At 47.5% G+C, this 61077-nt stretch overlaps 4 protein-coding genes across 11 annotated transcripts in view; 2 read left to right on the top strand and 2 right to left on the bottom strand.

Annotated features, from left to right (window-relative positions):
- Window positions 1–329: 329 nt before the first annotated feature.
- Window positions 330–24802, bottom strand: LOC120298617 (kielin/chordin-like protein; the record flags this gene model as incomplete). Its single annotated transcript, XM_039322573.1, has 15 exons — window positions 24663–24802; window positions 20035–20591; window positions 17910–17982; window positions 14505–14773; window positions 12744–12927; window positions 11227–11309; window positions 10376–10469; window positions 8938–9017; window positions 8764–8857; window positions 6312–6397; window positions 5623–5716; window positions 4336–4488; window positions 2940–3046; window positions 1339–1432; window positions 330–530 (listed from the first exon to the last, which is right to left on the bottom strand). Coding segments are annotated over exons 1-15 (2293 nt in total), but the record flags the coding sequence as incomplete, so codon positions are not given.
- A 3148-nt stretch (window positions 24803–27950) lies between these two features.
- On the top strand, window positions 27951–36908 carry LOC120298611 (C-type lectin-like). 3 transcript variants are annotated; one of them, XM_039322547.1, is made up of 8 exons: window positions 27951–28080; window positions 28898–29012; window positions 31708–31768; window positions 32027–32124; window positions 33714–33857; window positions 35315–35435; window positions 36338–36445; window positions 36860–36908. In XM_039322547.1, exons 3-7 carry the CDS (start codon window positions 31708–31710, stop codon window positions 36418–36420), a joined length of 507 nt encoding a protein of 168 aa, XP_039178481.1. In that variant the 5' UTR covers window positions 27951–28080; window positions 28898–29012; the 3' UTR covers window positions 36421–36445; window positions 36860–36908. The 3 variants fall into 3 exon arrangements, with proteins under 3 accessions (XP_039178481.1, XP_039178470.1, XP_039178492.1); XM_039322536.1 differs by lacking the exon at window positions 36860–36908 and having other exon boundaries at window positions 36338–36575; XM_039322558.1 differs by lacking the exons at window positions 31708–31768; window positions 36860–36908 and having other exon boundaries at window positions 36338–36575.
- Window positions 36909–44465: 7557 nt separating this feature from the next.
- On the top strand, window positions 44466–51683 carry LOC120298595 (C-type lectin-like). Of its 4 annotated transcripts, XM_039322509.1 has the most exons (6): window positions 44466–44617; window positions 47321–47381; window positions 47636–47733; window positions 48456–48599; window positions 50025–50145; window positions 51446–51683. In XM_039322509.1, the coding sequence occupies exons 2-6, from the start codon at window positions 47321–47323 to the stop codon at window positions 51526–51528; spliced, it is 507 nt and encodes a 168-aa protein (XP_039178443.1). In that variant the 5' UTR covers window positions 44466–44617; the 3' UTR covers window positions 51529–51683. The 4 variants fall into 4 exon arrangements, 3 of the variants coding, with proteins under 3 accessions (XP_039178443.1, XP_039178452.1, XP_039178436.1); XR_005554153.1 differs by lacking the exon at window positions 47321–47381; XM_039322518.1 differs by lacking the exon at window positions 50025–50145.
- A 5082-nt stretch (window positions 51684–56765) lies between these two features.
- LOC120298577 (CD209 antigen-like protein E) overlaps window positions 56766–61077 on the bottom strand; it is a 17049-nt gene continuing 12737 nt past the window's right edge. For 2 of the 3 annotated variants that reach the window (XM_039322478.1, XM_039322468.1), the window contains exons 4-6: window positions 60572–60723; window positions 58290–58432; window positions 56766–57099 (exon numbers count right to left, since the gene is read on the bottom strand). In XM_039322478.1, coding sequence (XP_039178412.1) covers window positions 56976–57099; window positions 58290–58432; window positions 60572–60723 — 419 coding nt within the window. In that variant the 3' untranslated portion in view covers window positions 56766–56975. The remainder of the gene's footprint in view (window positions 57100–58289; window positions 58433–60571; window positions 60724–61077) is intronic. The other variant, XM_039322487.1, reaches the window with a different exon arrangement.

Below are 61077 nucleotides of genomic sequence, written 5' to 3'. Positions count from 1 at the left end.
GAATTAGACTCTATTCAAGAGAGTCTATTCTATTGGCTTTCAAAAGCCAATAGAATAAAAGGGAGGAGCACAGCTAAGGAAAAGGGGGGGGGGGAAATGGCAGACTGCGTTGTTTGGCGACCCCCGTGAAATGGTCGTTTGACCCCAAATGGGGTCCCGACCCACAGATGGAGAACCGCTGGTATAGGCTCTCTCCTGCTTGAGCAGGGGGTTGGACTAGAAGACCTCCACGGCCCCTTCCAGCTCTACTCCGATGAATTAAATCTCCACTTGTGGCGTGGGGTTCATCGGGCGTTGCACGTCAGGCAGAACCAGCTTTCTGGGCCAACCCTGGGAGACTCTGCCAGCCACCCTACCATTGCAGTTGTTCTGGCAGCAGGAGCCCGGCAAGGGGTGGGCACAGAGGGGAGCCAGGCACTTCCGTGGGGTGCAGACCAGCTCCCCCCCGGAGCAGACGCAGGCCTGGCACAGATCCAGCGGGTTGGGGGCTTCCTCCCCGTCTGGCACCACCTGGTTCTCGTGAAGGCAGCCTAAATGGGCGGGGAGGAAGGAGGGGAAGTTGGTGCTGAGACTCACATACACAGCGCTGTTGGACTCCCCCTCCCATTATTTTTATGCATGGATTTATTACAGTCCTGAGATGGCTCAGGGCGGTTTACGGTATAGTAAGGAGTAGACCTGTAAAAACCATGATCCATATAAAAAGAGATTAAAGTTACAGATGATTAAAAGCAAACTTTCCTTTCTTCCCGTTCCTCCTCCTCCTCTTCTTCCGTCTCTCCTTCCCTTTTCTTCCCTCTCCTTCCTTCCTTCCTTCCTTTCCTTCCTTCCTTCCTTCCTTTTCCTTCTCTTTCTCCCTCCCTCTTTCCCTTCTCTTCCCTCATCCTTCCTTCCTTCCTTCCTTTTCCTCCTTCTCTTCTTCCTCCCTCCCTCTTTCCCTTCCCTTCCCTCTTTCCTTCCTTCCTTCCTTCCTTTTCCTCCTTCTCCTCATCCTCCCTCCCTCCTTCTCTTCTCTCCTTCCTTCCTTCCTTCCTTCCTTCCTTCCTTCCTTCCCTCCCTCCTCTTCCCTTCCTTCCTTCCTTCCTTTTCATCCTTCTCCTCTTCCTCCCTCCCTCCCTTCCCTCCCTTCCCTCCTTCCTTCCACTTAGCAATAGCACTTGTATACTTCCTTCCTTCCTTCCTTCCTTCCTTCCTTCCTTCCTTCCCTCCCTCCCTCCCTCCCTCCCTCCCTTCCTTCCTTCCTTCCTTCCTTCCTTCCTTCCTTCCTCCACATCTGGAATTCCAGAGAAATGAAGCAAGAGGTGGAAGGTGCCCCATCGATTCCCTCCTGTTACTCACTTGGGCAGGTAGGACAGCAGGATCCAGGCCTCCGCTCTGGGTGGGGGCAGGTCACGGGTGGGCAGACGGTGGGTGAGCAGTGGACGGTGCCCTCCTGCAAGAGAGGAGACGGACGGGAGTTTAGAGCCGAAGGACCCTCTGATTCTGCTCCTCATCCATCTAATCCAGAGTCCTTGGAGAAGCTCCAATGGAGATAAATATGCTTTTATTTACTATAATCCTTCTCATCTTTTCTACTACCTTCTTTTATTGGTATCATTATTATGATTGTTATTATTTTGTTGTTTGTATGTAGACTGCCAGCTTCTTCACTGGAGACAAATTCCCTCTGTGTCTGATCACACTTGGCCAGTAAAGAATTCTATTCTATTCTATTCTATTCTATTCTATTCTATTCTATTCTATTCTATTCTGTTCTGTTCTGTTCTGTTCTGTTCTGTTTTATTATTCTATTCTATTCTATTTTGTTTTATTATTCTATTCTATTCTATTCTGTTTTATTATTCTATTCTATTCTGTTCTATTCTATTTTTCTATTCTATTCTGTTTTATTATTCTATTCTATTCTATTCTTTTTCTATTCTATTCTGTTTTATTATTCTGTTCTATTCTATTTTTCTATTCTATTCTTTTATTATTCTATTCTATTTTTCTATTCTATTCTGTTTTATTATTCTATTCTACTCTATTCTATTCTATTTTTCTATTCTATTCTGTTTTATTATTCTATTCTATTCTATTTTTCTATTCTATTCTGTTTTATTATTCTATTCTATTCTATTCTATTCTATTCTATTCTATTCTATTCTATTCTATTCTATTCTATTCTAATTTCTATTCTATTCTCTTCTAATTTCTCTTCTCTTCTATCCTATCCCCTATTTTCTATTCTATTCTATTCTATTCTATTCTAATTTCTATTCTATTCTATTTTATATTTTCTATTCTATTCTATTTTATATTTTCTATTCTATTCTATTCTAATTTCTATTCTATTCTATTCTATTCTATTCTATTCTATTCTATTCTATTCTATTTTATTCTATTCTATTCTCTATTCCATTCCATTGTTAAATTATGATAGTCCTTTTGACCTTTTTGGAATGAAAAAATTACCCCTGTTCTTATGACGATTCACAGCCCAAATAGAAACGAATTAAGCCTCTGTAACATTTTGCATGGTTCATATCCACCCAGATAATAGTGCAAATGTGTCCCTTGCTCTTCCACTAGCCTGGATGTTGCTTTGTCTGAATGTAGCAAGGCCGTGAGCAACAGGGCCAGAAAGACAGCGCAGGCAGGTCCCCTGGTGGAGACCCTAATGGCATCATGCATGTCATCATGCCAGCGACACGGACGGTGCATTCAGATCAGCCCCGCGCAAATTGCATCGTCTCAGCTAAGCGACAACATCAGGATGCTTCCCCTTCCATGGATGCCCATGAGAACCAATTGCAGAGGAATTAGAGACCCCCCAAAGGAACCAACAAAAGGATGCTTGACTTTGGGGTGTCGGTTTAAGGATTTGGGCTGCCAGACAACTGAAGGAGGGCAGGAATATTTGGGGGTATCTTTCCTGGGTCGGAGCTGAGGGGTCTCACCTTGCACTGGCAATTCTGGCAGGGATTGTCCAGATCAGCAAATTCTTGGCCGTGGTTGTAGAGGCGCTGGTTGTAGAGACACTGGTGGCACTGGGGGCAGCAGGAACCTTGAAGGAGGCAGAGGGGAGGGTGCTATGACCCCTGGCACAAGGGAGACCCTCGGCCCACGTCTAAATTTCCAACAGCTGAGCACTTGTTCCCACCCAGGCGGCGATACACAGCACTGCAGTGTACCTGTCGCTCCGACAGTGAGACGGGCAGCATTTAAATGTAATAAATAAAGCGGGGGGGGGGCACCGAATCAGGGGAGAGAAGAGGAGCAGAGAGGGGGTGCTAAGACCCCTGGTGCAAGGGAGACCCTTGGCCCACATTTAAATTTCCAACAGCCGAGCACTCGTTCCCACCCAGACGGCGAGACACAGCACTGCAGCGTACCTGTCGCTTCGACAGCGAGACGGGCAGCATTTAAATGTAATAAATAAAGCAAATAAATAAAGCGGGGGGGCACCGAATCAGGGGAGAGAAGAGGAGCAGAGAGGGGGTGCTAAGACCCCTGGTGCAAGGGAGACCCTTGGCCCACATTTAAATTTCCAACAGCCGAGCACTCGTTCCCACCCAGACGGCGAGACACAGCACTGCAGCGTACCTGTCGCTTCGACAGCGAGACGGGCAGCATTTAAATGTAATAAATAAAGCAAATAAATAAAGCGGGGGGGGCACCGAATCAGGGGAGAGAAGAGGAGCAGAGAGGGGGTGCTAAGACCCCTGGTGCAAGGGAGACCCTTGGCCCACAATTAAATTTCCAACAGCTGAGCACTCGTTCCCACCCAGACGGCGAGACACAGCACTGCAGCGTACTTGTCGCTTCGACAGCGAGACGGGCAGCATTTAAATGTAATAAATAAAGCAAATAAATAAAGCGGGGGGGGCACCGAATCAGGGGAGAGAAGAGGAGCAGAGGGTTCCTTAGAAACCGAAATGCAAGAATGTCTAAATATTATTTAGTGCAAGATTTCTTTTTTTTAAAAAATGAACGATCTCTTAGAACAGGGGTCTTCAAACTTGGCCCTTTTAGGACTTGTGGACTTCAACTCCCAGAATTCCTCAGCCAGCCATGCTGGCTCAGGAATTCTGGGAGTTGAAGTCCACGAGTCATAAAAGAGCCAAGGTGGCCTACCCCTGGCCTAGACCCATCTAGACCCATCTTTGTTTTCTTTAATGTTAGCTTGATTTTTTTTCTGACCATGACAGAGCCAGAAGCTGATTATTGACCAGCACCTTAACCCTGCCAACCCCCCCTTTTTATTTACCTCTTCCTGCAACCGGGTTCAGCGCCATGGATCTCAGAGGGGAGGGCCCTGTGGTTTTGGGGGGAGGGGGACACCAAAGCACTCACCGAGAAGCCGGGCTGGATGCTGACAGGCGACAGGGGGGCACTGGAGAGCACGGCACACCATCTCCCCCTGGTGGCAGGTGCAGGCTCGGCACGGATCGCCTGCTGGCGCCCACTCGGTGCCATCTTCAAATTCCAGGCCCTCGAAAACACACACTGGCGGTCGCCAGGCGAGGGAGCGGTTGAGTCAAACTGGGTTTCATCCTGGCCAAGCTGTAAAGCACAGACCTGGATTCCCTTCCCACCACCTCGCTCCCCGTGTTTTAACGTTTGGGAATGGACACCGGGGACTGTATTCACACGAGATGCCATACGGGTCATCCTCGACTTACAACCAACGTTGGTTTAGCAACTCTTCAAGTTTGCAACGGCGCTGAAAAAAAGGGACTTGGAACAGTCACTAAATGAATGATTGTTAAATCGCGGACTATCTGTATTATTTTTACAAATAAGTCAAGGCGGGGAACACAACCGACATGTGTTACTCCTCCTGTTTTCCTTACAACATTTCACCATGTTGAATAGCAACAACCTCATACGAAATGCCAGGCTACAGTTTCCTCAATCAACCTCAGCCAGTTGCATAAGCCACGAATCCCGGTTTATGATGCAGAATGGTGGCTACCTGACAGACACTAAGCCCAAATGAAAACCGCTTCGAGGTCACTATCGAATTAATCTTAACCTAGAATCAAAAGTACAGGTGATCCTCGACGTAGGACCATAACTGAACCCAAAGTTTCCATCGCTAAGCGAGACGTTCATTAAGTAAACTTTGCCCCCTTTTATGACCTTTCTTGCCAGAGTCATTAAGCGAATCGCTGCTTTTGTTAAGCGAGTAACACGGTCGTTAAGTGAATCCGGCTTCCCCCACTGACTTTGCTTATTGGAAGATCGCAAAAGGGGATCACGTGACCCCCGGGGGACACTGCAACCGTCATAAATGTGAGCCGGTTGCCAAGCGTCCTAATTTTTATCACGTGACTGTGGGAATGTGGCAAAGGTCGTAAATGTGAAAAACGGTCGTAAGTCACGTTTTTCAGTACCATTGTAACTTCAAACGGTCAAGGCCTACTTAGAATACGAAAGGAATTAAGGAGGCCTTTGGGGTTCACTAGCCCATTCCAGGTGTTCTGCAACAAGCCCTGGAGATGGCTCAGACAAGTGAGCCAGGTTGCATGCTGTAGGACATCACAGCCCAATCTGAGCCAGTGGAGCCCAGGTGAGGAAATGAATAGCAGAGTGATCAAGGAGCCCGTTCCCTATTCCCAGATCCTCTCCAACGGTCACCTGTGCACACCGGGCAGCAGCGTTTGGGGTCCTGGAGGGGCTGGGAACATGGCATTGGGGGGCAGGATTCCTCCTGGCACCGGACATGCCCATCCTGAGCGAAGAAAAGAAAGAGACGTGAATTCAGGAAGTTTAAGAGGGGTGGACTTCCACTCCCAGAATTCCCCAGCCAGCCAAGAGTCTTGCAATTATTCACGAGTTGGCTGGGGGATTCTGGGAGTGGAAGTCCACCCCTCTTAAACGTGCCAAACATTATATTAAAGATTCTTGCAATTCTTCACCACCTGGCTGGGGGATTCTGGGAGTCGAAGTCCATACTTCCTGAGTAGTAAATAAAGAAGGGGAGGGGTCAACTTATTCTCCAAAGCCCCCCCGAAAGGCCGGACAAGAAGCAATGGATGGAAACTAATCAAGGAGAGAAGCAACCGGGAAACTAAGGAGGAATTTCGTGGCATTGAGGACAATTATAACCAGTGGAACAGCTTGCCACCAGAAGTTGTGGATGATCCATCTCTGGAGAAATTGGCTAACCATTTGTCTGAAATGGTCTATAGGGTCTCCTGCCTGAGCAGGGGGTTGGACTAGAAGACCACGAGGTCCCTTATTATTCTCTCGTGTTATTCTGGCCCCCGGTCTCACGATTCGGCCCCCTGCCCAGTTGACCAGTTCTCCCATCACAGGCTACTCACCGAGCACTGGCACTGCAGGCAGGGGCCTCCCTCGGCAGGCGAGAACGTCTCTCTGTCCTGGTACAACCGTCCTTCAAATTCACAGACTTGCAGAGAAGATTCCAGAAGGGAAAAGAGAAACGTAGAAGTTGAGTGTCAAACTTTATTTTTTTCTCCTTGGCTTAACTCTGGAGTAATTTTAGGATACCTCCTACCTCTCCCCCGGGGCCATTTCTACACCTGCGACGGGGAGACAGGTGAGAGATTTCCGCCAGAAAGAAAACTACATAGAAATAGTCTTCAGGTTATGACTTCAGTCGAGTCTGCCCATCACACCCGTCAGTTGTGATGGTCGTAAAGCAAGTCATCATGTGGCTGATCCAATTTTAAGACCTTTATTTGTGATAGTGTGTTAAATGGACTGGTTTTTGTTTTGTTTTTTTGCTAGGGGGAGTTTTGGCCCAAAACTAGAACTGAATGTCAGTTTCGGTGTGTGTGTGTGTGTGTGTGTGTGTGTGTGTGTGTGAGAGAGAGAGAGAGAGAGAGAGAGAAACCTGCCATAAATTGTGGCCATAAGAATGTAAATCGGGGGTGGTTGCTGATCCCCCTGTGGGAGATGAAAATATAGCCCCCTCCTCATATAATATGTAAATCACAGTAGTGATCTACAGCTTTAACTTGATCTTTATATTGTTTCACAATACGGACGTATTATTTGCAATCTGCTGAGCTTTGTGCAAGATGAAATTGCAAAGTAAGCCGTTCTACGTATATTTGGAGTATTGTAAGCGTGGGAAAAGAGGAACAGAAAGTAGCTGATGGACATGAGTTCCAATGTACGTGGGTATACATGGAAAATTATAAAATGCGATCACGTTGACGGTGGGGTGGAGGTGGGGAATCTGCCTATTGGCACGTTGAATCCAGGTGATACATAGCCCAAGGAGTTTTGTCGTCACTTTGAACGGTCACTAACTGAAGGATGATTTAGCTCTCCGATAGATACGTGTGGCCCTCGACTTCAAATAGTTCATTTAGTGACCAAAGTTTCAACGGCACTGAAAAAAGGGACTTATGACCATTTTTCACACTTACGACCGCTGCAGCATCCCCCAGGGCAGGGATAGGCAACCTTGGCTCTTTTATGACTGGTGGACTTCAACTCCCAGAATTCCTGAGTCAGCATGAGGGAACTATGGCCCCCTCATGACTCGTGGACTTCAACTCCCAGAATTCCTGAGTCAGCATGGCTAAGCATGGAAACCTCCCCCTTTCCCCTCAGCATGGCTGGCTCAGGAATTCTGGGAGTTGAAGTCCACGAGTCATAAAAGAGCCAAGGTTGCCTACTCCTGCCCCAGGGTCATGTGATCAAAGTTCAGGCACTTGGCAATTGACTCGTATTTATGACGGTCGCAGCGTCCTGGAATCACGCAATCCCCTTTTGTGACCTCCTGACAAGCAAAGTCAAGGGGGGGAGCCAGATTCACTTAACAACCATGTTACTAATCGGCTCCTATTTATGACGATTGCAGTTCCCCGGGATCACATGACTCCCTTTTGCGACCTTTGGAGAAGCAACTTAACAACCGTGGGACTGACTTAAAAATCGCAGCGATTTACGTAACAACCGTGGCCGGGAAGGTTGTAAAATGGGGCGAAAACTCGACGAACGACTGTCTTGCTTAGCAATGAAAATGTTGGGCTCCATTGTGGTCGTAACTGGAGGACTAGTGGAGAAGCTCTTTCGGTCTGATAAGGTACAGTGTGCCCATTAATGTCCGCACGGCCCCTTCTATTTATAATAATAATAGTAGTAAAGTTGGAAGGGACCTTGGAGGTCATCTAGTCCAACCCCCTGCTCGGGCAGGAAACCCTACACCATTTCGGACAAATGGCTGTCCATTCTCTTCTTAAAAACTTCCAGTGTTGGAGCATTTACTGCTTCTGGAGGCAAGCTGTTCCACTGATTAATTGTTCTCACGGTCAGGAAGTTTCTCCTTAGTTCTAGGTTGCTTCTCTCCTTGATTAGTTTCCACCCGTTGCTTCTTGTCCTGCCTTCAGGTGCTTTGGAAAATAGCTTAATTCCCTCTTCTTTATGGCAGCCCCTGAGATATTGGAATACTGCTATCATGTCCCCCCTTGTCCTTCTCTTTTACTTTTTACATTCTCGCAACGTCTCCTGAGTAAGATAAAATCAGATCGAGTTTTGCTTTTCCCTTCAGAACGCTGGCTAAGATAGACTCTTCCTGACGTGGCGGCTTTATTTTCCACACTCAGCCGACGTTGAGATATTCAGGCCGAATACATTTGGGGAAAAGTTTAAACTTCCCGCGGAAAAAACTGTCGCCCGCCGTGTGGCTCAGCCGCTCTCGCTCTGCAAGGAAGCTGGTCACTAAGTGGAGATCCCTGGGGGGGGGGGGAAGGATGGGAAACCTGGCACGGGGGGGGGACAATGAGAGAGGGAGCAACCTACCGTCGCAGGTGGGGCAACACTGCTCTGGGTGCTTGCCTGGATGGCTGCAGAGGGCAGGTGGGCAGCTCACCTGCCGGCAGGAGACCTCACCAGCCTGTGGGGGCAAGCAGATCACTGGAGGTGTCTGTGCCCCCCAGGACAGACCCAGCCCCCCCCCCCAGCCAGCAGACTCACCCCACACCGGCAGTGTTTGCAGCGGTCTTGGGACTGCACGGCATCGCCACTGCGGTACTCGCGTCCTTCCCAAAGGCAGCCTGCAGGGGGCGACACACGGACTCCAAATGTCTGCCCTGGAAGGTTGGCCGGGCTCCTCTGAAAACCACCAGCAGGGGGCAGCAGAGCTGAGTTGGCCAATTTGGCCCCACTGGGAGGGAGGCCTCCCATTGTTGGGGGACGATGGGGTTTGTAGTCTCTGCTTTCTCTCTCGGTGATGGAGATGAGAGGATAAGGGGATTTGCTGGACCAGCTCCAGAATATTCTGGACCTGGTCCAGCAAATATCCAGAGAGAAGCAACCTAGAACTAAGGAGGCATTTCCTGACAGCGAGGACAATTAACCAGTGGAACTGTTTGCCTCCAGAAGCTGTTGGACTAGAAGACCTCCAAGGTCCCTTCTGACTCATTCTATTATCCTGTAACTTAATCAACCCTCCCCCCCCCAAGGATGAGGCACATGGTTGAGGGAATCAAGATGGCAGTGGTTCAAAGCCCTGAATCCTTTCAAAGGGCACCCTAAATTTATAATAATAATAATGTTGGAAGGGAGCTTGGAGGTCGTCTAGTCCAACCCCCTGCTCAGGCAGGAAACCCTATACAATTTCTGACAAATGGCTGTCCATTTTCTTCTTAAAAACTTCCAGTGTTGGAGCATTCACCGCTTCTGGAGGCAGGTTGTTCCACTGGTTAATTGTCCTCACTGTCAGGAAGTTTCTCCTTAATTCCAGATTGCTTCTCTCCTTGATGAGTTTCCATCTGTTGCTTCTTGTCCTGCCTTCAGGGGCTTTGGAGAACAGCTTGACTCCCTCTTCTTTGGGACAGCCCCTGAGATACTGGAAGACTGCTATCCTATCACCCCTCGTCCTTCTCTTCGTTAAACTAGACATACCCAATTCCAGCAACCGTTCCTTGTATGCTTTAGCCTCCCAATCCCCTAATCATCTTCGCTGCTGTTCTCTGTACTCTTTCTAGAGTCTCAGCATCTTTTTTACATCGTGGTGACCTACACCACACTTGTAAAAAAAAAAAAAAGATTTAAGGCTTCCATTGCATAAATATGACACCATCTTGACTTTTGGTTTATCTGTGATGCTTGCCCAATTAAGTCATCGTGGTTTGTCTGGGATGCCCATCGTGGTTTGTCTGGGATGCCCAGACCCCCTTTCTGCCCAATGGTGTCATTATCGTTTATCTGGGAAGCTTAGCTCTCCTTTCTGCTCAATGACACCATCATGGTTTGTCTAGGATGCTTAGACCCCTTTCTGCCCGATGATGTCATTGTGGTTTGTCTGGGACGCCAAGCCCACCTTTTCTGCCCAGCAACATCATTGTGGTTTGTCTGGGACACCTCGTGCCTCCCCTTTCAGTCCAGAGCCCCTCCCCACACCAAGACTCACCGTCACAGACGGGGCAGCAGGTGCCCGGACGAGGGCGGGCAGGGTGGCGGCACAGACTGGCACACTGCCTCCGTTGGCAGATGGCATTGCCCTCCTGCAGCAGAGGGGGGAGGAGGAAGAAGGGGGTCCTTTGAGGGGCGTAAAAGGATTTCTGGGAGGGGGATTCCTACTAGAAGTTCGGCTCCCCCCCTGCCCCAGATTTAAAGAGGCCAGTGGCACTTCCTTGCGGGCACAATCGGCCGTACAGAAAAAAAAAATGGCCGTACAAAATTCCCCGGAAGGCGAGGCTGTCCTTGACTCCAGTGTGACTCAAGAGGACAGTCCCAAAAAGTCAGGACGGACCCTGCAGTGGGGCGACGGAAACCCCGCCTCTTTTTACATTTAGTGACCGTAATTGGGACCTGTAACTTGGTCGTTAAGTGAAAACGTCACTAAGCGGATCCCCCCTGGTCTGACGTCAGCCTTCCTTGGCTGTGCAGACCCGAGAAAGCGGCAAACGAGATAGGACTGATTGCAAGGTGATTTTTTTTTCTCACCCCGGTCGTAACTGCGAATGGCCGCTAAACGAGGCAGTCGCTAAACGAGGACGATTTGTACGCCACCGTCTTAGATTTCTTTTTTTGACCCTCATCTGTGGACTTTCCCTGATTTTTCACCTCTGCTCCTGTGGGTTTTATGGCGTGGTTTAGCGTCTTTCATATTTCCTGGCGTCTCTCGCCCTGATGCCCGACTGGCTTTTAGCGCTGGCCGGTCAGCTCGACTCGGCAGTGGGTCAAGCGTGACGCTAGGAATTGCAGGGACTTCACGGCCTGAAAGTCACGGGTGGACAGCTGGACACTGCTGGGGCTCACCTGACATTTGCACCTCAGGCAGGGGTCAGTGGGGGGCGTCCACTCTTCCCCGTGTTCGTGTCTGGCGGTTCCGTTCACACAACCTGCATCATGGAGGACAGAGGGAATACTGGATGTGAGAAGCCCACGCAGAGGTGGAAACATGGATTCAGGGCAGACAGCCCTCCACAAGAAAACAGCCCCGTTGGGAGAGCACTGAAGACCCCTCCTCAAGTCATTCCTGAGCTAGTGGGGGTTCCTTTGTAATGTAGCAATATACCAGCCTGGATCTTATCTACGGGCCTCTATGGAAACCCACAACGTCCAGTTGCAGAAGAGAAGAACCACCCCACCCCACAGACACATCCAGGGACCACCCCAAAAGCAGATTCTCCCCCAGAAGAAGCTTCTAGCGGCAGCAATGGAGGAGAATTCTCCAAAGCCCCTGAAGGCAGGACAAGAAGCAACGGATGGAAACTAACCAAGGAGAGAAGCAACCTGGAACTAAGGAGGAATTTCCTGACAGTGAGGACAATTAACCAGTGGAACTACCTGCCTCCAGAAGTTGTGGGTGCTCCAACACTGGAAGTTTTTAAGAAGCGACTGGACAGCCATTTGTCTGAGATGGTCTAGGGTTTCCTGCCTGAGCAGGGGGTTGGACTAGATGACCTCCAAGGTCCCTTCAAGCTCTATTCTGATTGATTGATTGACTTACAACAGTTCATTTAGTGATTGTACGAAGTTACGGCAGCACTGTAAAAAGTGATTTATGACCACTGCTCACACTTACGACCGTTGCAGCATCCCCATGGTCACATGATCAACATTTGGACCCTTGGCAATTTTGACTCATTGATTCATTGAATCAATAACTGCCGTGATAAGTGAATAAATGATTGAAAATGAATGAATAAATAATCAGTGATTGACCAGTGAAATGAATTGATCAATCAATTGACCCAATGAATCAATGAGAACCAGTGATTGACATGATAATGAATTGATTCAATAAATCATTACTCTACTCTACTCTACTCTATTCTATTCTATTCTATTCTATTCTATTCTTCTACTTCATTCCATTATTCTATTCTATTCTATTCTATTCTATTCTATTCTATTCTATTCTATTCCATTCCATATTTTCTATTCTATTCTATTCCATTCCATTCCATTCTCTGCTCCGTTCCATTCAATTCCGTTCCATTCTATTCCATTCCATTCTCTGTTCCGTTCCGTTCCGTTCCCTTCCGTTCCGTTCCGTTCCATTCCATTCCATTCCATTCCATTCCATTCCATTCTTCTACTTCATTCCATTACTCTATTCTATTCTATTCTATTCTATTCTATTCTATTCTATTCTATTCTATTCTATTCTATTCTATTCTATTCTACTCTACTCTACTCTATTCTACTCTTCTTTGCAAGAGCTAAAATGGAAAAAGGGCCACCATCCCATGCCCAGCACATTCCTGGCCGATTCCCCAAAAGGCACCGAGACCGGCATGGTGAGTCTCAAACCCCAGGCACTTCCTCACCCTGGCAGTGCATCCGGTCGGGCTGCAGTTGGCACTCGACCTTGCCCTGCGCACACACGCAGGAGGTGCAGGGGTCTCGGTCCCAGGAAGCCCCCTCCTCGTAGTGCTGCCCATCTGCAAAGCAGGTCACCCGCCGGCACTCACATTGTTCAAGGGACTTCAGCCAGCTCCTCAGGTCGGAATTCTGTCGGGGAAGGGTGGCAGACAGCCAGGGTGGCAGAATCAGAATTGTGTGTCAGCACACCCGAAGTGTTAATTATGTATTTAGAGCAGTGGTTCTCAACCTTTTTAATGCCACGACCCCCAACCGGTCGTAAGTCGAGGACTACTCAACCGGTCGTAAGTCGAGGACTACTCAACCGGTCGTAAGTCGAGGACTACTCAACTGGTGCAGCACCGTTTGCAGAATGGGACTTTTGGCGGGTTCAGAAGGGCAAAGACAGCCTGGACAATTCCTATTGGTTTTTGAAAGCCAATAGAATTAGACTCTATTCAAGAGAGTCTATTCTATTGGCTTTCAAAAGCCAATAGAATAAAAGGGAGTAGCACAGCTAAGGAAAAGGGGAAAAAAATGGCGGACTGCGTTGTTTGGCGACCCCCGTGAAATGGTCGTTCGACCCCAAATGGGGTCCCGACCCACAGGTTGAGAACCACTGATTTAGAGTAACAATATGGAAGATAGTAACTGACATAGTAAAGCTTTATACAGGATTTGGACTTATTTAGATGAAATGTTACTGATTAAAAAAAAAAGAAGGAATGTTATTAATAAACGAATATTGATTGTGTTAATGGGGAAAAAAAAGATATGGAGAGACAGTTGAAGTGTTAATTATGTATTTATGTTACCAGTATGGAATATAGCAATTGAAATAGTAAAGCTTAATAGAGGATTTTGATTTATTTAGATAAATCTTATTGATGAATGTTTTGATTGACTTAGTTGTACTGAAATATATTAACTTGAATATAATATACTACTAGACGGAATAGAGAGGGGTGAATTTTTTTAAAAAAAATGATTTAATTTGATCTTTACGAGTATGATTTTGTATTTGGACAATTGATTGCCCTGCCACCACAGTGATTCTTAAGCACTGGTTTGTAAAATGAAAAAACTAATATAACTTGTTTAAAAAAAAAAAAAGAATTGTGTGTGAGCACACTATTGGGCTGTTCCCTCCTGAACTAAGCATCAAGGTGAGAACCCTAAATTGCACGGAATCCAGGGCCCCTTTTGAAGAAGCTTTTCTTGGCCAAAATAAGTCCTCTTCTGCCTTGTTGGGTCTAGAGCAGGGATAGGCAACCTTGGCTCTTTTATGACTGGGGGACTTCAACTCCCAGAATTCCTGAGCCAGCATGGGGGAACTATGGCCCCTTCATGACTCGTGGACTTCAACTCCCAGAATTCCTGAGCCAGCATGGGGGAACTATGGCTCCTTCATGACTTGCAGACTTCAACTCCCAGAATCCCTCAGCCAGCATGAGGGAACTATGGCCCCCTCATGATTCGGGGACTTCAACTCCCAGAATTCCTGAGCCATCATGGCGCAGCTTGGAAACCTCTCCCTTTCCCCTCAGCATGGCTGGCTCAGGAATTCTGGGAGTTGAAGTCCATCAGTCATAAAAGAGCCAAGGTTGCCTAGCCCTGGTCTAGGGGGATGGATTGCCCATCTGCCTTCTGGTTTTCACGTCAGCCCGCTCTGTCTCCAAGACAACCCTCAAAAGGAATTGACTCAACCTTTCTGGTACAGTCCTCACCTGCTCCTTCACCATATCCAGCATGGTTCCCAGTCCCTCCACCTGCTCCTCCAGCCTCTGCATCCGGTCTTCCAGGCTGGCCACACCAGACCTCGCGGATCCCAGGGGTGGCAATTCTGCTTGGCTGGGCTCTTGTTGGTAGTGGTGGGTTTCTGCCAGGGCCGACGGCTCAAAGGGTGGCAAGGAATCCAGTTCCAGAGAAGGTTCCTCTGGGTGATCAAGATGCTGGTTCTCAGACAGACCGTAGGGCAGAGAGAACAGGTCCAGCTCTGTGGGTCAGCAACACAAGAGGTCAGGACGACCTGGGACGGGCGAGGAAGAATTTCCGGGGGTCTCCGACCCTCCTTTCCTGGGCCCATAAATGGGGGGATTATTGGGACACCTCCTCCTTTCAGCAGACCCAGGCCAATGAAGGTCAAGCATCACCTGAAGATATGCAGTGTGTAATGTACCGGTAGCCTGCAACTTACAACCACAGCTAAGCCCAAAATCTCCATTGCTAAGTGAGACAGTTTTAATTTTACCCCATTTTACGACCTTTCTGGTCACAGTCGTTAAGTGAATCACTGCAATTCAGTGAGGAGCACGTTGTTAAGTGAATCTGGTTTCCCCGTGGACTTTGCTTGTCAAAAAGTCGCCTGTGATCCCAGGACATTGCGACCGTTACTCAGCTGGCTTTTATGTCTAAGTGGAACTAGAACTCACCGTCTCCTGGTGATTGGCCCAAAGTTACTCAGCTGGCCTTCATCTCTAAGTGGAACTAGAACTCACCATCTCCTGGTGATTGGCCCAAAGGTACTCAGCTGGCTTTCATGTCTAAGTGGAACTAGAACTCACTGTCTCCTGGTGATTGGCCCAAAGTTACTCAGCTGGCTTTCATGTCTAAGTGGAACTAGAACTCACCGTCTCCTGGTGATAGGCCCAAAGGTACTCAGCTGGCCTTCATCTCTAAGTGGAACTAGAACTCACCGTCTCCTGGTGATTGGCCCAAAGGTACTCAGCTGGCTTTCATGTATAAATGGAACTAGAACTCACCCTCTCCTGGTGATAGGCCCAAAGTTACTCAGCTGGCCTTCATCTCTAAGTGGAACTAGATCTCACAGTCTCCTGGTGATTGGCCCAAAGGTACTCAGCTGGCCTTCATTTCTAAGTGGAACTAGAACTCACTGTCTCCTGGTGATTGGCCCAAAGTTACTCAGCTGGCTTTCATGTCTAAGTGGAACTAGAACTCACCGTCTCCTGGTGATAGGCCCAAAGTTACTCAGCTGGCCTTCATCTCTAAGTGGAAGTAGATCTCACAGTCTCCTGGTGATTGGCCCAAAGGTACTCAGCTGGCTTTCATGTCTAAGTGGAACTAGAACTCACCATCTCCTGGTGATTGGCCCAAAGGTACTCAGCTGGCTTTCATGTGTAAATGGAACTAGAACTCAACGTCTCCTGGTGATCGGCCCAAAGTCACTCAGCTGGCTTTCATATCTAAGAACTAGAACTCACAGTCTCCTGGTGATTGGCCCAAAGCCACCCAGCCAATTTTTATGCATAAGGTGGGACTAGAACTCGGAGCCTCCTGCTTTCTAAACCAGCGCTAATCCCCACACCAAACTGGCTCTTGTGTGGTTAAAACCAACTTCCTGAAAAACAGATGGAGGAAGTGTGCTCTCTGTCTGATGGAAAAATATGTATTTGCACATTTGTACTTGACAGAAGTCAGACAGAATAGCTAAGCTGGATGTCCAGCGATGTGCAGCCAAGACACCCCACGGCTGCTTCCCCCAGACGCGGCCTTTGCGCCATCTGAATCTAATTGACCGAAACAGAACCAGGCCAAATTATGCAAACCAGAACAAAGGGATCCCTTGTGCGAAAGTTGTTCGTGTGCCCGATTTCTTCTGGGTGCCTTGTTCTGTTTCTTTCCAGCTCGCCTCCTGGATCTCCACCAGAAGATGCAGCCTTCGAGGCTCATACTCGGTGGTGGCCGAGAGACGGGGAGGAATTGCTCTGGCCACGAGGCCTGGGCTGCTTGGAGTCTGGCCACTTCTCAGAGACCCCTCCCCACACCTCCACCCTCCCACCTGGGCCATTAGCAGAAAGAGCACGCTTCCTAGCCAGCTCTTTCTTTGTGGGAAGGGCTGAGAAAAGGGAGAGAAGAAGAAGGAGGAGGAGGAGGAGGAGGAGGAGGAGGAGGAGGAGGAGGAGGAGGAGGAGGAGGAGGAGGAGGAGGAGGAGGAGAATGACCCCAGGGTCCTGGGTGCTCTCTGAGCTGGGTGGCTTTCTTGCAGACGTTTCATGACCCAACTAGGTAACGTCATCAGTGCTTGAAAGGAGTGGAAAGGAAGGAAGGAAGGAAGGAAGGAAGGAAGGAAGGAAGGAAGGAAGGAAGGAAGGAAGGAAGGAAGGAAGGAAGGAAGGAAGGAAGGAAGGAGGACTGTGGGGTCCCTGGTGCTCTCCAAGCTCGGTGGTTTTCTTGCAGACGTTTCATGACCCAACTAGGAAACCTCATCAGTGCTAGAAGGGAGGAGGAGGAGAAGGAGGAGGAGGAGAAAGAGAGGGAGAAGGGATGGAGAAAGAGTAGAAGAAAGAAGGGAGGGAGGAAAAAAGGGGAAAGGGAAAAGGAAGAAGGAGAACGGGATAGAGGAGGAGGAGGAAAAAGAAAAGGAGAAGGGATAGAGGAGAAGGGGGAGAGGAAAGGGAAGGGAAAAGGAAGAAAGGAGAAGGAGAATGGAGGATGGAGGGATGAGGAGGAAGGAGGAGGCAGAGCCAATGCAGGAAGCCCAGGACACAGTTGCCAGGCCACAGGAGTGTGAAGCCAAGAGAGAGACACACACCTGCTGCTTGCCAGAATGATGGATCTCCTATCGACATCCAGTCCACCTGCAGAGAAACCTCTCCAATTTGGCTCAGACCTGGGCCAGCCAGTTGGCCTGCCCCTTCCAGGGGGCTCCCTTCCTCCTCCTCCTCCTGCCCTCCGTGGCGCTGGGCCACCCGGGCACCTGCGGGGCTCCAGCCTGCCTCTCTGCAGCTGTTGCCTCCTGTCTGGCTGGAGCCCAGCCAAGGCCCACGGCTCTTAGCCGCCCTGGACGGGAACATCTGGCCCACAGCACAGATGTCGCGGGGGGGGGCTGGAGGGAAGAAAAAGTTTCCCACTGCTGGGATCCCTTTGATCCTGGCCTCTCAGCTGCCCCCTCGGACTTGGTCCCTCCTGGAGGACCCCCCCCCAGTTCTAGGTCAGCGGGTTGCAGGGGAAAAAAGATCTTGCTGAACCACAGCAGTGCTACAAACTTCTCTCTCTCTCTCTCTCTCTCTCTCTCTCTCTCTCTCTCTCTCTCTCTCTCTCTCTCTCTCTCTCTCTCTCACACACACACACACACACACAGCCCCACCTGCAATTCGGTTGGAGACGCTTACCCAGCAGGTTCTCACAGTGCCAGGGGCGGTGGGGGAAGCCATGGGGGGAGATCTCGGCCGTCTGCCAGGAGCCCTGCAAAAAAAATAAAATAAAAAATCCATCAAAGTCACAAATGTCTAATGGTTAAGACATAAAGCTACAAAAAGCGGGAGACGGGGAGTTCTAGTCCCGCCTTAGGCATGAAAGCCAACTGGGTGACTTTGGGCCAATCACTGGGAGACGGTGAGTTCTAGTCCCAGCTTAGGCATGAAAGCCAACTGGCTGACTTTGAACCAATCACCGGGAGACGGGGAGTTCTAGTCCCGCCTTAGGCATGAAAGCCAACTGGGTGATTTTGGGCCAATCACCGGGAGACGGGGAGTTCTAGTCCCAGCTTAGGCACGAAAACTGGCTGGGTGATCTTGGGCCACTCACTATCTCACAGCCCAGCCCACCACAAAGAGTTATTGTTGTGGGGAAAGTAGGAGGAGGAAGAAGGATGAGATATATTTGTGTAAATAAATGGATAGATAGATAGATAGATAGATAGATAGATAGATAGATAGATAGATAGATAGATAGATGGATGGATGGATGGATGGATGGATGGATGGATGGATGGATAGATAGATAGATGATGGATGGATGGATAAATAACAAATGAATAAATAACAGACAAACTAACAAACATGGAGAGGTGTATAGCGAGGAAAGGGCAATGCCAGTCCTATCCTTAGCAATATCCATAACGCTCTACACCACTCTTGATGCACAGCTTTCTCCCAACTTAACTTGCAAGAGGTCCTTGAAACCCTTAGCCCCTCCCTCCCTCCATCCATCCCCCAAATAACTGTCTTGTCCCTTTTTTTTGAATGTCTGCAGGTTGGCCGCCATTTCTCATCTCCTTGGATTACTTCCCTGGCTAAAAAATAAATTTCCAAAATGACCTTTAAAAACATGGGTGTTTTGCTAACGCAAAAATTCCACCAGGGTTCACAGCTTAGAGAGCCCCCCTCTGATAGACTGGCTAAGCCACTGTCCGAAGAATAATACGGGGTTCCAACTGAAGTTAAAGAAATCAAAATTAAATCCATGCAGCTGCAAGGAAAGGAAGATTATTTATTCCGAAAAGCAAGGTGATTCGCCCACGGGGATAGCTACAGGGAAGAAGAAGCACGGAACGGCTGTTCTATAAGTGTGCGCATCCTTGGTGTGGGGTCTTGAAGGGCGTGGGTATGTGTACGTGCTGGTTCTAGGGTGACACGTGAGGGTCATGCGTATGTGTATGTGTGGACCTGGAGAAGGGCTTAATTAAATCAAGTGATGTGTATGGGGTCTCTTCTTCGTTTGAACTGTGAGCATTATAATTATGTTTACATTGTGTTGATTGCATTTTGTGTCTTTGCTTGGGCCTGTTTACAATGTGAAATAAGTGTTTAATTAATTCCTATATTTGAGTAAGTTTAAAGGATTTCAGAGTCTGTTAGTCAGTAACTTTGCAGAGCCGGGTCTGCTAACATATAATTCTCTATGTAGTACAGATAGTCTTTGATTTACAACAGTTTGTTTAGTAGTGACTGTTCAAAGTTACGATGGCACTGAAAAATGTGACTGATGACCGTTTTTCACAGTTCTGACCTTTGCAACATCCTCATAGTTATGGGATCACAATTCAGAGGCTGGCAACTGACTCATATTTATGACAGTTGTAGTGTCCAGGGACCACGTGAGCCCCTTTTGCGATCTTTTGACAAGCGAAGTCCATGGGGGAAGCCAGATTCACTTAACAACAGGGTTACTAACTGAACAACTGCAGTGATTTGCTTAACAGCTGTAGCAAGAAAGATTGTAAAGTGGGGCAAAACCCGCTGAACAAATGTCTCGTTTAGCAACCGAAATCTCAGCCTCAACTGTGGTCATAAATGGAAGGCTTCCTGTATTTCTAACACAGCTATAAAAATGTATAAATTCTGCCCAAACCACAGAAAGGAAACTGGCATTAAGCAAGCCTTGTCCGCGGCATGAAGGAACCCCAACTGGCCTCGTTAAACTGACGGAGGATTGGGGTTCAGGGTTAAGCACCAAAGTGGGCTTGGCAACGTTCTGGATGCAGGTCACAGCTAACTGCCCCTTGGCTGGACTTACCAGGAACTTGCTGGATTCGTCTCCGGCCAAACTGGCAAAGGTGATCTGCAGGTCGAGGGGCAAGAGGAGGCTGAGTAGCTCCTCCCCACGGCGGTTCTCAAAAATGAAGGGCTCTTGGCAGTCCACGTAGAGGGAGATGCGCCGTGGCTCCAGGTTCAGGGCCAGCTGCGCCCAGCGGCCGTGGGCAAACGGGGTGCTTCCGGGGAAGACCAGCGAGGCCGGCTCCATGTTATGCACTGCCCGGTACGCCAGCCGTAACTGGTCCGCCTGGGTGCTGGATGCCAGCTGCAGGAGGGGCTGCCCGTCCCGCTTGGAGGCTGCCGGGGAGGCCAGGGAGATGAGCGTCCCCTCCGATCCGGGGTTCTGGCGGGCCACGAAGTGGAAGCCGAGGGCGGCTTGCACCGTGGACAGTAGGTAGACGGAGTAATCCCAGGGCAGAGTCAGGACGGGCACCCGTCGGCGGAACTTCCAAGCCGGGATGCCCGGATCGGGACCCTGGGTCTTGCTGACGCCTGGCACCGAGCGGCTGATGTTGAGCGCCTCCAGCAGGTCAAGGACTGTGAAGGGAGAGCAGGGTGGTTAGTGGCCGTGTCGCGTCTACACAAGTCCCAGTGCTGGAAGCCCAGAAGAACCAGGCGAGAATTTGGGGTGGGTGGGGGTTTAGCCCCTGGGAAGTTTGCAGGCGGCCCTGTGGCACTTGCTTGGGCATAATAGGGGTATTGAGGAGCCATCTCACCCCAATGGGATCAGCCTGTCCCACTTGCGGCCAACGCAAGAGGCCTGGTACGGACGCGGTCTGTTAAGGAAGTCTGGCGGGTGGGGTCAAGGAGAAGAGCCTTTTCTGCAGTGGCCCCAGCCCTTTGGAACACTCTCCCCCCCCAGCACTGCTCCAAGGCTTTTGGCCTTCTGAAGGGGGTTAAAACCTCGCTTTGCTGGTTGGCTTTAGACGTCGAGTAAACAATGCTCTAATTGAGGAAGCATCAAGGATACTCCCAGCAACACTGACAGGGTGAGCCACTAGAATAGAAACAGAGAGCAAACTCCAGATTAACTCTGCTGATGTTACCTAGTTGGGCCATGAATCGCCTGCAAGACCAAGCAAGCTCAGAGAGCAGCAAGGACCCCACCCGCCTCCTCCTCCTTCCTCTTCACAAACCCCACTCCCTTCTAGCCCTGATAATGTTACCTAGTTGGGTCATGAAATGTCTGCAAGGAAACAACCAGGCTCAGAGTGCACCAAGGACCCCATGTTACTCCTCCTCCTTCTTCTCCTCCTCCTCTCCACAAACCGCACTATCTTCTAGCCCTGATGATGTTCCCTAGCTGGGTCACAAAATGTCTGCAAGAAAACCACCCGGCTCAGAGAGCACCAGGGACCCCACAGACCAACCCTGGGATGCAAAGTTCCCTTCTCTTGGTTTGACTCCAATGGGAGGGTTGATAAATGTTCCCACGGACACATTCTACACAGCAAGTACACAAGCTAAGACGCAGAAGGAAAGCACGAAGATCAGACAAGGATCCTGCAGGTCTCGTATCTCACACCTGGGCTTGGAAAGCACAACTGGGCCAATCTTCCAGGTTGTCTCCATACTGAACTAAGGTGGTTTCTTAAGGGAAGGGAGTTTGCAGGGATAACACCTGAGAAATAATGGGTAAAGCAGAGCCACAAGGATTAAAAAAAAAATGAGCTAAAAGCAAGCCTTAAAACTTGTTGGGGCATGGAACTCATTAAAACTCTGCAAAACAGCAAAGGGGGATGGGTGGGGTAGGTTTCTTATTCTTGGGGGTGGGGGAGGAACTTTCATGACAAGATGATCCTCGACGTACAACCACAATGGAGCTTGACAGTCGTTAAATGAATTTTGCCCCATTTTACAAACTCACACAAAAGTGACACAACAGAGCCAATTTTATCACATTTCTGTGGCAGTCATTAGGCCAACACCCACGGTCATTAAGCCAAACCGTGGTTCCTGGAAGATGCCTTTTCACCAAAAAACAGAAGTAAATGTAGCACTTGGAGGGAAAAAATTCATATAAAATGAGGTCACGTGACTGAGGGACACCGCAAATGGCCGTAAATGCAGCCTGGTTGCTAAGGATTGAATTTGGGTCACACGACCGTGTGGGGGTGGCCACCAGGACTTCAAATCTGGGTTAATAGTACCCCTAGATAGGCTCGTTAGAACTTCAATCAGCGACGGGGTCTCCTCTCTGCCATTGCAAAATCCCAGATACAGGTAGTCGTCAACTTACGACTTAGTCCTCACTTAGTGACCGGTCATAAAGCGAGGAGTACCTATATTTAGGATTTTGCTAAGGCAAAGAAGACGCCACAGCAGCCAACTAGCAGCCAATTCCTCCCAGCCAGCAGCTCAGTGCCAAAGCCACTATCCATCGCAGGGGGATAGTGTCAGCAACAAACAAGCAAAGCCCCATCCGCGGGATGCAGGCAGCACGCAAAACCACACACTCTCCGGTCCGTAGAAAAACCTCTGTCCGCAGAACCGGTCCCTGGTGCCCAAAACGTGCCCAAAGAGGTAGATTTTTTAGGCTATTCTCATGGTAAGGCCTGACTGCTAAAACCTTCATTTGAATTTTTGATCAACTCAGCCACCACGTTGCTTTTCAAATATTTAAATATAAAACTAGAAAATCAATAAAATTATCTTTAAAAAAAATCCAAAACACCCCCTTCATTTGGGTGAAGAATGCTAATTTTAAAAAAAAAGTTGACAAGAGACCAGAAATGTATAGTTGTATATAGATATATTATATGTAATTAATGTACAATATGGACTGAGATGTCAGTCAAAGACGATTTACCATGTTCAATGTTTTTAATCCTTTTTCTTCCTTTGTACTTAATAAAAACTTCAATAAAAAATAAATAAATAAAAATAAAAGGCAACAAAAGGGACCCTGCGGATCAGCGAGCAAAGAAAAGGCAGAAGCGTTTTCGTTCTGTCTCCTCCTCTTCCAACACAAAACTGGAGACTGTGGAAGGCAGGGTGACTGGGCAGCATTAAATGAGATTTATTTAAAGAGCGGGTTTCATTTTGAATGATGAAATCGCACCTCAAAATTTCATAAAAAACTTGCTGGATGAAAACTCTCGTGCCGTTTTGGAGAAAACCCTAGTCAAGTTCCAGCTGCCTGGAGGAGAGCAAATATTGTTGCTGTCTGCCACCCGGATATCCAGGAAGATGGGGCATCAACAGCTGGGAGTGATTTTCAGCAAATTGTCAAGAGGCCAGTGTGTTAGCACACACAGGGAAAGTCCTAAGAAGCAAAAGTCAACATGGTTTGGCCATGAAAAATAAATCTACAACTTGGTTCAGTTTGCCTTATTGCTCAATTGGATGAATGTTCCTCTTAGTAGATGGTGGGAGTGCTTGTAGACGTAATATATCTTTGCTTTCACTGGCAGGGGCACTTAGGTTACCAGGAGCGCTCAACTTACAATCCTTCATTTAGTGGCCAATCAAAGTTCCAACAGCATTGAAAAAAAAAGGGAATTACAACCGGTTTTCACTCTTGCGGCCATTTTTCACACTTACGACCGTTGCAGCATCCCCATGGTCACGTGATCCAAATTCAGGCCCTTGCCAACCGACTCATATCTATGACCGTTGCAGTGTCCCCCGAGTCACATGATCCTTTTGCTGACGAGCTAAGTCCATGGGGAAGCCAGATTCACTTAACAACCGTGTGACTGACTTAGCAATGGCGGCGATTCACTTAACAGCCGTGGCAAGGAAGGGCGCAAAATGGGGCAAAACTCATTTAACAGGTCTTGCCCAGCGACAGAAATTTTAGCCTCAGTTGCGCTCCTAAGCCTGTAGTTTGATAGGAGCTTCCTTTGCTATGCGGGGCTCGGCTGGATGACCTCAAGGGACCTTGGATGTTGCCAAGGACAAGACCTTGCAAGCTGCCCAAAGTGGACCCCTTGGCAAGCCACAGATCGGGTCGCGGACTCTCCTGATCCCCGTCCCGAAGGTGCTTTTTCCAGAAGGCAACTGGACTTCCTTTTTTTTTTCCTTTGAAGACGTTTCGCTCCTCATCCGAGGAGCTTCTTCGGCTCTGACTGGATAGTGGAAGCTGAAGAAGCTTCTCGGGATGAGGAGCGAAACCTCTTTAAAGGGAAAAACAAAGAAAATCCAGTTGCCTCCTGGAAAAAACCACCTTCGGGACAACCAGGAACTATCTGGAGAAGCTCCACAGACCTTCCGGATTTTACAAGGATAATAGTAATAATAATAACAACAATAACAATAATAATGTTGGAAGGGACCTTGGAGGTCATCTAGTCCAACCCCCTGCTCAGGCAGGAAACAAATGGCTGTCTCACCCTCCCTTTGGGAACGGACCAGCAGAGCCTCCAAAGCCAGGGACAGTGTACCTGAAAGCCCTGGCTCTTCCCTTCCCCGCTCCCCCCTCCCCACCACGAAGCCCCCTTCCCAGCGGCTCAAGCTGCACGCGAACCACCCCAACCCGACGTCGAGGCAGCGGGTGGGCTGCACGCATCGTGGAAACCCACCCGGGGGGGGGTTGCTGCCCTCCCCTGCCAGCAGTCCCCGCTTGCAGCTGGTGCCCGCCAGCCCCCCCGAAGCCCCGGCGCTCACCGTCGTCCTCGAAGTCCCGGCGCGCCGACCCGGTGCCCTCGGGGGTCCCGGCGCCCGTCCAGGAGGGTCCCTGCAGGGCCAGCGCCGCCCAGGGCAGCGCCCACAGCTGCCAGCAGCCCCGCATGACGCCCACCCGGGGATGCCCGCTCCGCTCTGCCCTCCGCCGGACCGGACGGGTGGGCGGGGGGCGGTCTCGGAGGGACAGCCCGCCGGCCCCCCCCCCGGATGCGAGGCCGGGCGGGCGGGCGGGCGGAGCGAAGTCCCGGGGCGGATCGCGGGGGACGGGCGCGGACGGGGGCCTCGAACGGGGACTGGCTCGTGCCCACCTGCCCCACGCCGGGATCCCCCTCCCCATAAGCAGGCACGGGGGGGGGCTCTTTCCCTGAGCGAAGGGAGGGGCGCGGGTCTTTGCAACCTCGCCGCCCCTCCCTCTGCCAGGTAGCCCCCCCTCCCGCCCCATTTGCTTGACGGAGCGCCCCGACACCCCTTTTGGGGGGGGTCTTCCTACGCTCTCTCGGACCCCACTTCGGCCAAAGGGGAGGTCGGGGGCGCGGTTGAACCCCGGAGGGGGAAAGTGGGGGAGGTCCGTTCCCCGCAGCCCCCTGGGGAGGCAGACCCCGCCCTTCCGTCGGCTGCTGCCGCCGCCACCTGTCCTGCAGGTGAAGCCTTCACCTGTCCTCACCTGGCGAGGGAGGCGCGGAGGGTTAGAAGAGGCAGGCGAAAGAAAGGCTTTGGCGCCACCTGCTGGCCGAACCGCGGCAAGGCCCTTGGCGAGGGGGCAGCTGCGTGGCCCAAGGGTCAATTAAAACCAGATGTTTTGCAGAATACCAGAAAATGTTTTAAAAAAATAAAATAAAAAATCTATTCTAGGCAAACACAGGATAGTCTTGGCCCCTCCCTGACGGAGAGGAGCCCCGTTGTAGGTTGCACAAAAATGCACACTTGACGGAGTTGTGTATCGTGCAAAACCTAAGTACAGGTATTGCTCAACTTGAGACCTCATGTAAGGCCAGAATTCCCACAAAGGTCTTCTCCTGGTCTGTGTTGGAGGCAGGACTGAAGGTTCTCCAGATCTTTGGAATCCTCTTCCAGAATTTCAGAGGCATCTTTCGCTGGAAGGAGCCTGGTGAAGCATGAAGGGGGCCAGCTGGTCTGTCTCAACCTAATCTGATTTCCTTGCAATTTTTTTTTTTTTGTCCAAAGGAAGTGGAAATGTCTTTGGGGTTTTAAGTGAAGACCCCCCCTTTCAAAGACCAGCTCTGGGGGGGGGGAGGTTTACGGTTTCATTGGAGCCAAAAGGTCCAGCTAGGGGATTTGTCTCGAGACTAATGTGGCGTCCATGTGACGTCTCTTCCGAGGCAGTTGAAACAGAAGCCACGGAGACGTCCCACAATGCACACAAAACTCCACAATGGGTTAAGGAAACACAATTACGTCTCTGCAACGCAGGCATGGCCCAGCAATGGAGCTGAGTAGCATCCAGCAGGCACGGAATTCCAGGATCAGAATAAGAATAGAGCTGGAAGGGACCTTGGAAGTAGTAATAGTAGTAAAGTAATAGTAATAATAGTAAAGTTGGAAGGGACCTTGGAGGTCATCTAGTCCAATCCCTGCTCAGGCAGGAAACTCTACACCATTTCGGACAAATGGCTGTCCAGTCTCTTCTTAAAAACTTCCAGTGTTGGAGCATTTACTGCTTCTGGAGGCAGGTTGTTCCACTGATGAATTGTCCTCACTGTCAGGAAGTTTCTCCTTAGTTCTAGGTTGCTTCTCTCCTTGATTAGTTTCCACCCTTTGCTTCTTGTCCTGCCTTCAGGTGCGTTGGAGAATAGCTTGATTCCCTCTTCTTTATGGGAGATATTGGAATACTGCTATCATGTCCCCCCTTGTCCTTCTCTTCGTTAAACTAGACATACCCAATTCTAGCAACCGTTCCTTATATGTTTTATCCCCCAGTCCCCTAACATTTCTTTGTTGCTCCTCTCTGCACTCTTTCTAGAGTCTCAACATCTTTTTTACATCGTGGTGACCAAAACTGAATGCAGTATTCCAGGTGTGGCCTTACCAAGGCATTGAAGAGTGGTATTAAACCTTAACGTGATCTGGATTCTATCCCTCTGTAAATGCAGCCCAGCACTGTGTTGGTCTTTTTGGCAGCTGCAGCACACGGCTGGCTCATATTTTTCATATCTTCTAGTCCAACCCCCTGCTCAGGCAGGAGACCCTATACCATTTCAGACAAATGGCTGACCAGTCTCTTCTTAAAAATCCTCCAGTGATGGAGCACTCACATCTTCTGAAGGCAATTCGTTCCACTGATTAATTGTCTTCACTGTCAGGAAGTTTCTCCTTAATTCCAGATTGCTTCTCTCCTTAATTAGTTTCCATCCATTATTTCTTGTCTTGCCTTCTGGTGCTTTGGGGAATAGCCTGACTCCCTCTTCTTTATGGCAGCCCCTGAGATGTTGGAAGACTGCCATCCAGTGGTGGGATTCAAATAGGTGAGCAACCGGTTCTCTGTGTGGATGCCGCTTCCAGAAAACCATTCTGGGCCTGGGCAACCAAAAATTAGCTGCTGAACTGGTGTGAACTGGCTGACTCCCACCACTGCTGCTATCCTGTCACCCCAAGTTCTTCTTTTTCCTAGACTAGCCATCTCTCGTTCCTGCACCCCTCCTTCATATATTTTTTGTCTCCAGGTCCTTGATCGTCTGAGTTGCTCTTCTTTGCGCTCTTTCCAAAGTCTCAACGTCTTTTTTTTGGAATGTGGTGACCAAAACTGGATGCAGGATTCCAGGTGCGGCCTTACTAAGGCTTTGTAAAGCGGTACTAACTCATCTAATCCTCTTTATCAAAAGTCACCAGGTGTAGAGATGAGAGATAGGCGAAAGTCGTGTGTGGAAAACTGCGCCCCCCAACGCTTGTGCCTTTGTTCTGCATCTATCTTCTCCCTCCCCCCTCACATCACCATGGTGACGTGACAGTACCAGGTCTGTGTGACCTTGCCAGTTTGATAAGGCTAGCCGGTGAACAACAAGTTTCCCTGTTTATGGCCTCTAGTTTTTTACTCTTGAGGATTGGTAAAGGATTTTAGCCAATGAAATGCTGTTACCATGCTGTATCTTTTGCTATTTGCAAACCTCTATTTAAACAATAAAGGCTGCGTAGTAAGTGGCCATTTCTTTGCACCCTTCAATGACTAAGGAGTGATTACTACAACCAGGAAATTTCTCTGGAGGCCTTATTAAATCAGCTTAACCAACTCTGAATCCACCCCTGACTTGTTTTTGTTCAGGAACATGGGAACATGTTGATATTATTATTATTATCTTTTATTCATTAGACATGAACCTCAGTCAACTGAACATTCAAATTGGCTGGCACTGATGGTTGACACGGGTTGCTACCAGCATCCTAGGTATCAACCAGACATCTCCTTAAAATATAAGATATAAATATAAAATATAAATTATTATTGTTATTGTTATTATATTATTGTTGTTGTTGTTGTTGTTATTAATCATCGCAGTCAGCCAGATGCTCAGACGTTCAGATTTGGCGTTTTTGTCTATTTATCGAGTCCTTTCCAAGGACCTGGGATAAACAGATGTGGAAGTTTGATGGTATTACAGGTATCGTCGCAGGATGGAAGCAGTTCCTAGTAAGGCCGCCTTTTGCAATTGACTGATGGCGAATTTGTCAATGCCGATGATGGTGTTCAAGTGGTGCTCCAGTTGTTTTGGGATTGCACCCAAGGCGCCTATGACTATTGGTACTACCCTTGCTTGCTTTTGCCACAGTCTTTCTATTTCTATTTGTTATTATTATTATTATTATTATTATTAATTATTATTATTGTGTGCTGGTATTTTTCTTGGAACTACATAGCAAATATTATGGAGCAGGCTGTTGGCAAAAAGGAGAAGAAAAAAGAAAAATGTTCAGACTGCAAGTCTGAAGTTGCAATGAAACACACGACACAGTCCACGACTTACGAGCACAACCAAGCCCAAAATTCAACATGGCAAAAAGATCGTAAAAACAGGATGCGCCTCACTTAACCACCGACTTGCTTAGCAACAGACTGTGGTCATTAAGTTGAGGACTTGGGGGGATTTTCCGTGCTCGGATGGTCCTTCGGCCTCTCCCAATTTCAGATCCTTGAGTGCCTCTTTCTAATGGGAAAGAGATTTCCTGGTGCCGCCAATAAATTCTCAAATCTCTCCTCTTCACAGTTCAGGACGCTTCCTGTTGACTGGAGTCATAAATACCCCCCAGCAGCTGCTTTTGCAGCATTTTAGGAAAGAAAAGAAAAAAGCAGAATAAAGAAAAACATCAGAAAAGAGACAGGTGAGCGATTCCCACCTTTAACCTGCTTGCATTCCGGAACTCGTGGCAGCAAAACTATCTCTTTTGAAGAGCGAAAGGTGAAAAAAAAAACTCGCAAAAACTCAAATTCAGGTAGTCCTCGATTTACGACTGACTAGCATTTCTTTCGTTAAGCGAGCTGGCTGTTCGGTGAGCCTCATGCCTGATTTTTATGACTTTTTTGGGGGAGGTCACGATTAAGCAAACCGTCTCGGTCCTTAAGGGAATCACTGCTGTCCTTAAGCGAATTCGGCTTTCCCCCCCATTTGACTTTGCTTGTTGGGAAGCCGGAGGGGGGAGGACACAAGTGGCGATCACGCGACTTTGGGGACGCTGCAACCGGTTGTTAAGTGTGAGGTCTGGTTGTGAGTGACGTCATTCAATGCCGCTGTCACTTGGAATGGCCACTAAGCAAACAGTTGTAAATTGAGGACTCTCTGCGTGTTCCAATTAGGCACAGGCGTGCAATCCTCGACTTTCTGGGCTGCTGATCCGTTTTTCCTGGCTTAACACAACGCGCATTCCCACACAAGAAGCACACTCTCCATCTTGATCGTTCTCCCTTGCACCACCACTTCTCAGGGGTGTGCAAAACGGCCCCCGATCCGGCTTTAAACTCCGGTTCAAAACCGTTTTTTGGCGTCTCTCTGTCTCCCTCGAGGCACTGGTTTTGTTGTCGAATTGCCCCCCCCCCCCACAACGTGGGGCAACCCACAACTTGGCTTTGTTGAAGTGTTGGTGAGTTTCCTCAGCTGCTATTCTTATCTGATTTTTTGTTGTTGTTGTTTTGGAACTCTGCTCACTTTGTACTTTTTAAAATTCTTCTTTTTGTGGGGAGCTGTCTGGAGTCACGTATAGGAGATGGGTGGTCTATATGTTTACGAAATAAATGTAAACTTGATGGTCCGCTTGATTAGTAAAAGAGAGTTTTGCCTTTATATACAGGCAGTCCTCGACTTGCGACCACAAGAGAGCCTAGAATTTACATTGCTAAGTGAGAAATTTCTTAAGTGAGTTTTGCCCCTGTTTTACGATATTTCTTGCTACAGTTGTTTAAGTTCCAGAACTCTCTGTTAACAAGCTGTTATTGTGATCCACTCTTGGAAAAATTATTATGGATTTGGCATTTTTGTTCTACCTACTGAGTCCTTCCAAGGACCTGGGATAGGCAGATATTATTATTATTATTTTGGATCATCGCACAGTCAGCCAGATGTTTAGACTGGATTTGGCATTTTGTCTACCTATCGAGTCCTTACCCAGGACCTGGGATAGGCAGATGTGGATGTTTGATGATATTACAGGTATCGTCGCAGGATGGAAGCAGTTCCTAGTAAGGCCGCCTTTTGCAATTGACTAATAGCGAATTTGTCAATGCCAATGGTGTTCAAGTGGTGCTCCAGTTGTTTTGGGCTTGCACCCAAGTTGCCTATGATATTGTTACCACCCTTGCTTGCCTTTGCCACAGTCTTTCTATTTCTATTTGTAGGTCTTTGTATTTTGCGATCTTCTCCAGTTTTTTCTCATCTATTCTGCTGTCTCCAGGCATTGCCACGTCCACCATCCAGACTTTTTTTGTCTTTCTTATCGACAATTGTTAAATACAGGGTGTTATATTGCAGGTGCTTGTCTGTTTGAATTCTGAAGTCCCAGAGCAGTTTAATTTTATCATTTTCTATGACTTTCTCTATTTTATGATCCCACCAGTTTTTGCTTACAGGCAAATGATATTTTTTGCAGATCTTCCAATGCACCATTGTTGCTACTTTGTCATGCCGCTGCTTGTAGTCAGTCTGTGCAATCTTCTTGCAACAGCTTACCAAGTGGCCCACTGTTTCTTCAGCTTCTTTGCATAGGCAGTACTTACTGTCTGTTGCTGTCTTCTCAATTTTGATTTATTATTACTATTACTATTATTATTTATTAAAATGAAATAAAAGTTTTTGAAGTTAGAACAGCCCTGAAAAGGGGACTTAAGACCTGACCTTGCAGATCACGGTGTTCCCCACAATCATGTGATCAAAATTTGGATGTTTGGCAACTGGCATGTACTTATGACAGTTGCAGCATCACCATTTGCAACCTTCCTGGCCATATTTGGAGAAGCAAACTCCCTGACGGAAGCCGGATTCACTTAATGCCCATGTGTTTCACTTAACAGCTGCAGTGATTTGTGTAACACCATGGCCAAAAAAAGATTGCAAACTCGGGCGTGGCTCACTTAACCGTTGCTTTGCTTAGCAATGGAAATCCTGGCCCCAGTTGTTGCCATAAATTGAGGACCACCTGTAGGCTCCGGGAAATGTTGTTGTGGACACAGGATTCAGACAAGAAAGAATGGTTGGAAACTCACCAAGGAGAGAAGCAACCTGGAATTAAGGAGCAGCTTCCTAACAGTGAGGACAATTAACCAGTGGAACAGCTTGCCACCAGAAGTTGTGGGAGCTCCGTCACTGGAGGTTTTTAAGAAGAGGCTGGACAGTCACTTGTCTGAGATGGTAAAGGGTCTCCTGCTTGAGCAGGGGGCTGGACTAGAAGACCTCCAAGGTCCCGTCCAGCTCTATTCTGATTCTGATTCATGGTTCCCTCCAGTTTATGTGAGGACTGATGTAGGCCTAGATAATGACGTGCTTCAATTTGTGCACTTTTAATTTCTTTTTGTTGTTTCTCCAACCAGATGCGGACCACCCTTCTCGTCTGCATCGGCCTTTTGCTTCCCATCTATCTGTTGCACAGATGTGAGTTCCTGCTAGGAGCTTTGGTGCTGCCCAGGTTGAGCGGGGTGTGTGTGTGTCTGTGTGTGGACTAGAAGACCTCCAAGGTCCCTTTCCAATTCTGTCATTTTGTCATTAATTCATTCATTGTTCACATTTCTGAACCGCCCCTCCTCCCTCAGAGAAGGATGTTAGAAGGTGTACAAGATGAAGATTCCCTGTGTTTACACGCTGGCTGTTGAAATGTGGCCTCTAGTCCAGGTTCCCTTCCTTCTGCGACAGGTGATGCTGAAACGGAAATCTGCCCGCCGGGATGGATGACCTCCAGGGGAGCATGCTATTCAATCTTCTGCGAGAAGCGGACGTGGGCAGAGGCAGAGGTAAGGTGGTCCCCTCCAGGTTCACACTCCGAACTATGAACTGCCAACCACATGTGGCAATGAGCCCAGCTGGCATTCCCCCATTTACATCGTTGTCAGAATATCAGAGAGGTCCTCGGTGCTCACTGGGCGTGACGGTTTCCCTGCAGACGTTTCCATGACCCAACTAGGGGACATCATCAGTGCTAGAAGAGAGAGGTTGGTGGAGTGGAGGAGGAGGAGGAGGAGGAGGAGGAGGAGGAGGAGGAGGAAGAAGAAGAGGAAAAGGAGGAGGGCTGTGGGGATGCTCTTTGAGCTTGGTTGTTTTCTTGTAGATATTTCATGACCCAACTAGGGGACATCACCAGTGCTAGAAGAGAGTGGTTGGTGGAGTGGAGGAGGAGGAGGAGGAGGAGGAGGAGGAGAGGAGGAGGAGGAGGAGGAGGAGGAGGAAGAGGAAAAGGAGGAGGGCTGTGGGGATGCTCTTTGAGCTTGGTTGTTTTCTTGTAGATATTTCATGACCCAACTAGGGGACATCACCAGTGCTAGAAGAGAGTTGGTGGAGTGAAGGAGGAGGAGGAGGAGGAGGAGGAGGAGGAGAGGAGGGAGGAGGAAGAGGGCTGTGGGGATGCTCTTTGAGCTTGGTTGTTTTCTTGTAGATATTTCATGACCCAACTAGGGGACATCATCAGTGCTAAGAGAGAGTGGTTGGTGGAGTGGAGGAGGAGGAGGAGGAGGAGGAGGAGGAGGAGGAGGAGGAGGAGGAGGAGGAGGAGGAGGAGGAGGAGGAGGAGGAGGAGGAGGAAGAAGAGGAGGGCTGTGGGGATGCTCTTTGAGCTTGGTTGTTTTTTTGTAGATATTTCATGACCCAACTAGGGAACATCATCAGTGCTAGAAGAGAGTGGTTGGTGGAGTGGAGGAGGAGGAGGAGGAGGAGGAGGAGGAGGAGGAGGAGGAGGAGGAAGAGGAGGAGGAGGAGGAAGAGGAAAAGGAGGAGGGCTGTGGGGATGCTCTTTGAGCTTGGTTTTTTTCTTGTAGATATTTCATGACCCAACTAGGGGACATCACCAGTGCTAGAAGAGAGTGGTTGGTGGAGTGGAGGAGGAGGAGGAGGAGGAGGAAGAAGAAGAAGAGGAGGGCTGTGGGGATGCTCTTTGAGCTTGGTTGTTTTCTTGTAGATATGTCATGACCCAACTAGGGAACATCATCAGTGCTAGAAGAGAGAGGTTGGTGGAGTGGAGGAGGAGGAGGAGGAGAACGATGATGACAAGGAGGAGGGTATCTGTGGGGTCCTTGATGTTCTCTGAGCTGGGCTGTTTTCTTGCAGACGTTGCATGACCCAGCTAGGGAACATCATCAGTGCTAGCAAGAAGACAAGCTAGGTGAGAGAGCACCGAGGACCTCACGTTGAAATCTCATTTCTGCTGCCAGGCACTCAAACAACACATGCAATACATGCATTTCCCGGAGGAATTGGCTGGGTGGGAATAGATTCCGTAAAGCTCTTCTGCTCTGCTCTTCTCTTTTCTCACGGGATCCCAGCAAGGTAGGAGCCCGCCTTGTCTGGAGCGACTTGAGTAAAAGAGCCCGTTCTGATTCCCCTTACTTAGAAAGACTGCCGTAAGCACGGTACGCGTGCCCACCTGGCCTCCATTCTTGATGAAAAGGAAACAACAGCCGTGTCCGACTACATTGTTTCATTGCTAATTAAGAACTTGGGACCCGTTTGGATCGGAATGTTTTACAAGGGAAAGGTAAATATCCTTTTCGTTTTATTTTAGAATGTCTCTCTCTATCCACATCGCTTTTTAATCAAGTGCGGGGGGAGCGGGGGGGGAGGTTTGAGAAAGAGCATGCCAAATGTGATTAGGTCTAATCCCGGCTTATTTTCTGCCATGTTACCCAGCCTAGGTCATGAGAATGTGGGTGAATTCAGGAATCAGATTAAGCATTTGGTGTGGACCCAGAGTAAAACATGAGTGTTGTTCATGTGGTCCCACCGGAGGTCGAAGAAATACATGGAGGGCTCTTCAGCCCTTTCTGAGTTTCGTTTTGACAAGTCAGGAATAAGTTTGCTGGTGAGAATGTTGGTTCATATACATATACAGTGGGGTAGGATGTATACCTCCCCGGCTACAGCCCAGGCTTCTTCTAGAGATAGTAGATATGAGGAAGGAAGGAAGGAAGGAAGGAAGGAAGGAAGGAAGGAAGGAAGGAAGGAAGGAAGGAAGGAAGGAAGGAAGGAAGGAAGGAAGAGGGAGGGATGAACAAAAAGAAAAAAAATAAGAGAGGGAGGAAGGAAGAAGAAAGAAGGGAGAAAACAAGCAAGCAAGAAAGGAGAGCAAGGAAGAAAGGAAAAGAATGAGAGGAAGGGAGGAAGGAATGAGAAAGAAGAAAGGAAGGAACAAAGGAAAAAAGAAAGAGAAAAGAAGGAAAGAGAGCAAGGAAGGAAGGAAAAAAGAAAGGAAGGATGATCGAGGGAGGAAGGAAAAGAAAGAATAAGAATGAGGGAGGAAGGGAGGAAGGACAGAAGGACAGAAGGGAGGGAGAGAGGAAGGAAAATAGTGAATGAAGGAAGGGAAGAAGAAAGGAAAGTGAAGGAAGAATGGAGAAAGAAGGAAGGGAGAAAAAGAAAAAGAAAGAAAAGAAAGGAGAAAGGAAAAAGAATAAGAGTGAGGGAGGAAGGAAGGAAGGAAGGAAGGAAGGAAGGAAGGAAGGAAGGAAGGAAGGAAAAAAGGGAGGGAGGAGAATAGTAGAGAGAGGAAGGAAGGAAGGAAGGAAAGAAGGAAGGAAGGAAGGAAGGAAGGAAGAAACGGAGGAGAGAAAGGAAGGAAGGAAACAAACCATATTATGGAAGTTTCCCCATCCAGGAAAATCTCCCAAACTTTTCATCCAGAGCAGCAAACTGACCACTGATGGTGGGTCAGGAGATCTACATTCTAGAAGACCCAACGTGAGGAATCCAGTTTAGCAAGACCCGTGAAAACCTGCAAAGGCCCAGCAAAATGGCGGAGCCTTCTGGATGTCTGGAGGACCATTGCTGTCGCTTGGGGGGGGGGAGCCGAACGACCCCTCAACAGCCGTACTTGAGGAGAGATTGCCTCAGTCCACCATTTTTTCATTCCCCCCGAATCATCAAACAATCTGATTTCGGGCGGGCGAGCAGGCGGAGGGCCTCCCCTTCGATAAAAGAGACCTTCTTCTTTTCCAGAACTGGCCCCAGGAAGATTGGTGGTGGATAGACGCCTACAAAGTTGTTTACCACAACTGGGCCCAAGCGTTACCTGAAGTGTCGGAAAACAAGAAGTACTGCATCTACTTAATGGGAAACGGTGAGGCATCTCCTCTAAGGATGGCAGCCCAGCCAGTTCAGGAAGTCCTTGGCTTTCGATCACAGCTGAGCCCAAAATTTCCGTTGCTAAGCAAGACAGCGGTTCAGCGAGTTTGGCCCCATTTTACGACTTTTCCGGCCACGGTTGTTAAGCGAGTCACTGCAGTTAAGTTAGTCGCACGGTTGTTAAGTGAATCTGGCTTCCCCCATTGACTTTGCTTTTCCTTCCTTCCTTCCTTCCTTCCTTCCTTCCTTCCTTCCTTCCTTCCTTCCTCCCTCCCTCCCTCCCTTACTTCCTTTTTTCTCCTTCATTCCTTCCTCCCTCACTCTTATTCTTTCTTTTCCTTTCTCTTATCTCTTTTCTTTCTTTTTCTCGCTTCCTTCTTTCTCCATTCTTCCTTCCCTTCCCTTTCTATTCTATTCTATATTCCATATTCCATATTCCATATTCCATATTCTATTCTATTCTATTCTATTCTATTCTATTCTATTCTATTCTATTCTATTCTATTCTATTCTATTCTATTCTATCCTATCCTATCCTATCCTATCCTATCCTATTCCATTCCATTCCATTCTATTTGTTAAGTCCCCTTCCTAATTCTCTTAATTTGACTTCTGGCATTTAAGACTTCTCCAGATCAGGAGTCAGATAAAGAGCCAATCTTAGTAGGCCAATTTATCTAAGTTGAAGAGGTCAAAAAATTCCCCTTCCGCCAATCGGTCCAAAAGCAACTTTCCGGTAGCAGTCTAGTCTCATTGGGATGAATGCAGGAAGGTATAGCTGTAGGCAGGAGGGGAAATTCTCAAGGTGTGACTGAGGACCCTCAAAAGCTGAACTTGGGGTGCGAAGGCTGAACTAGAGAATCAAAGTCTATGAGACCCTCTTTCTGTGCCTTTCAGAATATAAATACTGGAAAGACACGGACTGCAAACAAAGATTCGGTTACATTTGCAAGTATGAGCTCAAGTATCAACGGCGTTGATCCATCTTGGCGTTCCTCCGATCATGTAGGTTTCAGAAGCATCGATCAAGACGGAGTGGGACAGCTCGCCACGGCCAACGTGCTGTGGACAATTCAACAATTCGGTTCAATTATTTAAATAATAATACTAGTAATAAATATTTCAATTTTTATCATTCATTTTTCATTTGGTTCCTCCTTTGGCATCTTCTTTAATGATTCTGTTCCACTATTTCTTCAATATGAGTGTAACTCTAGAGAATCCTTTCCTCAAATAAAGGAACAGACACCAGATGTACGTCCCTAACCGATGGGATCCACAACAGGCCCTGCCTTCTCATCCTGATGGGCCGGGTGGATGAAATAGGGGAGAGGTGGTCCTTCAAACAGCCTGATCCCAAGCCATGGGTTCCCAGAAGTCTGTATTTGCCAAAGAGCTAACTATCCCCGTTTCCCTTAGGTTAGATCCAGGACTCTCTCCAAGCATGGAATCGGCAGAATTCTTCAACCAGACCATGAGCCCATCCTGGTCTTCAGTGCACGTAGAAATCTCCTCCTCCTCCTTTCTGCAAACTCCACTCCCTTCCAGCACTGATGATGTTCCCTAGTTGGGTCATGAAATGTCTGCAAGGAACCAACCAAGCTCTGAGAGCACGAAGTCCATAAGTATCCAGCATTTAACATATTCTTGGTGTTCCTCTATTGACATTGGTCTTCGGCTGAGATAACAACTGAAGTCAGATTGAAGTCTCTCTCTTCTCTTCTCTTCTCTTCTCTTCTCTTCTCTTCTCTTCTCTTCTCTTCTTCTTCTTCTTCTTCTTCTTCTTCTTCTTCTTCTTCTTCTTCTTCTTCTTCTTCTTCTTCTTCTTCTTCTTCTTCTTCTTCTTCTTCTTCTTCTTCTTCCTTCTCTCTCTCTCTCTTCAGATCCCTGAAATGTCAGCCAGCTGGTGATCGGCCCAACTTCACCCAGCTGACTTTCAGGCCTAAGATGGGACTAGAAATCCCTGACTCCTGGTGATTGGTCCAACGCCACCCAGCTAACTTTTATGGCTAAGATGGGACTAAAACTCACCATCTCCTGGTGATCGGCCCAACTTCACCCAGCTGCCTTTCAGGCCTAAGATGGGACTAGAACTCACCATCTCCTGGTGATCGGTCCAAAGTCACCCAGGCAGCTTTCATGCCTAAGATGGGACTAGAACTCACTGTCGCCTGGTTTTCTAGTCTGGTACATTAAGCACTGGACCAAACTGGATCTAGATGGGCTGCCTATATATTTAACAATTAAATAAAAAGAAAAGAAATGATAAAACGCTTATTTCATTTCTTCCCACTGGACTAGCAGCTTATGAGTTGCTTTGGGAAAAGAAATTGCCCAGAAACTCACTGGCCAAAGATTAAACGAGTCCATGTAGCTTGGGTTGAAATGTTGTGTGTGAAACCTTCTCTTCAAGAAGATTTTTCAAGAACGTGTCCTTCAAAAGCTGGCAAGGACAACGGCGCCGACTATCTGTTCCACCCACCACGTCTAGCAATTCCTTACTTATTAGTTTCTCAGAAAGGACACCGTTCGCCCCCAACCCAGGGGTAATTTTAGCTGAACGTAATTTCTGAGATGCCAACTAGTTTTTGTAACTTGTAATAGGGCACGTTCCTCTCTGATCAGCCAGGTTATTATAGAAGTTCCCGTGGGGTGAGCAGAGGAAGAAGAGAGGTGGTGTCACTTCAGGGGAGTCAACCAGAGATCATCTAGCAAAGGAACAAGTGAGTGGTTCTCAAACCTTGGTCTTGGGGGGGGGGCAAATTCTCTTCCCCTGTTCTCATCCGCTACAACGCCCCAGCATCACTTTCACATCGTTGGAGATAGTGTAGCTCACGGAGCCACCGGACTCGGCTGGAACACGTGGAGCTTCAACTGAAGCAGTCCAGACCTCGGAAGGTAGGTAGCACGCTGGGTCTGACATTCGGCCTCCCTCACCACAAGGCCCCCTGAAGTAAAGAATAGGAGATTGATTAGATCTGCTCTTGTATACATATAATAAACTTACGAGCCACGCCCTGGTTTGTGTGGTAGTGTCTTGTGATACCTACGGATCAGATCAGGGGCGGATATATCTCTTTCCTCAATCCAAGAGGCTTCGGACAAACGGTATCCTTTCCACAATATCAGATAATAAAGTCTACCCCCCCTTATTCGTGAATCAAGTATGTCTTGTATTTCATACCACCCTGGCGTGACAGGGGTTTCACATGGAGTGGCCCTCCTACGGGCTTCAGCAAACTTATATGGAAGACCGGATGTATCTTACCAAGTAGCTTCGGTAATTGAAGCTTCACCGTCACAGGATTGAGGATCTGGAGTATGCGGAATGGTCCGATGTATTTCGGTGCTAATTTTCTGCAAGGCACCTGTAACTTAATATACTTACTTGACAGATACACTAGGTCACCTACCTGTAATTGAATCGGTACTCTACGACCTTTATCTGCCTGGTATTTTACCGACTGTGCTGTCCGCTCCAGAGCATGTTGTACAGTACTCCATACCTTACGCACTTGGGACAACCACTCATCTGGTTGACCGACCTGAGCTTCCTGGGTCTTACATTCCGGTAGTGGAGCAATGTCATGTCCATAGACCACTTGGAATGGGGTTAGGCCAGTACTTTTGTGTACCGCATTATTATATGCAATTTCTGCAAATGGTACAAAATCTACCCAATTGGACTGTTGGTACGACACGTAACATCGTAGGTATCGCTCTATAGCTGCGTTGGCCCGCTCTGCTGCCCCATTGGTACAAGGGTGATATGCAGAACTAAGCCCTTGTGTAGTACCAATGAGTTTTAGAAATCGCCGCCAGAAATGAGCTGTAAATTGGACACCCCGGTCTGAAATAATCCGGCGAGGTGCTCCATGCAATCGGTAAACCTGTTGCACGAACATTTTGGCTAATTTCCTCGCCGATGGCAGTCCCTTACATGGTATAAAATGGACTTGCTTTGAAAATAGATCGACTACTGTCCATATAACAGTATATCCTTTTACATTTGGCAAGTCGACAATAAAGTCCATCCCAACGTCCTGCCATGGTCGAGTTGGATTGGACACTGATTGGAGTAGACCCATTGGTTTTGCAGGAATTGCCTTAGCTTGTGCGCAAATGTGACATCCTTTCACATACTTTTCGATGTCCTTCCTCAAACTCGGCCACCAAAACTGACGTCTCGCTAAATGTAATGTTTTCAAAAACCCGAAATGGCCTGCTAGTTTGGAATCATGGCATCGATGATACACCCGATCACGTAGTTCCTGGGGAACGTATAACCTATTGCCATACCAGGCCAAACCATTTCGGTCGGACAGCAATACGGGGTTAGCCAGGAACCAAGAGTCTTTCAACAGAGCTGACTTTACATCATCCTTGAATTTTGTCATCTTCGCGCAGGCATCTGTCCGTATAGATTCAACATTGCAAGGAGGTATAATAGCCTGGATCACCTCTTCTCTCTTGCTGTCGTATTGCGGTAGACGGGATAGTGCTTCCGCTAAGAAGTTTTCTCTCCCGGGACAACTTTAAGATGGAACCTAAATCGTTGGAAATATTGCGCCCAACGAACATGCTTGGGTGCTAATCTTCTTGGATTTTGGAGAACCGTTAAATTCTGATGGTCTGTCCACACCTCGAAGGGATGCTGTGCGCCCTCCAACAAATGGCGCCATGTGGACAGGGCCCATTTCACTGCAAACGCTTCCTTTTCCCACACCGCCCAGCGTCTTTCGGTATCGGTGAATTTCTTTGAAGTATAAGCGCAAGGTTGTAGAGTGCCTTGGTCATTACGTTGCAATAAGACCGCTCCAACCGCCACGTCGCTTGCATCGGCCTGTACAACAAACGGCCATCCCGGATCAGGATGTACTAATACAGGTTTTTGAGCGAATAATGTCTTTAAGGACTCGAATGCCCGTTGACAGGCCACAGTCCAGTCCAAAGATTGTCCCGGGCAGGGTTTCCTATGGTATTCTTGGTACGCAATAGTTGGATCAACGGCAGTGCCACATCAGCAAAAGAGGGAATAAATTGCCGGTAGAAATTAGCAAACCCCAAGAACCGTTGTAACTGGCGCCGGGTCCTCTCTACGCTTCACGGAGATCTAACTTTGTGAAGATTTTCCCAGCAGCTAGATGGGTAAGGAGATCTTTCATCAGTGGTAGGGGATATGTTTGTTCTATACATACAGCGTTAAGGCCCTGAAAGTCCACACATAACCTTAATCCACCATCCTTTTTCCCTTGGAATAAGACCGGTGCCGCTATCCGGGACCGTGCCGGTTCGATAAAACCCCTGTTCAGATTTTTATCTATATATTTCCTCATTTCCTGTAGCTCCAAGAATGTCATCGGATACATCCTGGGTTTCGGCAACTTCGCACCAGGAACGATCTCGATCGCGCAATCCGTTGACCGATGGGATGGTAAGCTATCACATTCTTGCTCGCTAAAGACTGCTGCGAGATCATTATACACCGCCGGATATCCGGGATCACTCCCAGCTTGCACCGATTTCGAATCTCCGCTCACCTTATCCTCACTATTCTCAGACGGGCAGGGTAGCTGGGGACCCACTGCAAGTCTTATATGACGGGACCCATCCGCCCACCACATGTTCGGGGTCCATTTATCCAACCATGCTAAACCGAGGATAATAGATTCGGACATAGAGGGCACTACTATAAATCGTATTACCTCCCAATGGGCACCTATCTCCATCCTTACAGGCTCCGTCACCAAGATGGTCGGGGTTCCCCCCAAGAGGGACCCATCTACCTGTTCAAAGCGAATTGGGGCCTTTAACCGGGTCACCCTCATACGCATCTGCCGTGCCACCTCTCTGCTAATTAGGCACCTAGTGCACCCGATGTCAATCAATGCCTGAAATGACCCGGACTCCCCAGTAACCGGACTTGTTAATGTTATGGGTATGGTGAACGGAACTATGGGGTAACTCACCATCGGATCCTCCACCGGGCCTTCTTCTTCATATTCCTCCAATGCCGGAGGGGCATCGCCTGGAGCTTGTTGGCCAGATAGTTGTCCTAATTGATGGGCAGCCCGTGAGTTCTCCGTCATCTTTTTTGGTGTACTACCGGGTCTGCCAACGGCGGTTGGTGTTTTAATCGACTCGGGAAATGTGCACTCCGCCGCCCGGTGACCCGGCCGATTACAACGGAAACACCGGAACACGGGTTTAGGACGCACATTGCTGATTGGCATCTGATTGGTACTGTCCTTGGGTTGATCCTGGCTCCGACGGAGCTGCGGCCGTTCTTCTCGTGTTCCGGACAAGTCCCTGAGCCCAACATCTAACTCCATCGCTGCCTTGAACCATTCAGAAAGGCGGCCTACAATCCCTCTAACCACACATGCCCGGTGTAAGTCAGTATCTAGTCCCGTGCGAAAATAATGGACCAATAGACGATCTGGCCACGATCGAAGTCTCCCTGCAACTTTTTTTAATTCCCGTATGTATTCTTGCACTGGTCTGCCCCTCTGTCGCAGGCCAACCAGTTGTGCCTCAACCCGTTGTAATCGGGTCGGATCCTCAAATCTGGTTTTCAAGGCGTCTAAGAATAAACCTATATCCGCCAATTCTCTTGTCCTGCCTTCAGGTGCTTTGGAAAATAAGTTGCCCCCCCCTTCTTTGTGGCAGCCCCTCAAATATTGGAAGACTGCCATCCAGTGGTGGGATTCAAATCTGTGAGCAACTGGTTCTCTGTGTGGATGCTGCTTCTGGAAAACCATTCTGGGCCTGGGCAACCAAAAATTAGCTGCTGAACTGATGTGAACTGGCAGACTCCCACCACTGCTGCTATCCTGTCACCCCAAGTTCTTCTTTTTCCTAGACTAGCCATCCCTCATTCCTGCACCCCTCCTTCATATATATTTTGTCTCCAGGTCCTTGATCGTCTGAGTTGCTCTTCTTTGCGCTCTTTCCAAAGTCTCAATGTCTTTTTTTTGGAATGTGGTGACCAAAACTGGATGCAGGATTCCAGGTGCGGCCTTACTAAGGCTTTGTAAAGCGGTACTAACTCATCTAATCCTCTTTATCAAAAGTCACCAGGTGGTGAGATGAGAGATAGGCGAAAGTCGTGTGTGGAAAACTGCGCCCCCCCAACGCTTGTGCCTTTGTTCTGCATCTATCTTCTCCCTCCCCCCTCACATCACCATGGTGACGTGACAGTACGCAGGTCTGTGTGACCTTGCCAGTTTGATAAGGCTAGCCGGTGAACAACAAGTTTCCCTGTTTATGGCCTCTAGCTTTTTACTCTTGAGGATTGGTAAAGGATTTTAGCCAATGAAATGCTGTTACCATGCTGTATCTTTTGCTATTTGCAAACCTCTATTTAAACAATAAAGGCTGCGTAGTAAGCGGCCATTTCTTTGCACCCTTCAATGACTAAGGAGTGATTACTACAACCAGGAAATTTCTCTGTGTTCTGGAGGCCTTATTAAATCAGCTTAACTAACTCTGAATCCACCCCTGACTTGTTTTTGTTCAGGAACATGGGAACATGTTGATATTATTATTATTATCTTTTATTCATTAGACATGAACCTCAGTCAACTGAACATTCAAATTGGCTGGCGCTGATGGTTGACACGGGTTGCTACCAGCATCCTAGGTATCAACCAGACACCTCCTTAAAATATAAGATATAAATATAAAATATAAATTATTATTGTTATTGTTGTTATTATATTATTATTATTATTATTATTATTGTTGTTGTTGTTGTTATTAATCATCGCAGTCAGCCAGATGTTCAGATGTTCAGATTTGGCGTTTTTGTCTATTTATCGAGTCCTTTCCAAGGACCCGGGATAGGCAGATGTGGATGTTTGAACTGATGGTATTACAGATCTCGTTGCAGGATGGAAGCTGTTCCTAGTAAGGCCGCCTTTTGCAATTGACTAATGGCGAATTTGTCAATGCCGATGATGGTGTCCAAATGGTGCTCCAGTTGTTTTGGGATTGCACCTAAGGCACTTATTATTATTGTTGTTGTTGTTACTACTATTACTATTGTTGTTACTACTATTATTACTATTACTATTATCATTACCATTATCATCATCATTGTTATTGATCATCGCACAGCCAGATGTTCAGACTGGATTTGGCATTTTTGTCTACCTATCCTTACCAAGGACCTGGGATAGGTAGATGTGGATGTTTGATGGTATTACAGATATCGTCGCAGGATGGAAGCAGTTCCTAGTAAGGCCGCCTTTTGCAATTGACTAATGGCAAATTTGTCAATGCCAATGGTGTTCAAGTGGTGCTCCAGTTGTTTTGGGATGATGATAATGATTATTATTATTATGGATCATCGCACAGTCAGCCAGATGTTCAGACTGGATTTGGCATTTTGTCTACCTATCGAGTCCTTATCCAGGACCTGGGATAGGCACATGTGGATGTTTGATGGTATTACAGGTATCGTCGCAGGATGGAAGCAGTTCCTAGTAAGACCGCCTTTTGCAATTGACTAATAGCGAATTTGTCAATGCCAATGGTGTTCAAGTGGTGCTCCAGTTGTGTTGGGATTGCACCCAAGGCGCCTATTACTATTGGTACTACCCTTGCTTGCTTTTGCCACAGTCTTTCTATTTCTGTTATTATTATTATTATTTATTATTGTGTGCTGGTATTTTTCTTGGAATTACATAGCAAATATTATGGAGCAGGCTGTTGGCAAAAAGGAAAAAAAAAAAGAAAAATGTTCAGACTGCAAGTCTGAAGTTGCAATGAAACACACAACACAATCCACGACTTACGAGCACAACCAAGCCCAAAATTCAACATGGCAAAAAGATCGTAAAAACAGGATGCACCTCACTTAACCACTGCCTTGCTTAGCAACAGACTGTGGTCGTTAAGTTGAGGACTTGGGTTTTCCAGAAGGGGGGATTTTCTGCGCTCGGATGGTCCTTCAGCCTCTCCCGGTTTCAGATCCTTTGCTTGAGTGCCTCTTTCTAATGGGAAAGAGATTTCCTGGTGCCGCCAATAAATTCTCAAATCTCTCCTCTTCACAGTTCAGGATGCTTCCTGTTGACTGGGGTTATAAGTACCCCTCAGCAGCTGCTTTTGCAGCATTTTAGGGGGAAAAAAGAAAAGAAAAAAGCAGAATAAAGAAAAACATCAGAAAAGAGACAGGTGAGCGATTCCCACCGTTAACCTGCTTGCATTCCAGAATTCGTGGCAGCAAAACTGTCTCTTTTGAAGAGCGAAAGATGGAAAAAAAACTGGCAAAACCTCGCATTCAGATGGTCCTCGATTTATGACCGCCATTCTGACTAGCATTTCTGTCATTAAGCGAGCTGGCTGTTCCGTGAGCCTTGTGCCTGATTTTTACGACTTTTTTGGGGGAGGTCACGATTAAGCAAACCGTCTCGGTCCTTAAGGGAATCGCTGCTGTCCTTAAGCGAATTCGGCTTTCCCCCCCATTTGACTTTGCTTGTTGGGAAACCGGAGGGGGGAGGACACAAGTGGCGATCACACGACTTTGGGGACGCTGCAACCGGTTGTTAAGTGTGAGGTCTGGTTGTGAGTGACGTCATTCAATGCCGCTGTCACTTGGAATGGCCACTAAGCAAACAGTTGTAAATTGAGGACTCTCTGCATGCCCGAATTAGGCACAGGTGTGCAATCCTCGACTTTCTTGGCCGCTGATCCGTTTTTCCTCGCTTAACACAACGCGCATTCCCACACAAGAAGCACACTCTCCATCTTGATCGTTCTCCCTTGCACCACCACTTCTCAGGGGTGTGCAAAACGGCCCCGATCCGGCTTTAAACTCTGGTTCAAAACCGGGTTTTGGCGTCTCTCTGTCTCCCTCGGGGCACTGGCTTCGTTGTTGAATTGCCCCCCCCCCCCCACAACGTGGGGCAACCCACAACTTGCCTTTGTTGAAGTGTTGGTGAGTTTCCTCAGCTGCTATTCTTATCTGATTTTTTGTTGTTGTTGTTTGGGAACTCTGCTCACTTTGTACTTTTTAAAATTCTCTTTTTGTGGGGAGCTGTCTGGAGTCACGTATAGGAGATGGGTGGTCTATATGTTTACGAAATAAATGTAAACTTGATGGTCCACTTGATTAGTAAAAGAGAGTTTTGCCTTTATATACAGGCAGTCCTCGACTTACGACCACAAGAGAGCCTAGAAAATACGTTGCTAAGTGAGAAATTTCTTAAGTGAGTTTTGCCCCTGTTTTACAATGTTTCTTGCTACAGTTGTTTAAATTTCAGAACTCTCTGTTAACAAGCTGTTATTGTGATCCACTCTTGGAAAAATTATTATGGATTTGGCATTTTTGTTCTACCTACTGAGTCCTTCCAAGGACCTGGGATAGGCAGATATTATTATTATTATTATTTTGGATCATCGCACAGTCAGCCAGATGTTTAGACTGGATTTGGCATTTTGTCTACCTATCGAGTCCTTACCCAGGACCTGGGATAGGCAGATGTGGATGTTTGATGGTATTACAGGTATCGTCGCAGGATGGAAGCAGTTCCTAGTAAGGCCGCCTTTTGCAATTGACTAATAGCGAATTTGTCAATGCCAATGGTGTTCAAGTGGTGCTCCTGTTGTTTTGGGCTTGCACCCAAGTTGCCTATGATATTGTTACCACCCTTGCTTGCCTTTGCCACAGTCTTTCTATTTCTATTTGTAGGTCTTTGTATTTTGTGATCTTCTCCAGTTCTTTCTCTTCTATTCTGCTGTCTCCAGGCACTGCCACGTCCACCATCCAGACTTTTTTTTTTTTCTTATCGACAATTGTTAAGTCCAGGGTGTTATGTTGCAGGTGCTTGTCTGTTTGAATTCTGAAGTCCCAGAGCAGTTTAGTTTTATCATTTTCTATTACTTTCTCTATTTTATGATCCCACCAGTTCTTGCTTACAGGCAAATGATATTTTTTGCAGATCTCCCAATGAACCATTGTTGCTACTTTGTCATGCCGCTGCTTGTAGTCAGTCTGTGCAATCTTCTTGCAACAGCTTACCAAGTGGCCCACTGTTTCTTCAGCTTCTTTGCATAGGCAGTACTTACTGTCTGTTGCTGTCTTCTCAATTTTGATTTATTATTACTATTACTATTATTATTTATTAAAATGAAATAAAAGTTTTTGAAGTTAGAACAGCACTGAAAAAGGGACTTAAGACCGGATCTTGCAGATCACGGTGTTCCCCACAATCATGTGATCAAAATTTGGATGTTTGGCAACTGGCATGTACTTATGACAGTTGCAGCATCACCATTTGCAACCTTCCTGGCCATATTTGGAGAAGCAAACTCCCTGACGGAAGCCGGATTCACTTAACGCCCGTGTGCTTCACTTAACAGCTGCAGTGATTTGTGTAACACCATGGCCAAAAAAAGATTGCAAACTCGGGTGCAGCTCACTTAACTGTTGCTTTGCTTAGCAACGGAAATCCTGGCCCCAGTTGTTGCCATAAATTGAGGACCACCTGTAGGCTCCGGGAAATGTTGTTGTGGACAGAAGATTCAGACAAGAAAGAATGGTTGGAAACTCACCAAGGAGAGAAGCAACCTGGAATTAAGGAGCAGCTTCCTAACAGTGAGGACAATTAACCAGTGGAACAGCTTGCCACCAGAAGTTGTGGGAGCTCCGTCACTGGAGGTTTTTAAGAAGAGGCTGGACAGTCACTTGTCTGAGATGGTAAAGGGTCTCCTGCTTGAGCAGGGGGCTGGACTAGAAGACCTCCAAGGTCCCGTCCAGCTCTATTCTGATTCTGATTCATGGTTCCCTCCAGTTTATGTGAGGACTGATGTAGGCCTAGATAATGACATGCTTCAATTTCTCCACTTTTAATTTCTTTTTGTTGTTTCTCCAACCAGATGCGGACCATACTTCTCGTGTGCATCGTCCTTTTGCTTCCCATCTATCTGTTGCACAGATGTGAGTTCCTGCTAGGAGCTTTGGTGCTGCCCAGGTTGAGCGGGGTGTGTGTGTGTCTGTGTGTGGACTAGAAGACCTCCAAGGTCCCTTTCCAATTCTGTCATTTTGTCATTAATTCATTCATTGTTCACATTTCTGAACCGCCCCTCCTCCCTCAGAGAAGGATGTTAGAAGGTGTACAAGATGAAGATTCCCTGTGTTTACACGCTGGCTGTTGAAATGTGGTCTCTAGTCCAGGTTCCCTTCTGTGACAGGTGATGCTGAAACGGAAATCTGCCCGCCGGGATGGATGACCTCCAGGGGAGCGTGCTATTCAATCTTCTGCGAGAAGCGGACGTGGGCAGAGGCAGAGGTAAGGTGAGCCCCTCCAGGTTCACACTCCGAACTATGAACTGCCAACCACATGTGGCAATGAGCCCAGCTGGCATTCCCCCATTTACATCATTATCAGAATATCTGAGAGGTCCTCGGTGCTCACTGGGCGTGACGGTTTCCCTGCAGACGTTTCCATCAGCCAACTAGGGGACATCACCAGTGCTAGAAGAGAGTGGTTGGTGGAGTGGAGGAGGAGGAGGAGGAGGAGGAAGAAGAAGAAGAGGAGGGCTGTGGGGATGCTCTTTGAGCTTGGTTGTTTTCTTGTAGATATGTCATGACCCAACTAGGGAACATCATCAGTGCTAGAAGAGAGAGGTTGGTGGAGTGGAGGAGGAGGAGGAGGAGAACGACAATGACAAGGAAGAGGGTATCTGTAGGGTCCTTGATGTTCTCTGAGCTGGGCTGTTTTCTTGCAGACGTTTCATGAGCCAGCTAGGGAACATCATCAGTGCTAGCAAGAAGACAAGCTAGCTGAGAGAGCACTGAGGACCTCACGTTGAAATCTCATTTCTGCTGCCAGGCACTCAAACAACACATGCAATACATGCATTTCCCGGAGGAATTGGCTGGGTAGGAATACATTCCGTAAAGCTCTTCTGCTCTGCTCTTCTCTTTTCTCACGGGATCCCAGCAAGGTAGGAGCCCCCCTTGTCTGGAGCGACTTGAGTAAAAGAGCCTGTTCTGATTCCCCTTACTTAGAAAGACTGCCGTAACCACGGTACGCGTGCCCACCTGGCCTCCATTCTTGATGAAAAAGAAACAACGGTCGTGTCCAACTACATTGTCTCGTTGCTAATTAAAAACTTGGGACCCGTTTGGATCGGAATGTTTTACAAGGGAAAGGTAAATATCCTTTTCGTTTTATTTTAGAATGTCTCTCTCTATCCACATCGCTTTTTAATCAAGTGCGGGGGGAGCGGGGGGGGGGGTTTGAGAAAGAGCATGCCAAATGTGATTAGGTCCAATCCCGGCTTATTTTCTGCCATGTTACCCAGCCTAGGTCATGAGAATGTGGGTGAATTCAGGAATCAGATTAAGCATTTGGTGTGGACCCAGAGTAAAACATGAGTGTTGTTCATGTGGTCCCACCAGAGGTCGAAGAAATACATGGAGGGCTCTTCAGCCCTTTCTGAGTTTCGTTTTGACAAGTCAGGAATAAGTTTGCTGGTGAGAATGTTGGTTCATATACATATACAGTGGGGTAGGATGTATACCTCCCCGGCTACAGCTCAGGCTTCTTCTAGAGATAGTAGATATGAGGAAGGAAGGAAGGAAGGAAGGAAGGAAGGAAGGAAGGAAGGAAGGAAGGAAGGGAGGAAGGAAGGAAGGGAGGAAGGAAGGAAGGAAGGGAGGGAGGAAGGAAGGAAGGGGGAGGGATGAAGAAAAAGAAAAAAAATAAGAGAGGGAGGAAGGAAGAAGAAAGAAGGGAGAAAGCAAGCAAGAAAGAAAGGAGAGCAAGGAAGAAAGGAAAAGAATGAGAGCAAGGGAGGAAGGAATGAGAAAGAAGAAAGGAAGGAACAAAGGAAAAAAGAAAGAGAAAAGAAGGAAACAGAGCAAGGAAGGAAGGAAAAAAGAAAGGATGATCGAGGGAGGAAGGAAAAGAAAGAATAAGAGTGAGGGAGGAAGGGAGGGAGGACAGAAGGGAGGGAGGAAGGAAGGAAAATAGTGAATGAAGGAAGGGAAGAAGAAAGGAAAGTGAAGGAAGAATGGAGAAAGAAGGAAGGGAGAAAAAGAAAAAGAAAGAAAAGAAAGGAGAAAGGAAAAAGAATAAGAGTGAGGGAGGAAGGAAGGAAGGAATGAAGGAGAAAAAAGGAAGGAAGGAAAAAAGGGAGGGAGGAGAATAGTAGAGAGAGGAAGGAAGGAAGGAAGGAACGGAGGAGAGAAAGGAAGGAAGGAAACAAACCATATTATGGAAGTTTCCCCATCCAGGAAAATCTCCCAAACTTTTCATCCAGAGCAGCAAACTGACCACTGATGGTGGGTCAGGAGATCTACATTCTAGAAGACCCAACGTGAGGAATCCAGTTTAGCAAGACCCGTGAAAACCTGCAAAGGCGCAGCAAAATGGCGGAGCCTTCTGGATGTCTGGAGGACCATTGCTGTCGCTTGGGGGGGGAGCCGAAAGACCCCTCAACAGCCATACTTGAGGAGAGATTGCCTCAGTCCACCATTTTTTCATTCCCCCCGAATCATCAAACAATCTGATTTCGGGCGGGCGAGCAGGCGGAGGGCCTCCCCTTCGATAAAAGAGACCTTCTTCTTTTCCAGAACTCGCCCCAGGGAGATTGGTGGTGGATGGACGCCTACAAAGTTTTTTACTACAACTGGGCCCAAGGGTCACCTGAAGTGTCGGAAAACAGGAAGTACTGCGTCTACTTAATGGGAAACGGTGAGGCGTCTCCTATAAGGAGGACAGCCCAGCCAGTTCAGGAAGTCCTCGGCTTTCGACCACAGCTGAGCCCAAAATTTCCGTCGCTAAGCGAGACAGCGATTCAGCGAGCTTGGCCCCATTTTACGACTTTTCCAGCCACGGTTGTTAAGCGAGTAACTGCAGTTAAGTTAGTCACACGGTTGTTAAGTGAATCCAGCTTCCCCCATTGACTTTGTCAGAGAATCGCAAAAGAGGATCATGTGACCCCCCGGGATGCTGTGACCGTTGTAAATGTGGAGTTTGCAACTAAATGAGCAGTTGTGAGTGTAACTGTTACCTCTAGTTCAGCGGTTCCCAACCTATGGGTCACGACCCCATTTGGGGTCGATCGACCATTTTATGGGAGTCGTGAAACAACATTTTTCCCCCCCCAGGGGGCGGCACCACGGCGCATTCGTGTGACGCGGTCGCCGTCACACGAAGATTGAGAATCGCTGCTCTAGTTGGTCTGATTTGGCTATCCTTACAGAAGCCAAATATATACAAATATCACAAAGTGTTGTATCTTATGATTTACGATGAAAATATTTTTATGATGATTACAATCATGATTTATCTCTTGTTGCTTGTCTGTACAGTGCGAGCTTCTGCACCAGAGACAAATTCCTTGCACGTCCAATCACACTTGGCCAATAAAGGATTCTGTTTCTGTGTGTTTCTAATTCTGTTTCTATTTCTATTATTTCTGTTTCATTCCATTCCACATTCTATTCTGTTCCGTTCTGTTCCATTCCATTCCGTTCCATTCCATTCCATTCTATTCTACTCTACTCTATTCCATTCTATATATTCTATTCTATTCTATTCTATTCTATTCTATTCTATTCTATTCTATTCTATTCTATTCTACTCTACTCTACTCTACTCTACTCTATTCCTTATTCTATTCTATTCTACTCTACTCTACTCTACTCTACTCTACTCTATTCTATTCTATTCGTTAAGTCCCCTTCCTAATTCTCTTAATTTGACTTCTGGCATTTAAGACTTCTCCAGATCAGGAGTCAGATAAAGAGCCCATCTTAGTAGGCCAATTTATCTAAGTTGAAGAGGCCAAAAATTCCCCTTCCGCCAATTGGTTCCAAAGCAACTTTCCGGTAGCAGTCTAGTCTCATTGGGATGAATACAGGAAGGCATAGCTGTAGGCAGGAGGGGAAATTCTCAAGGTGTGACTGAGGACCCTCAAAAGCTGAACTTGGGGTGCGAAGGCTGAACTAGAGAATCAAAGTCTATGAGACCCTCTTTCTGTGCCTTTCAGAATATAAATACTGGAAAGAAACGGACTGCAAACAAAGATTCGGTTACATTTGCAAGTATGAGCTCAAGTATCAACGGCGTTGATCCATCTTGGCGTTCCTCCGATCATGTAGGTTTCAGAAGCATCGATCAAGACAGAGTGGGACAGCTCGCCACGGCCAACTTGCTGTGGACAATTCAACAATTCGGTTCAATTATTTAAATAATAATACTAGTAATAAATATTTCAATTTTTGTCATTCATTTTTCATTTGGTTCCTCCTTTGGCATCTTCTTTAATGATTCTGTTCCACCATTTCTTCAATGTGAGTGTAACTCTAGAGAATCCTTTCCTCAAATAAAGGAACAGACACCAGATGTACGTCCCTAACCGATGGGATCCACAACAGGCCCTGCCTTCTCATCCTGATGGGCTGGGTGGATGAAATAGGGGAGAGGTGGTCCTTCAAACAGCCTGATCCCAAGCCATGGGAGGCAGCGGCTCCAGTGGTGGCGGTGGCACAGCAGCATTGTTGGGGTTCCTCGCTGCTGCCAAGGCCCGGCTGCTGCCCCCGCTGCGTCCTCAGCCGAATGGGTGTGGAGGGGGAGCAGGACATGAGGCAGCGGCTCCAGCAGCGGCAGCGGCACGGCAGCATCGTCAGAGTTCCTCGCCGCTGCCCCCGGCCTGACTGCCGCCCCCGCTGGGACTTTGCGCTGCCCGGCTTTGCCCTCTGCCCATCGATGGAGCTGCGGTGGAGACAGCGCCCACCTGAGCCGCCTGAGGGGCAGCAGGAGGAAGGAGAGGAGGAGAGCAAGGAAGCAGCCACCCCAGCAGGGACTCCACGCTGCCTGGCCTCGTCCTCTGTCCATCGATGAAGCCGCGGTGGGGGCTGGTGCCACACGGCCCACCAGCCCCTCCGCCAGCCTAGCTTCTCCCCCCAGGTACCCCTCTTGCTCCGGCACTTGCCCGAGCCGCCCGGGGGGCACCAGAAGGAAGAAGGAGAGGAGGAGGGTGAGGAGGGCAAGGAAGCCGCCGCTAGCGCTGGGCCCCAGGAGGGGGCTCTCCTCTCCTACCTTTGCTGCATCTCCTTCTTCCTTCCCGGCAGCCTGGACTCCGGCGCGCCTTCCCAGCCAGCAGGTCCAACGGTCGGGCTGGCTGGAGATTGCAGGGGCTGGTCTCCCTTGGGCCATGGCTTGCGGGAGGGCTGGCCCACTCAGCGGAGCCTCCAGCGGGCCACTCCCAGCAGGGATCCCAGGGCTTCCCTGGGCGGCTCCAAGGCCACGAGGCCCTGGCCGCGCTTCTCCCAGGGGGTGGGGCACCCGGGAACAGGGCCAATCAGGAGCCCTGCATGAGGTAAGTCCACCTGAGAGAAAGAGAGAAGGGAAGCGAAAGTGCCTCTCTCTTTTTCTCTCTACAAATGGCGGAGGAGGCTCCGGAGCCGTAGGTGATGGCTCAAAGAGCCGCATGCAGCTCTGGAGCCGCGGGTTGCTGACCCGTGAGCTATACAGTCCAGAATAATGAGCATCCTAGTCCGAGCTAAATCCAAACACGCAAGAGAATTCCAGGAATCCGGGCACTTAGACATCACTTATGTTAGACTGACATGTGCGTTCACTCACTAATAAGACAGATGAATTACTTCTTTTAAACAGATGTAACCCTGATTTTTACAGCTCGGAGGCGGATTTGATGAATGATTTTTGTTGTTAATTGCGAAATTGTGTCTGACCCATCGACGTTCCCCCAGGCCTTCCTGTCCTCTACCGTCTTCTGGAGTCCATTTAAGCTCATGCCTACTGCTTCAGTGACTCCATCCAGCCATCTCATTTTCTGTCGTCCCCTTCTTCTATTTCCCTCAATCTTTCCCAGCATTAGGCCCTTTTCCAGTGAGTCCTTCCTTCTCATCAGGTGGCCAAAGTAGTTGAGTTTCAACTTCAGGATCTGGCCTTCTCAGGAGCAGTCAGGGTTGATCTCCTCCGGGACCGACTGGTTGATCACCTTGCAGTCCAGGGGACTCGCAGGAGTCTTCTCCAGCCCCAGAGTTCAAAGGCCTCCATTCTCTGGCACTCAGCCTTTCTTAGGGTCCAACTTTCACAGCCGTACATTGCAACTGGGAAAACCATGGCCTGGACTATATGCACTTTTATTGGCAGGGTGATGTCTCTGCTTTTTAATATGCAGTCTAGATTTGCCATAGCTTTCCTCCCCAGGAGCAAGCAAGTCTGTTAATTTGATGAATGATAGCAGTTTGCACATCCCAGGATGTCCGATACGGAGAGCAGACAGAATTGCAGACACACCCGGTTAAAAAGAAGGGAGGCAGACCATGCCCCACCGTCCAGCCAGAGCTGAAGAAGCTTCTTGAGTGAGAAGCGAAACGTCCTCAAAGCAAAAACAAGAAAGTCCAGTTGACCTCGTGAAAAAGCCTCTTTGGCAGTCAGTCTCTTGCTTTTTATATTAACAGCCGAAGGGAAAACATATAGCTACGCTAAAGAAATCTTGTGATGTGGATCGTTGCAAACCGTTTTATTCTCCACCAGAGTTCTCCTCGTTTATACTGGCTGCAATTTACGTTCCAGCCCAAGCGTGCATGGACAACGCATTACAAACTTGAGCTGGCCAAATTCTGTGGGCTGAACAGAGACATCTAGACTGCCGTTGTGTTAGGAGATTTCGTAGTGCTAACTTAAGCCAAGAACTGCCAAGATACATTCAGCATGTCTTACTAGAGGCAAGAATATTTTAGACCACTGCTACGCATTAAAACAGGGGTCTTCCAACTTGGCCCTTTGATGACTCGTGGACTTCAACTCCCAGAATTCCTCAGTCAGGCAATTCTGGGAATTGAAGTCCACGAGTCATCAAAGGGCCAAGTTGGAAGACCCCTGCATTAAAAGATGCTTATCGGTCCTCACCATGAGCAGCTGTGGGACACTCGGATCATTGCATGAGTCACCTTGTACCTGTTTATAGGCAAAGGCTTAAAACCATAAAACCAGCAATTAAATTAGCAAAGTCCTGGACAGAGGAGGCAGAGTTAAAGCTACAGGCTTGCCTTGACTGCACAGATTGGAATGATTGGAATGTTTTGTCAAAGCTACCTTGGGTGAACTCGCAGAGACTGTGACCTCGTGGGTCAGTTTTTGTGAAGACCTCTGTGGGGACCAGAAGCCTGCACATACACAGTAACAACAAGCTAAACTCTAGCAGCTGCGGGGTGCCAAAGACGAAGCCTACGGGAAAGGAGATAGAATGCTGTACAATCAGGGCAGGAATGTATCAACAAGGGAGATATATAGCAACAACCTAAGATATGCAGATGATACCACTCTAATGGCAGAAAGTGAAGAGGAACTAAAGAGCCTCTTGATGCGGGTGAAGAAGGAGAGTGCAAAAATTGGCTTGAAACTCAACGTTAAGAAAACCAAAATCATGGCATCCGGCCCTCTCAATTCCTGGCCAATAGATGGGGAAGAAATGGAGGTAGTGACAGATTTTATTTTTCTGGGCTCCAAGATCACCTCAGATGGGGACTGCAGCCAAGAAATTAAAAGACGCTTGCTCCTGGGGAGGAAAGCTATGGCAAATCTAGACAGCATACTAAAAAGCAGAGACATCACCCTGCCAACAAAAGTGCGTATAGTCCAGGCCATGGTTTTCCCAGTTGCAATGTATGGCTGTGAAAGTTGGACCATAAGAAAGGCTGAGCGCCAAAGAATGGAGGCCTTTGAACTATGGTGCTGGAGAAGACTCCTGCGAGTCCCTTGGACTGCAAGGCGTTCAAACCGGTCAGTCCTAGAGGAGATCAACCCCGACTGCTCCTTAGAAGGCCAGATCCTGAAGTTGAAACTCAACTACTTTGGCCACCTAATGAGAAGGAAGGACTCACTGGAGAAGGTCCTAATGCTGGGAAAGATGGAGGGCAAGAGAAGAAGGGGACGACAGAGAGTAATGAGGTGGCTGGATGGAGTCACTGAAGCAGGAGGTGTGAACTTAAATGGACTCCAGAAGATGGTAGAGGACAGGAAGACCTGGAGGAACGTTGTCCATGCGGTCGCGATAGGTCAGACACGACTTCGCAATTAACAACAACAACAATTCATAGCTAGCTATCCCAGTCCCCCTTTAACTCTTTGTTAGCAATCCAAAAAAATTTAGCATACATGTATATATATATTGTTTCTTTCTTTCTGCATTGGGCTTCAAGGTCAGTCAGGTGTGACTCATTGAATCCTGCTTGTTTTATGCCTTAAAAAGACTATTTTATACTTACTGTTCCAGAACGTCCTCTCTTAAGCCAATTTCCCCACCTACCTTTAATCCAGTGTTTTCAAACTTACGTATCAGCAGATAAGATCTTAAGGAAATTTCTGAAAGCACCTGTCTCCTGTTGAGCAAATTTCTCCACGCCTTGTTAAACAAATAGTTTCAAACAGCGTATCAGCAGGTCAGATCTTAAGGAAAGATGAAAATAGACATTAATGAGCATCAGAGTAAGAGAGAAAGACGTGGGGGAGGAAGAAGGGGACTGTATGGTCCTTGATGTTCTTTCAGACTGGTTTTTTTTTTTTCAGACATTTTATGATTCAGCTGGGGAACATGGTCAGCACCGAGAAGTTGTGTAATGAAACTTCTGGAAGAATCTAACCCAACTTCAAAGAGCACCAAGTTTGTCCCACAGATTGGGCCTCCTTCAGCTCCCGTCGGCCAGACAAGGTCAGCTGGCGGGCCCTCGGGGAAGGGCCTTTTCTGTGGTGGCTCCGACGTGGTGGAATCAACTCCCCCCCCCCCGAGATTCGAACTACTCCCACCTTGCCAGCCTTCAAGAAAGCTATTGAAACTCTCCTGTTTCGGCAGGCCTGGGGTTGATGTCCCCAGGGGAGCTGGGATACGATTGGGACATGCTGTGTGAACGTATTCATTTTTAATTGTTATACTTGTGGTTTTAATTTTGTACGCCGCCCTGAGTCCCTAGGGATTGGGCGGCATATAAATTTTACAAATAAATAAATAAATAAATAAATAAATAAATAAATAAATAAATTAGCCCCGGGGAACCTCTGCGGTCAAGGGGAAGTTGAGGTAGGTCTGCGAGACTGGCTTGTAGGAAGCAGCAACAACAGGAGGCTACAAAAAGCCCCCTCCCCTTTGTGGTCTGCAACATATTTGTGGCCCTGGGTGAGTGGAGCCATTGTGAGTCAGAGCAAGGCTGGATAGGACCACAACTCTCTGTGCTGGTCCCTCCATTGCCCTGGAATTAGTTAAGACCAAGCGGGGCCTGAAGAGAACGCGAGCACTCAGCTGAGTCTGGAGAAATTCAGATTTATTTACCGTAACAGAATAACAACAGAATGATAGCAGAATAACGACGGAATAACAGAGTCGGAAGGGACTTTGAAGGCCTTCTAGTTCAACCTCCTACTCAGGCAGGAAACCCTACACAATTCCAGACAAAGAAAAGGAAGGCAGATAGTGTCACCCTACTGCAGCCACACAACAGGTCGGGAAACAGCATCTGGGCTACGGGGGTGGGCCTGGCCGATAAACTGAATTATATGCTCCAGCCAAACTGGACGGTTGTCTTGCAAATGCTTTTGGCTACTTCGTGGCAAGGCTGGGAGCGAAGGCTCTCATTCTGGATGTAGGCGCAGCCGTCATCGCCCAATATTCCGTATCTGAAATAGATAAGAGATTTTTATGTGTTCTCCCAGTTTCAAGATGTCCAGCAGGATCCCGCCCTGCTCAAGGATTCTTCAGCATGTAGACCAGCAAAGACATCAGAGGCGAGAACGAAGGTCACGCAACTGAAGGCTTAGCTCAGTCAACGCAAACAAAACAACAACATGATGGAGAAGGGATGGTGGGAAATGAAACGCAGCCCCAGCGAGATTCTACCAAGTCCCCAAGATACATAAAATAGGAGCCCCCTTCAGACCTATCCAAATGCTACAAGACACCCCTACATATAACCTAGCTCAGGGGTAGCCAACCTTGGCTCTTTTATGACTCGTGAACTTCAACTCCCAGAATTCCTGAGCCAGCATGGCTGACTGGCCCCTTTTATGACTGGGGGACTTCAATTCCCAGAATTCTTGAGCCAGCCTGGCTCAGCTTGGAAACCTCTCCCTTTCCCCTCAGTGTGGCTGGTTCAGGAATTCTGGGAATTGAAGTCCACAAGTTATAAAATAGCCAAGATTGCCTACCCCTGACACTAGCTAAATGGTTGGCACAATGCTTAAGGTACCTGACACAACCTTCAAACAGCACAGTCACACCAACCACACAGTTTCTGCCAAAACTACATGGCTTAAATGTGGCTCCTGATGAGATCATGGTAAATAGTGGTCCGTATTTACATCCCTCCCTCCCCACTTAGCATATGAAATAATAATAAAGCTGAAAGAATGGTTTCTTGTATTGCTTTTAACATAAGGAGAATCTGTTCCTGATCTTCATCCATATTCTCTTAGTAGTGTGTTAAATTAAGAGCTTTAAAGTCAGAGAGTGAAAATAATTTTATAACCGAGTATATTAAAAAAAGTCTTATGTGTAGTCTGGGCTTCCAGCCAAGTCTCCTTTAGACAATAACAAGTTGTAATATCAAACCTAGCCACAAGATGTCACCAATGCCATTTAAGTTTTTTTTTATGTCCAAAATTTTTATAGTCCTTTTCCCAATTTTATTTCTGTTTTGTAAATAAAAACCCCACAGGTCAATCCTAAGCTACTGGTGTTCTCTGATGAGAATTTGAAATGTAATGAGCAGGGATGCCAGACCCACTTCAACAACAGAGTAATTCCCGTCTCTTATTCAGGTTCATAACGTAAGGGGTGTGAGAAATAACCAATTCTGGGCAGAGCTTACTGATTGGGGTTGAAGGCAGTTCCGTCTAACCACAGCCATCTCTTTTGCACGATATCGTAGGCCAAACCAATCCAGAATTTGTCATATTCATACGTCTTTGGATCCAGATAATAATGCGTAAAGGAATGAAACTTCAGGAAATGCTAAAATATAAAAGGACCAGAGTCAGGCCAGGCTTCAGAAGAAAGATAAATGCTGCCTGGCTAAGGATGAAAGTTGATTCACTCACCACTGTTACAACCTGCCTGCATTAGCCATATAAATATTGTTATTATACTTACACGGCTAATGAATAACAGAGTTGGAAGGGACCTTGAAGGTCTTCTAATCCAACACCCTATACAATTTCAGACAAATGGATGTCCAGTCTCTTCCTAAAAACCTCCTGTGCACCTGCAATCTTCCTGCCTAGATACGCTCTTGAAGGTGCAAGAGAGAGGTTGGGCATTAGACCAGAGTGGAACAGAATAATTGAATTGGAAGTATTTGAGGGGCTGCCACAAAGAAGAGGGGGGGGGGGTCAGCTTATTTTTCCAAAGCCCCAGAGGGCAGGACAAGAAACAATGGATGGAATACTCTGCCTTCTTTAGAAGAATGGGTATTTAAGGTTTCTAACTTAGCAGAAATGGCTAAAATTTCTGCTTATTTAAAGGACCGTTCACAAGAGAGATATTTTAACGTATGGAGAAGATGGATAGAATATGTCCAGAAGAAGCATGGAACTACAAAGTTTCACTTATTTTATGAGTAATGAATTTGTTTATAAATTTATGACGTTAAAGTTTGAAGAGAGTTAAGGGTTAGTATGATTTTGGTTTTTGTATAATTATTAAACTTAAATAGATTATGTTTAGTATATTTGTATAACCCTGTACTTAGCTCTGGGAAGTCAGGGGGGAGGGCGGTGGGGGAGGGGGGTGGGGGAAGGATGGGTTGAAATTTTAGTAATTGAGATAAGTAGAAATAGTTTTTATTGTATATAATATTGAGGTTCCAATTTGGAGAGAGGAATTGCTCGGGCATTTCCCCCCCCCCTGGACCGCACCCAGAGTGAGAGGATAGAAGAAGGTGAGAAGTAAGTAGGAAGGTGGAGGAGGGGGGGGTGAGGGAGAAAGAGAAAGAAGAGGGAAAGAGGCAAGTTGGTTAGAGGGTGGATGCGGTTTGGGGGGAAATGGGTGAGTAATACCGAAAATGGTGTGTATTAACTTGTTTTATTTTTTATCTGAAGTATTTTTAAGATTGTATTGTATTGCAAAATTGAAAATAAAATTTTTTTACAAAAAAAGAAGCAACGGATGGAAACTAACCAAGGAGAGAAGCAACCTGGAAGTAAGGAGAAACCTCCTAACAGTGAGGACAATTAACCAGTGGAATGGCTTGCTTCCAGAAGTTGTGGCTGCTCCATCACTGGAGGTTTTTAAGAAGAGACTGGACCACCATTTGTCTGAAGATGGTGGTCCAAAAGATTATCTGGGACACTACACATCCTCTTCACGACCTGTTTTCTTTGTTCCCTTCTGGGGGAGGAGGGGGCTTCGTGGTATCCGTAGCAGAACATCCAGATTCAGCCATAGTTTCATCCCATACAGCATTAACCTTGTGAACTCTCAAGCTTCCTCCTTCCGTTATATATTCAAGATGGACAGTATTTAATATTTATTTGCTACGTATATGTAGGGATGTGGGTCTGCACATATGTTGTTCATAGTATGTTTAGGTGTGTGTCATGTATGTTTCACTTTGAGAGCGGGCAACTAAATTTCATTTTTGATGTGTGCCGTTGTACCCACAGTAAAAAAATGACAATAAAGGTTATCTTATCTTATCTTATCTTATCTTATCTTATCTTATCTTATCTAAATGGTAGAGGGACTCCTGCTTGAGCAAGGGGCTGGACTAGAAGACCTCCAAGGTCCCTTCCAGCTCTGCTCTGAATTGAATGGGATTGATTAGTTTCCATCCATTCCTTCTTGTCCTGCCTTCTGGTGCTTTGGAGAATAGGTTGACCCTTCTACTTTGTGGCAGCCCCTCAAATATTAGAAATTCTGGGAGTTGTTGAAGTCCATCCATCTTAAAGCATGCTGGTTGGGGAATTCTGGGAGTCCAAGTCCACCCCATCTCAGAGGCTATTGACTGGGGCATTCTGGGAGCTGGTGCCCACCCATCTTAAACCTCTAAAGCTGAGAAACACCGCTTCAGAGGCACCCCGTGCAGTTTCACAGGGGCATTACCCAGCCCCCTGCACCCTCTGTAGCCTCCCCCATCTCCCCCAGACTCAGTACCATCTCCTCCATGTTTGTGACCATCGTCAGATCCGCGTTCTCCTCCTGGCAGAAGGTCTGGCTGGAATGCCAGCTGAGTTGTCTGTTCCGGAAGAAATAGCAGTTGCTGCTTAGTTGCATCCACTGGACTTTGCAGACGCTGCAGTTCCGAACTAAGGAGAGGAGAAGCAACGGAGCGCCCAGACATCACATTCCCGAAGACATTTGCAGCCTAAGCTGAAGCAATACAGGTCGTCCTCGATCAGGACTAGAATTTCCATTGCTAAGTGAGTCTCTCCCGGGTGTTTTGTCTTTTTTGGCCCTGGGGGTTAAGCAAACTGCTGCCGGTTTATTTATTTTATTTATTTATTTATGAGACTTATATACCGTTTTAAGTGCAAGCATTCTCTAAGTGGTGTACACCAGTAAGCAATGTATATATATATATATATATATATATATATATATATATATATATATATATATATATATATATTAAACAATAAAATATACGAACACCAGGAAGT

Source organism: Crotalus tigris, unplaced genomic scaffold (assembly GCF_016545835.1).
Source record: "Crotalus tigris isolate CLP2741 ecotype Arizona unplaced genomic scaffold, ASM1654583v1 scf7180000017609.85432, whole genome shotgun sequence".
NCBI classification, from domain to species: domain Eukaryota; kingdom Metazoa; phylum Chordata; class Lepidosauria; order Squamata; family Viperidae; genus Crotalus; species Crotalus tigris.
The sequence above is the reverse complement of the archived record's forward strand: the minus strand, read 5'-3'. Positions and strand labels throughout refer to the sequence as shown.

What these genes read in the sequence shown, in the direction of transcription:
- LOC120298611 (XM_039322547.1), top strand. Translation starts at nt 31,708, where the DNA reads ATGCGGACCACCCTTCTCGTCTGCATCGGCCTTTTGCTTCCCATCTAT. An exon ending in GGACGTGGGCAGAGGCAGAG is followed by an intron (nt 32,125 to 33,713) that starts GTAAGGTGGTCC and finishes CCCCTTACTTAG; the next exon opens with AAAGACTGCCGTAAGCACGG. An exon ending in CATCTACTTAATGGGAAACG is followed by an intron (nt 35,436 to 36,337) that starts GTGAGGCATCTC and finishes TGTGCCTTTCAG; the next exon opens with AATATAAATACTGGAAAGAC.
- LOC120298595 (XM_039322502.1), top strand. Translation starts at nt 47,321, where the DNA reads ATGCGGACCATACTTCTCGTGTGCATCGTCCTTTTGCTTCCCATCTAT. An exon ending in CATCTATCTGTTGCACAGAT is followed by an intron (nt 47,382 to 47,635) that starts GTGAGTTCCTGC and finishes CTTCTGTGACAG; the next exon opens with GTGATGCTGAAACGGAAATC. An exon ending in GAATGTTTTACAAGGGAAAG is followed by an intron (nt 48,600 to 50,024) that starts GTAAATATCCTT and finishes CTTCTTTTCCAG; the next exon opens with AACTCGCCCCAGGGAGATTG.